We start from the raw sequence: 72,089 nt of genomic DNA on the forward strand, positions 1-72,089 counted from the left end.
GAGAAGATCCTGTATGATCCCATCCAGTGACTGACTAAGCATTACCTGGTACTCATACTGTGCTGCGTGATCTGGTTTGCATGTATTCCTGTATTGTCATATTGCTGTATGTCACCCCTAAATATTGTCTGTAACCTAAATTAATGTCCAGCGCTGCGTAATATGTTGGCGCTTTATAAATACAATAAATAATATTAATAATGCTCGCCACATACTTTACATTTTAACTAATTTTGCACAAATAGCTGGAGGGGAGCGGGGACGGGAGACTCAGGTGAGGGAGGGACCCCCCTCCACGCCGGCCACTGTCACCCCCGTCATGGCTGCTTCCCCCTCCCCACCCACAGGCTGTGACACAGAAACGGATTCGTTTCTGTGTCTAAAATTGCCTGTGTAGAGGGGGATCTGTTTTTCTATTGCCTGCCACTACCCCTCCCTGTATCCGGATCCATGTGTGGTCCGGGAAAATGCAAATCCGGACCATCTGTTCAGGTTTTTAAAGCTGATCCCCCTGAATGCAGACAGATCTGTTTTTTTTTTTTGGTTGGGTGAAGAAGGCTGCTATTTTTATCATTTCTATCCGTGGCTCCGGTTTTGATCTGGGCTGAAAAACTGAGCCACGGACAAGTTTACGGACCAAGTGTGAACCTAGCCTTACTCCTTTGCTGGGCGTTCCCCTCTTCCCTCCAGGTGATGAGCCTGGCTATTTCAGAACGTGGAGTGGAGGAAAGGCTTTATGTCTAGGTCATTTTTATGAAGAACAAATAATGAAAACCCCTACAAACATTAAGGGCAGAATTTGGCCCTTCCCAATGAATTACTGGAGAATCCATACTTAAACCGTTCTGGCACGCTAAGAGGGCAGTGAAGCGTCCAACCGAAGAAACTACAGGTTTCTAGAAACTGTTTATCTGGAGTGAGAGTCACAGGCAGCTGGTCGCCAAATTATATAAGATGTGTGCTGATGAGGTGGAGGCTGCATGCCGTGCTTTCTAAGGACATGGGAGATGGGAAGGCAAGGAGTGGTACCCACTGATGACATCATGGAATTCTGTTCTCTAGTGCACACATCTTCTTTATCCTCCAGCTTCCAAGGATCCAATCATAAAATATTACCAAGATGGTACAGGACTTCTGCTAAGCTGGCACCTTGATGACAGGTGGTGGGGGGGTGTGGAGGTGGGGGAACCCTTCTTCCTTATCTCTGGGGCTGCCCACTAGTTTCTGGCAGAAATTACTCCTATGCATATCTACACATTGTAATTCGCAGTTACACATCGTAATTATAATGCAATATTTGTGGATTAGGGGTAAAACGCATGTGGAAGTAATCGCTAACTGTAAGTACACATGTTAACAAAATTTAGTTTGTGTAAATTTGCTAGACATTATTACATATGTAGGCATAATTTATGCAAAGAGGCGCAGAATTTTTATTTGCGTAATTTCAGACACAAACATTTTTAAGTTTTTGAATGAATTTTTTGCATTGAATATTTCAATAATAGCCGTGCATGCGCAGGACACTGGCTGACGCAATTTATTTATGCATACGAATGTGATTTTTGCATTATATATTGAATTAATAGCCGCACATACGCAGTACAATGGCGAATAGAGGCAAATATTTTTACACACGTAATTGCATAATTACAGGTGTACTTATGTTTCACAAATTTAATATGTTGTACATAATGTAATCGCAATGCATAACTGCAAACAAATGATGTGAAATTTCACGTAATTTATAAGGGGGGAATAAGGTTTGGATGCGAAGTGGTTAATATAAAGTGTCACGGACGGTTGCGGGGCCGCGGACGCGTCCTGGAACCGCCCGTGAAGAAAAAGCGATCGCACTCGATTCTCTGCATCTATTGCGCTTCAGATCGATAGAATCTGGATTGATTGTGTAGGAGAACCAGCTTAACTGCAGGATGGCTCTTTTGATATGCTAATGAGCCTGGGCCCTAGCCTGCTGCAGAGAGTCCCTGGCTTCAAGCTGTGCTGATGGCCCATCCATCAGGTATAGGTGACAAGCACCATGACAGAAGCAATCTAGAGTGAGAAAACTCAGACACTCTGGCTCCTTCCCCCAGCAGGGGAGCCGACGTGTGGCTTGCTGCTGCCAGCTTCAAAAAGAACCTCACCTAGGGATGACCTGCTGTCAATCCCAGATGTAGATCATATTCCATAAACTGCTATATGTGTCATATTTTCTGTGTTGCCAGGCTGGCAGACCCTCCAAACTAACAGAGCATGTAGGGCCCTGTCTGGCGCTGGTTCTGAGAACATTTCAGAACATTCTGAGGTAAAGACTACCAGTTAGGCAGTTCGAAAGTGCCCTGATGATACCACAGGGGTCCCACCCCTCATGTTTGGTATCAGGCTGCTGGGTACAGCCCCGTTTCTTGCCCCGTGCGGAGCGTGCCGCCGCCCGGGGCGCTGTTGGGAGGGGGCGCTATAATGGAGGGGGGAGCCGGAGCCGCGGGGAGGGCAGCCCGACCTCTCCCTCCCTCTCCTCTCCCGGGCGCCCTCCGTGCTCCCCCCTCAGATGCAGAGTCCGTGAGCAGCAGGGAAGCGCTGTTTACAACTCACCGGCTGCCTGGCTCCAAGCGCTGCTCTCTCACCGCTGGTCTCCTCTCTCTCTCTGTATACGTACTGATACACGCTGCTTCCTGTAGCCGGAAGCAGCGTGTGTATCAGTACGTATACAGAGAGAGGAGACCAGCGGCGAGAGAGCAGCGCTTGGAGCCAGGCAGCCGGTGAGTTGTAAACAGCGCTTCCCTGCTGCTCACGGACTCTGCATCTGAGGGGGGAGCACGGAGGGCGCCCGGGAGAGGAGAGGGAGGGAGAGGTCGGGCTGCCCTCCCCGCGGCTCCCCCCTCCATTATTGGGGGCATCTACCTATCTAACCTATTCTGGGGGCACCTACCTAATCTAACCTACGCTGGGGGGCAGCTGCTAATCTAACCTACGCTGGGGGGCACCTACCTATCTAACCTACACTGGGGGGCACCTACCTAATCTAACCTACACTGGGGGGCAGCTACCTATCTAACCTATACTGGGGGCAGCTACCTAATCTAACCTACGCTGGGGGGCAGCTACCTATCTAACCTATACTGGGGGCAGCTACCTAATCTAACCTACGCTGGGGGGCAGCTACCTATCTAACCTACACTGGGGGGCACCTACCTAATCTAACCTACGCTGGGGGGCAGCTACCTATCTAACCTACACTGGGGGGCAGCTACCTATCTAACCTACACTGGGGGGCAGCTACCTAATATAACCAACACTGGGGGGGGCAGCTACCTATCTAACCTACACTGGGGGGCAGCTACCTAATCTAACCTATACTGGGGGGCACCTACCTAACCTATACTGGGGGGCACCTACCTAACCTATACTGGGGGGGCAGCTACCTTATCTAACCTATACTGGGGGGCAGCTACCTAATCTAACCTATTCTGGGGGGCACCTGTCTAATCTAGCCTATACTAGGGGGCACCTACCTAATCTAACCTATACTGAGAGGCACCTACCTATCTAACCTAGGGGGGGGGGGGGCGCAATTTTTACACCCTCGCCCTGGGTGCATTTTAGCCTAGAAACTGCACTGGCTGGGTACATCGAGGCAGACCTGAAAATATTAGTAAATCTGCCCTGACCTGTACGGTTCTGTGAGATAGAGCCCATACATGGTAAAGATATGATTTCTGGTCCCCAGGACAAGGGGAGGACTCATCTCATGTTCTAAGGGGGTGTGTGGCCCCGCCCTCACTCCCTCCTACTGGATCAGGGGCATAAGAATGGCAGAGGAGACAAACTCAGTGTCCTCCACCCTGAAACATCTTTAACTCATCTGTGCCAGCTTGAGGATATGCTGGCATCCACGTGGTCTGAACTCTGAACTTTGATTAAAACCAAGAACTTTATGATTCTTCCCACAAAAAGGACATCTTTCCAGGAACTAAGTATTTTTTCTCCCTTCTTTTATTTTTCATACTGGCTATTACTGTTTTAACCCTCTGGGCGATACAATTATATCGCCCAGGAGGGGGCGCAGCACTTTTAAAAATTTTTTTTTTTTTTTAAATCATGTAGCGAGCCCAGGGCTCGCTACATGATAGCCGCTGCGCAGCGGCATCCTCCCACCCACTCCGATCGCCTTCGGCGATCAGAGTAAGCAGGAAATCCCGTTCAGAACGGGATTTCCTGCTGGGCTTCCCCGGTCGCCATGGCGACGGGGCGGGATGACGTCATGGACGTCGTGACGTCAGAGGGAGTCCCGATCCACCCCTTAACGCTGCCTGGCACTGATTGGCCAGGCTGCGCAAGGGGTCGGGGCGGGGGGGGGCTGCGCGGCACGGCGGGTAGCGGCGGAGCGGCGGCGATCGAAAGTTACACGCAGCTAGCAAAGTGCTAGCTGCGTGTAACAAAAAAAAATTATGCAAATCGGCCCAGCAGGGCCTGAGAACTCCTCCTGCGCGACATACCCCGAGCTCAGCTCGGGATTATCGCTCAGGAGGTTAATAATTGTTGATTTTAATAATTGTCTGTATATATTAATTATTTATATTGCCGTGAATAAACGACTTTATCAAAGTCATTCACTGTCCGCTACCCTGCTTATCAGCCGCACAACTGAACCAGACCTCTGGAGAGACGCTGCTACTATTGTATTGTGGTTAACTAGACAGAATAGAGTGTGTTTAACCGGTTTTATTCGCAGGACTAGTCAGTCAGTGGGCTCCTCGGTCCCATGGTAACCGAGGTGGTGGCAGATACTCTGAAATCGTGTAAAGTTGTAATTACCCATATCTCACAGGCTCCCTTCTGGTTTGTCTGCGGCCCATTCCCAACGGTTCCTACGCATTGACTGCGACCAGAGTTCGCACGATCCGTGCGCTGGCACCGTTTGGAAGGCATTTTGCGGTCTGACCACTAAGGGCTCCTGTGACAGTGTTTGGCAGCGGTTGGGACCTGTGTTGTGCTGAAAGTATCTAAGATAGCGCTAGCGCTATCCAGAAACGAACTAATTCGTTGGTGTAGCTGGAAGGCAATATATTTTTTCTGTATACAGAGAGACTGTGTAGCCAGTACCCCTCCCCAAAAGTTTTATTTTATTTGGCATGGAAATGTCCGGGAACTACCAGCAAATGTGCGTGGCCGACCTGCAAACTCCAAGCGAGAGGCATTGATGTCGGCCGCAAGAAACACCAGGACCTGATAGCAGACTTGTCCAGATGGGATACCCAGCAACTGCAGGAGCTGGGAATGTCCGCTGAAGTGGATACCAGCCCATCTGACAATCGAGGGGAACCAGAGACTGAGAATCCTGACCGTACAGAGGTTGTGCATCCTGAGGGCACTGCACTAACGGCTATGCAGGAGACTGTCAGTGTGGTCCCCAATCTCAGGGGTGCTGAAAGTACTCGCCCGGAACTGGCCAGTACTGAACTGTCCATGGGTGCTGACCCGGTAATGCAGCAGGCATTACGAAAGCTGATGGAGACTGACCTGGAAAAGTACATGCAGTACATGGAAGCACGAGAGGAACGGGAGCGCCAATCTGCAGAACGCAAGGCTGCTGCTGCAGAACGCCACGCGGAGAGGGATGCCGCTGAGCGGGAACGCCAACGACAGCATGAGCTAAACCTGGCAAAAGTGCACCAGGCCAGCCGGGATTCACTGCCCAGCCTCCCTGCTGAAGGAGCTGCACCACCCGTAAGTGCAAAATTTAAATTTGCTAATATTGAAAAAGACACTGACATTGACTTGTTTCTGCGGTCTTTTGAAAAAGCATGCCGTCAGTATCGTCTGTCCCAAGACCAGTGGGCCAGACATCTGACACCTTTGCTGCGCTACAAATCGCTTGATGCTTTCGCAGAGTTGCCTGCGGAGAAAGATAATGATTATGCCGCTATAAAAGACGCTATCATTACCAAATACCAGCTGACGCCAGAAGCCTATCGCAAAAAGTTCAGGGCCTGGCAGAAAAAGTTTTCTGATTCTTATCGAAATGTGGTCAGCAGCTTGCTCACCACACTCCGCCAGTGGACTCGAGGCCTCACCAAAGGGTCTTATGAGGTCCTGGAGGACTTGATAGTCCTGGAACAATTTCTGAACATTTGCCCTGCTGATGTACGACAGTTTGTGCTAGAGCGCAAGCCGGCGTCAGCAACTGTCGCTTCAGATCTTGCTGAAACTTTTGCAACTACCCGGGTGTCTGATGCCCGCAGAACTGCGCCAGCTGGAGAGGAGGTCAGCCCAATACTCTGGCAGACTCTCCTGCCCCTGTGAGCCGTCAGCCACAGAGGCCACCCAGCGCAGCTGCTGCTCCCAGGCCTGCAGCGCCTGGAGAGGTCACCTGTCACTACTGCCGCCAGCACGGACACATGAAATTCGACTGTCCGGAGCGGAGACAGACACCACCAGCACCTGGATCATCTGCATCACCTGTACCTCACCCACAGCAGAGGCAACCCGCCAGCGAACCACAGCCTGGATCATCAGATTTTGTTCTGTTTGCCCGCGGAAAGGAAATCCGCGACCGAACCGACCAGCAACAACTTGTTAGAGTGAACGGCCAAGTTGTCACCGGATTCCGAGACACCGGAGCTGACATCACGTTAGTTCATTCACACCTTGTGCCAAAGGAGAGCATTAGCTCCAGCCGATCCCTTGCCCTTACTGGAGTAGAGGGCACCCTTTTTCACATAGCCCACGCGAGAGTGAAGATGGATTGGGGGGTTGGAATCCAAGAAAGGGTTGTTGGGGTTATGAAGGATCTCCCAGTCCCTGTGTTGCTGGGGACTGATTTGGGCAAGCTTGTGTCCTACTACGAACCTGCCACGACCGCCTTGTCGCTCACGGAAGGAGACGGACTCTCCACCCACCACCAGGTACTTTATACACTTGGGGGAGCACCAGGGGGAGGTGGGTTGAATGTGCCCAGTTCAAGGGTACCAGGTTCAATAGTGCCTGCTTCAAAGGCACCTGAGTTTGATGTACAGACTGTCTGCTGTGATGATGATGTAACTGTACCTGAGTTTACCATACAACCTTTACAGTGCAGTGGGTGGTGCGCTGGATATAAATCAATACAAGGATATTTAACCTTAAAATATATAAAATATTTTATTAATAAAATATATATGTATCAGCTGGTATTTACAGCACCTTAAACAACTCCTCACTCTCATACATCCAAACAAACATACATTCATTCACAGAGCGTACTGGTTCCCCTTGAAATTGTATAAAAGAGTCATCCAAACAATGCTTATAGCAAGCAATGGAGATCATAAAAATTGAAGAGTATATTCAATGTAATTGTAAAATATAACAAGAGAAAAATATTTTTCTTCACATAACTAATAAGCTTCAAGTATTAGTGAGGTCCTAGAAGCACTGTGCAGCGTGATCGAAAGTCACTAGAGGTGTTGGATCCTTGAATATTTTAAAGTAACAAGTATTCCTCAAATACTCGAGCTATTAACGATCTTCAGCGGAATAAAAATATCACTATACGTCCTGCAGACAAGGGGGGAGGGATAGTCGTTCAAACGGAAAGTGAATATAATAAAGAAGCCCTCAGCTTACTTAGCGATACTAATACATATAGACGTCTGAAAAAAGACCCTGGCAATCAATTTGGAGAGGAGTTAGAACAATTATTAAAAGATGCCCACAGTGAAGGTATATTGAGTAAAAAGGAGCTTGAGTTTGTGAGCATGACCCACCCGAGGACTGCAATATTCTATCATCTTCCCAAGCTGCACAAGGGTCTGGTTGATCCCCCGATGGAGGCCTATTATTTCCGGGGTGGGATCGGTCACATCCAATCTTTCGAGGTATGTTGATACCTTTCTTCAGGAGATATGTGAGATCCACTCCGGCCTTCTTGGAGGACACAAGACATGTCCTGAACATCTTAGATGGGGTGGTGTGGGAAGAGGGGTGGCTTTTGGCCACTCTCGATGTAGCTTCGCTATACACTGTGATACAGCATGACGAAGGCCTGAAGGCTGTTAGCCACTTTTTGAATCTAGACCAGATGATGAGAGAAGAGCAAAAGGCTTTTATCCTGAGAGGTATAGGATTCATATTGACACATAATCATTTCAGGTATGGAGAAGACTTTTACCTCCAGACGAGTGGGACAGCTTTGGGGACCAGGTTCGCGCCGGGGTATGCAAACCTCTTTATGGCCCATTGGGAGGATACCCATGTGTTTGGGCATGGAGGGCCCGGCGCGGACCTGGTCCTCTGGAAAATATTTATTGATGATGTCCTGCTCGTCTGGAGGGGGTCTGAGGAATCCCTTAGAAAGTTTATAGCTGAGATAAATTGTAACACTGTGAACCTGAAATTTACATCTGAGGTCAGCAGTAAAGAAATACAGTTTTTGGATATAAATATATATGTGGAGGATGGTAGTATTAAAACCCGCACGTATACCAAACCCACAGATGTGAATAGCTATATTTTAACAACTAGTTGCCACTTCCCTCCATGGCTGAACACTATCACCAAGGGCCAATTTATACGCCTAAAAAAGAACTGCACAGAGGATGTCGAATATCAGAAAGAGGTACAAACACTCTCAACAAGGTTTAGTGAGAAGGGATATTCTAAAAATGTTATTGAGACAGCGAGAAGAGAGGTGGAAGTTATGGATAGAAAGGATTTGCTGATCAAAAAAGTTAGGGAGAACCAGCAGGAACACTTATTGAGATTAAGTTTGAGGTATGGACCACGTAGTGGAATGGTACGGAATATCATCTCCAGACACTGGGCGATCCTTAGGCAGGATAAATTTCTGAATGGAATTCTACCAGTAAATCCCTCAGTTACCTACAGAAGATCTAGTAATTTAGGCCTCAAGTTGGCCTTGGCAGCTAGTGACTATGTACAGCCCCGAAGATATATGGTGGGGGAGGTTTTGTGAGATGTGGGAGGTGTATTGGTTGCAAGAAAACCAAAGGCTACAATAAGATTACTGAGGTGGAAGAAGGAGCTGAGAAATTTAAGATTAAAGATTTAATTACATGTGACACTAAAGGAGTGATTTACTGTCTAATATGCCCCTGCGGCAAGAAATACATCGGCCGCACTAAGAGGATACTGTCCAGTAGGATTGGCGAACACTTAAACAATATTGGTAAGGGTTGGGAGGGACATCCGTTGTCCAAACATTTTAGGGATTTTCATAAATGTAGTACATGGGATGTGGTATATTTTGGCCTAGAGGTGGTATATAGGGATATGAGGGGAGGTGACTATTTAGCCAAAATGTCCAGGCAGGAGACTAGGTGGATTTTTAATTTAGATACTTTGATACCAAAAAGGTTAAATGATGAAATGGAACTCTTTGGTTTTATGAATTAATATGTTATTTTTAATCATATTTTTGTATTTATATTTTTGGCTATATGAGCCTTCTGGTTCCCTAACGAACTGCTGGGTTCCCCATTTGTATATGAAAATGTGTACATAAGAGATTTAAATGTAAGTATTATGGGTTCAGGTATATATCCCGTTTTATTGGGATTCAATTGCTGTGAATATGTCACACTTTGAGTGTTGTGCAGCATGGAGTTGTTAAAGGGAGATATCACTTTAATGGACTGTGAGGAGGAGGAGTTATGTACTTAATACTTCCCTATAAAGATGGCAACTTCCAAACTGATCTTCAGATTCTGATGAAGACGGCCGAGCCGTCGAAACATGTCAATCAAGCTGCTGTCTGTATTTTTATAGGGGCGCCCCGTGTTAATACAGAGTGGTCTTCACGCCTTGGCTACCATTGCATCACAGCTGTGACAAACGGAGGAAGTTTGGAGTGCTGGAGCGCAAGGAAGTAACCACAGCCATTGGGTTGAGACGCACTGGGAAGTGACGTCTCTCCCCTTAGATCGTGGAACCGGAAGTTGCCTGTTTGAGCCGGTCTGGCCAAAACGCGCACAGAAAGCAGCTAACCGCTGGAGCGGTGCTGCTCCTCAAGTGATCGGGAGGAATCTGTGTGTAAGGAGGAATCTCCTGGACTCAGTAAGGACACCTCACTCCAGGACTCTCCGTGTGTGGAGGAACGAGACCGTGGGTAGTGGTGAGATCCATTTGCGCATTGATATAGCTTGCAAGTTTATAGCACCAGGAGTCCGTGTATTTGAGGAATACTTGTTACTTTAAAATATTCAAGGATCCAACACCTCTAGTGACTTTCGATCACGCTGCACAGTGCTTCTAGGACCTCACTAATACTTGAAGCTTATTAGTTATGTGAAGAAAAATATTTTTCTCTTGTTATATTTTACAATTACATTGAATATATGGTACTCTTCAATTTTTATGATCTCCATTGCTTGCTATAAGCATTGTTTGGATGACTCTTTTATACAATTTCAAGGGGAACCAGTACGCTCTGTGAATGAATGTATGTTTGTTTGGATGTATGAGAGTGAGGAGTTGTTTAAGGTGCTGTAAATACCAGCTGATACATATATATTTTATTAATAAAATATTTTATAAATTTTAAGGTTAAATATCCTTGTATTGATTTATATCCAGCGCACCACCCACTGCACTGTAAATTTTGTTTTCTTCTGGGTTGGGGAAAGGGGGTTACCCCACCTAGGGCGGTTGCAGCAGGAGGAAGTAATCCCTTTTCAGTGTGGATAATTTCCAATTAGGACTATTGATTTATATACGATTTGGACAGCGCCCTCCAGTGTGCTTTTATTACCATACAACCTGTCTGTAATGAAAAAATGTCTATACCTGTCAATGTCATTAATGCATGCAACGATGATTTGAGTAATGCCCGTCTGTGCCATTCTGAAGGTGTACCTGTGCTAGCAGTACCGCGCAGCTGTACTGCTCAGAACCCGAGCTCAAAACAGGTGGAGGGGGTTCCGGCCTCCTCCCCCTCCTCTGACCGCAGGGATGAGACCTTTCAGCCGCTGGCCTCGTGTGACATGAGCCAGTTGGCTGAAACTGACAGCGCTGTACTCACAGCAGCACTACAAAGCGACCCAAGCCTGGAGGCCCTCAGGCAGCAAGCCTCTGAGCCCCTCGCAGACGGGGCCGCTTTCAAGGTGTACTGGGAAGGGGGGAGACTGTACAGCGAGTCTGTACAGCCTCCTACAGGTAAGCCGCAGGCGAATACCAAATGGCTTGTGGTCCCGAGTGCGTTCAGGGGACATGTGCTGAAATCCGCACATGATAAATCCCTGACAGGACACTCTGGTGTCCGCAAGACACTTGCCTGTATTCGGAGACAGTTTTATTGGCCCAGGATGAACAGGGATGTAGCAAACTACTGCAAAGCATGTGCCGTCTGTCAGGAGCTGGGAAGGTCCAGGGATTCCCGCGGGGTTCCCTTAGGTCCACAGCCATTTAGCAGGGGAACCCTGCGTGGGCTGACTGTTGACTTAACCAACCCACTGCTGTTGTCAGCAGCCCCGGCAGACACCACATCCGACCGCAGTGGCGCAAACACCCTGTCCAGAACGGTCCATGTCGGGTCAAGCCTGAGGGTAGCGGACCGCGACCGGTCCAGGGGAACCGAGCCGCAGGCTCCAATGGGTTTTCCCGCCGTACCGGCAACCCGAGACCCGTCAGCCAGGTTAGCAGCGCCGCCACACACCTTGCGGGTGTGTGCCTAAGCCACAGACAAGAGGGGGGGCTGTCACGGACGGTTGCGGGGCCGCGGACGCGTCCTGGAACCGCCCGTGAAGAAAAAGCGATCGCACTCGATTCTCTGCATCTATTGCGCTTCAGATCGATAGAATCTGGATTGATTGTGTAGGAGAACCAGCCTAACTGCAGGATGGCTCTTTTGATATGCTAATGAGCCTGGGCCCTAGCCTGCTGCAGAGAGTCCCTGGCTTCAAGCTGTGCTGATGGCCCATCCATCAGGTATAGGTGACAAGCACCATGACAGAAGCAATCTAGAGTGAGAAAACTCAGACACTCGGGCTCCTTCCCCAGCAGGGGAGCCGACATGTGGCTTGCTGCTGCCAGCTTCAAAAAGAACCTCACCTAGGGATGACCTGCTGTCAATCCCAGATGTAGATCATATTCCATAAACTGCTATATGTGTCATATTTTCTGTGTTGCCAGGCTGGCAGACCCTCCAAACTAACAGAGCATGTAGGGCCCTGTCTGGCGCTGGTTCTGAGAACATTTCAGAACATTCTGAGGTAAAGACTGCCAGTTAGGCAGTTCGAAAGTGCCCTGATGATACCACAGGGGTCCCACCCCTCATGTTTGGTATCAGGCTGCTGGGTACATCGAGGCAGACCTGAAAATATTAGTAAATCTGCCCTGACCTGTACGGTTCTGTGAGATAGAGCCCATATATGGTTAAGATATGATTTCTGGTCCCCAGGACAAGGGGAGGACTCATCTCATGTTCTAAGGGGGTGTGTGGCCCCGCCCTCACTCCCTCCTACTGGATCAGGGGCATAAGAATGGCAGAGGAGACAAATTCAGTGTCCTCCACCCTGAAACATCTTGAACTCATCTGTGCCAGCTTGAGGATATGCTGGCATCCACGTGGTCTGAAATCTGAACTTTGATTGAAACCAAGAACTTTATGATTCTTCCCGCAAAAAGGACATCTTTCCAGGAACTAAGTATTTTTTCTCCCTTCTTTTATTTTTCATACTGGCTATTACAGTTTTAATAATTGTTGATTTTAATAATAGTCTGTATATATTAATTATTTATATTGCCGTGAATAAACGACTTTATCAAAGTCATTCACTGTCCGCTACCCCGCTTATCAGCCGCACAACTGAACCAGACCTCTGGAGAGACGCTACTACTATTGTATTGTGGTTAACTAGACAGAATAGAGTGTGTTTAACCGTTTTTATTCGCAGGACTAGTCAGTCAGTGGGCTCCTCGGTCCCATGGTAACCGAGGTGGTGGCAGATACCCTGAAATCGTGTAAAGTTGTACTTACCCATATCTCACAGGCTCCCTTCTGGTTTGTCTGCGGCCCATTCCCAACGGTTCCTACGCATTGACTGCGACCAGAGTTCGCACGATCCATGCGCTGGCACCGTTTGGAAGGCATTTTGCGGTCTGACCACTAAGGGCTCCTGTGACATAAAGTATGGAAAATTATTCTAGTATAGGCCCTTTCCTCCAATTTGTCCTTTAAATAGGTTATGGATTAGGCATAGAGTTGGATGGAATAACCAGGGCCGGTTTAAGCCCTACGGCGGCTCCAGGGCAAAGGTAACCTGGGGCCCCTGCCCCCCACCAAAGTCAATCCTCACGGCCTCCCAATCTAGCCAGCTGCATGTCCACCCCGATTGAGGGAAAGCCGTAAGTGTACGGCATTGCATATAGGTGCCTCCAGTATAAGTAGCCAGGTACAGGTATCCGCAATATATGAAGCCAGGTATAGCTGCCCCCAGTATAAGTGGCCAGGAATAGGAGCCCCCAGTATTGCTAGCCAGGTATTGGTTCCTCAATGTATAGCTAGCCAGGTAAAGGTGCCACCAGTATAGAACACTTGGTATAGGTGCCCCAGTATAGGTAGCTAGGGATAGGTGCCCCCAGTATAGGTAGCCAAATATAGGTGCTCAAACATAGGTAGCCAGATATAGGTGCCCCCTGTACAGGTAGCTAGGTATAAGTGACCCCAGTACAGGTAGCCAGGTATAGGCGCCCCCAGTACAGGTAGCCAGGTATAGGTGCCCCCAGTATAGCTTAGCCAGGTATAGTTGCCTCCAGTATAACTTAGCCAGGTATAGGTCCCACTAGTACAGGTAGCCAGGTATAGGTACCCCCAGTATATCTTATCCAGGTATAGGTGCCCCAGCCCCAGTATAGGTAGCCAGGTATAGGTCCCACCAGTATAAGTAAACTGAAACAGAAATTGAGGCAGCTTGACCCCTCATTTCCCTGGGTTGCTCTTGTCCCCCACTGGATAGCTCAGTAGCCAAGCCAAGTCTCGCTGTGTCACGTATTCGCAGCCTGGCCGCAGATGTGCCGTCAACATAAGGTGAGGGCGAGTGCAGCCGGGCCAAGCAGGTATGACAAAGCATGACTCGGCTAGGCTACTGGGCCATCCAGTAGGGGACAAGAGCAACCCGGGCAGATGGCGGGTTAGGTTTACCTAGAGTGACCAGATTTTTGTGGGTTCAACCAGGGACTGGGGCAGGGGGGGACGGGGTTGGGAAAAATGCCGAAAAAGGGGGGGGGGGGGGGCGGAACGCTCAGCTCAGAAAGCAGTGTTTATGCCATGATGTGGTCAAACGAGGATTCGCATCATGGGTATGCAGAAACTGTGTGATGCTATTTAATAGTATACCGTAACCCCAAAGCACCAAACATAGCCAACTATGACCATTAAATAATAAATGCAGCAACAGTTACCCCAGACACCAGAAAATAAACGCAATGTGGGCAACATGTCAGCACAAAATAAACGCAATGTGGGCAACATGTCAGCACAAAATAAACGCAATGGGCAACATGTCAGCACAAAATAAACGCAATGGGCAACATCATGTCAGCACAAAATAAACGCAATGTGGGAAACATTTTAGCAGAAAATACCGCAGTTTGGGCAGCATTTCACCTGGAAAAAAATTAATTTACTCACCTGACAGAAGTCTTCTCCCCGGCCGGCCTCTGGCGCGCAGCTCTCCGGACCATCTTGGTCCTCCTGCAGTCTCCCGCGCTGAGAGGAATAGCAGGGCTACGGGAGGATGGCGCCCGAAGCCCTGTACTGGAGACACAAATGCTCTCCAGTACAGGGCTTTGGCAGCCATCTTCCCGTAGCCCTGCTCTGCCTGCCGGAGACTATGCAGGCTGGAGTGAGGCTGCAGGCTCTGAACTGGCACAGCGTCAATTAGACGCTGCGGCCAGTTCATGCTATAGTACGGTAGCCAGAGTCCCGAGGCCGGGATGTCCCGCGGCTAAAAGTGGGACGTTTCCCAGGACCTCATACAGCCTGGGACAGCGGACCCCGAAGGCGGGACGCGTCCCGGGTAAAGCGGGACGTATGGCCACCGTAGTTAACTGTAGGGCTCAGAGTGAAAATAGGGTTATGTTTAGCTGCATTAAAATATTGGTATCTTTTACTGATATTTTACTATTGTCAAATAAATGGGCAGGGCTGGCACTACCATAAAGGCAAAGGGGGCAAACGCCCCAGAGCCTTTTAGGGGCCCCAAAGGTGTCTCCTCCCATCTTAACTGTTGCTCCCTGGGGTCCCTGCAGAAACTCTGCAGGGGCTCCAGGGAGCACAATTAAGTTAGAAGGTGATTGGGAGGAAGGGTCAGCAGCCGGCTCAGGGGCCCAGGAGGGAAATTTGGCTGAAACAAAGGGCCCCTAATGCTGCTTTTTGGTCATGGGGCGTCTGTTGGGGACAGGGTTAATTTTGCCCTGGGACCCCATTGTTGCTAGAACCGGCCCTGCTATAGGGGGGATTTTGGCAACTGATAAATATCAGGCGCTGTGGTCACCCAGAATGCAAAATAGGCTCAGGGGCATAGCAATAGGGGTTGCAGAGGTTGCAACCGCTTCGGGCCCTTGGGTCAGAGGGGCCCTGAAGGGCCCTCCCTCAACCACAGTATTAGCTCTCTATTGGTCCTGTGCTCATAATAATCACTTCTATGGATGCTTTGAATAGTGGTAATCATTAACAAACTGTTCCCCATCCCCTTCTTGCACCTCTGACACTGTAGCTGCCATTGGCAGGGATTGCTATGTATAGAGTGCTTGGGGGTAATCAGTAACAAGCTGTTCCCCATCCCCTTCTTGCACCTCTGACACTGTAGTTGCCATTGGCAGGGATTGCTATGTATAGAGTGCTTGGGGGGTAATCAGTAACAAGCTGTTCCCCATCCCCTTCTTGCACCTCTGACACTGTATTTGCCATTGGCAGGTTTTGGTGCGCCGTATGAATTGTTATGTATAGAGTGCTTGGGGGGCCCCATTGTAAAACTTGCATCGGGGCCCACAGCTACTTAGCTACGCCACTGATAGGGCTACAAATAGCAGGTGCAAGCGCCAATATTTAGCATGTGCCCAAGTTTCCCCCAGATAGTCGCTATTTACATGAATGCCTATGGCAGAACGTCTGCTGATCGGGGCAAATTTGCCGTTTCCTTGCACAGCACCTCTTTTTAATATGTAATCATATTGGGAATTAAGGATGTAATATATTTCTATGAGGAATAGTAATCCACTAACATGCTTTCACCTCTGTATAGTAACCAGTGGCGTAGCTAAGGAGCTGTGGGCCCCGATGCAAGTTTTACAATGGGGCCCCCCATGCACTCTATACATAACAATTGATACAGCGCACCAAAACCTGCCAATGGCAACTACAGTGTCAGAGGTGCAAGAAGGGGATGGGGACCAGTTTGTTAGTAATTACCACTATTTAAAGCATCTATAGAAGTGATTATTATGAGCACAGGACCAATAGAAAGCTAATACCGTAGTTGAGGGAGGGCCCTTTGGGGCCCCTCTGGCCCAAGGGCCCCGATGCGGTCGCTACCTCTGCACCCCCTATTGCTACGCCCCTGATAGTAACATGCTATCCCCAGTAATATCTGACCTTATATGCTTCCCTAACCCTCATATTCATCCCTTCACAAGCTGTGGCCACAAGATGGGAAATCTGAGTGTCTTTCTTACGTCTATGCTCTTTGAATTGCCAGAAACAAAAACTTTGCATATTAAATATACATATTGGCCACTAGATGGCAGCAGAGTAGAGATGGGAAGTTCGGATCTTTTCAATGATCCGGATGATTCGAATCGGATCATTGAAGAGATCCGGATCTTTGATCCGAATCTCGGATCATTTTACTACCGGAAGCATTCGGGGGTGAAATGAACAGCAGGACAGGTCTGTGGACAGGAGAAGGGGAGGGAGTGGACACACAGAGAAGGGGAGAAGATGGACAGAGGGCAGGGAGTGGACAGAGATGGGAGGAGGGACGAGCAGAGAGCAGAAATGTTTGCACGTAATACCCACATGCTGCAATCATATGCTTTATGTCATATATTTCACCTATATGTTCATCTGTACACTTTGAAAGAAAAGGTCGCACAGTGAAAGAAAGCATTCCCAGAAGATAAGTGCAGCTGTTTAGTGCCGAGTGCAGGAGGATTATATTGCCTTTCAATCACACTGTCTGCAAAGTTACTGAGCTGTGCTGAGCCAAAAGCTTCCAATGTGATCACTGTGCAGCACTACGGAACAGACAGCCTGTAATGTGCAGCGCATTGCAGCCAGTATGTGTGCTCTACACATATCTGGCAGTGGCACCCATGTCCCCTCTCTCTCATCTACCTGCTATCCCTGCAAGGCTGCCTCCCTTCCAACAGAGCGATCCATCTCTGCTCTGCTTCCAAGACCCCGCTGCCCGCTGAGAGGGGGCGTGTCGCTCCTGGCCCCGCCCCTTTTGCGATCCGAATCGTTCATTTTGATGATTCGGATGATCGACTCATAAAATAGATTCGGATCAAAGATCCGAATCGTTCATGATCCGGACAACACTACAGCAGAGCGCACACAGCTCTATGCGTCCCATGTGATGGAGTGCAGGACGTGCGAACGTATCTAGTGCCGTCACTGGCGTGGATATTAAAAGTTGCGGCGCTGGGGCAGGCGTGGCGTTACGCTGGGGGCGTGGCTTCTGCTGCACAAGAGTGGGTCACTGGGGAAGCTCCAGCCTCGTGGTGTGACGTCTTACACGCCCTCTATGGTATATACTGTATACAGTCTGTGCCCTACCTGCTGCTGGGGGGAGAGTGATATATTGGGGTGTAATATGGTATAGTGTCAGTCTGTATATTGTAGTGTAATCTAGTGCGGTGTAATACTGTATAGTGTAAGACTGTATATTGGGGTGTGCTATAGTGGGGTGTAATACAGGGTGCTGTTATACTGGGGTGTAATATAGTATGGTGTAAGTCTGTATATTGCAGTGTGTTATAGTGCTGCTATAGTGTTTTGTGTTCAGGGCTGTGGAGTCGGTACAGAAATTAGTGATGGGTCGTTCGCGAACGAGCCGGCTCTTTGAAGTGAATCAGAGGAGCCGATGCTCACTCTGAGAAGAGCCGATGCCTCAGCCGACCCTTTTAGCTCTGCTTTGCTCCGTAATAAAGGGCGCTGAGGCATTCTGGGAGATGTAGTCCTCCTCTTGCAGCTTGTAGGAGTGCTTGGGGCGGAGCAGAGCAGTAGCAGGAGGGTTTGCCTCAGTCAGAGAAGTAGTCTGGAGTTGGCATGGAGACGGGGGCGGGGCTTTTAATCCGATTCTGAGTGGTGTCTAGTGATATTTATTGAAGAGCCGATACAGAGCCGTAAGAGCCGGTTCTTTAATGGGAGCCGATTCAGAAGAGCCGATTCTCTGAGAAGAGCCGGAATTCCCATCACTAACAGAAATGCATCAGACTCATTAGTTTATGAAATCACAGACTAGAGAGAGGGAGGGATTGTCATATGAATGGGAGGGGAGAGAATGTGAGCCAGCCACATGGGGTAAGGGAGGGGCCTGAGGCAGAGGCAGCCACGTGGGGTAAGGGAGGGGCCTGACACAGAGGCAGCCACATGGGGAAGGGAGGAGGCCTGACAGAGAGGCAGAGTCAGCCACATGGGGGGAAGGGAGGGGCCTGACACAGAGGCAGCCACATGGGGAAGGGAGGGGGTCTGACAAAGAGGCAGTGGCAGCCACATGGGGGAAGGGAGGGGCCCTGACACAGAGGCAGAGTCAGCCACAAGGGAGGGGCCTGACACAGAGACAGCCACATGGAAGAAGGGAGGGGCCTGACACAGAGGCAGCCACATGGGGGAAGGGAGGGGGCCTGACACAGAGGCAGCCACATGGTGGAAGGGAGGGGGCCTGATGCAGAGTCAGCCACATGGGGAAGGGAGGGGAACTGACACAGGAAGAGTCGGCCACATGGAGGAAGGGAGGGGCCTGACACAGAGGCAGAGTCAGCCACATGGGGTAAGGGAGGGGGCTGACACAGAGGCAGCCACATGGGGGTAGGGAGGGGCCTGACACAGCGGCAGAGTCAGCCACATGGGGGAAGGGGCTGACACAGAGGCAGCCATATGGGGGAAGGGAGGGGGCCTGACACCGAGGCAGAGTCAGACACATGGGGGAAGGGAGGGGGCCTGACACAGGCAGAGCCAGCCACATAGGGGAAGGGAGGAGCCTGACACAGAGGCAAGTCAGCCACATGGGGGCAGTGGGAGGCAGCCACACGGGGGAAGGGAGAGGGCTTGACACAGAGGCAGAGTCAGCCACAAGGGGAAGGGAGGAGCCGGCCACATGGGGGAAGTGAGAGGCAGAGTCAGCCACATGGGGGAACAACCACTGTAGGGGCATGTGAGTGACACCGAAGGACATGGGAGGGGGTGGATGTGACAGAGAGAGAGAGAGACAGCAACAGGGAAGGTGACACACAGGAAGAAGAAACAGACACCCACAGTTGTTTTTTTTTCGGGGGGAGGGGGTGTCAGTAGGAATTGTGAATGTGACGGAGTGTGCTGAGAAGTAGAGACTGCCATATAGGGGGTGCAAGTGAAACTAAAAAGCAGAGACAGTGTGGGGGTTGGGGGCAAGTGACACACAGAAAAGGGGGGGGGGGCGTGACAGAGAGGCTCTATCATGGGGGAGTGCTGAATGTGACTTGAAGAGGGAAAAAACAGTCATATAGGAGATGGCAGCACAGGGGGTGGCAGTAGCAGAGTGATGGCCATATGGGGGTCAGTGTCACAGGGGGGAAGGGGGGGGGAACAGATACACATGGAGGGGGAGGGACAGTCATATGGGAGATAGCAGCACAGGGGGTGGCAGTAGCAGAGTGACAGTCATATGGGGGTCAGTGTCACAGAGGGGGAGGGGGGGGGACAGACACACATGGAGGGGGAGGGGCAGTCATATGGGAGATATCAGCATAGGGGATGGTAGTAGCAGAGTGATGGCCATATGGGGTCAGTGTCACAGAGGGGGAGGAGGGGATAGACACACATGGAGGGGGAGGGGCAGTCATATGGGAGATATCAGCATAGGGGATGGTAGTAGCAGAGTGACGGCCATATGGGGTCAGTGTCACAGAGGGGGAGGGGGGGACCGACACAGAGAGGGACAGACACACATGGAGGGGGAGGGGCAGTCATATGGGAGATATCAGCATAGGGGATGGTAGTAGCAGAGTGACGGCCATATGGGGGTCAGTGTCACAGAGGGGGAGGAGGGGATAGACACAGAGAGGGACAGACACACATGGAGGGGGAGGGGCAGTTATATGGGAGATAGCAGCACAGGGGGTGGCAGTAGCAGAGTGACGGCCATATGGGGTCAGTGTCACAGAGGGGGAGGGGTGGATAGACACAGAGAGGGACAGACACACATGGAGGGGGAGGGGCAGTCATATGGGAGATATCAGCACAGGGGATGGTAGTAGCAGAGTGACGGCCATATGGGGTCAGTGTCACAGAGGGGGAGGGGCAGACACATGGAGGGGGTGGGGGAGAGACACACATGGAGGGGGGCAGACACACATGGAGGGGGAGGGAGAGACAGACAAGGAGGCAGCATGGAGAGTGGCGGGCTGTGTACGGTCAGCAGAGGAATGGGAAGGACACACAGAGATGACTCATGGTGGGGTGAGCGCTGCAGAGGAGGGGACACCATGTGGTTTATGTAAAACGCTGGGCCACCTGCATTGCAGACAAGGCGACCGTGTGCTCAGGGCCTCACTAATGCTCAATGTATAGAGTGTGTGTGCGGTGTATGACATAGGAACTATAAGTGTGTGTGTGTGTGACAGTAAGCAGCATGTGCCCATGTCTGTGTGTGTTAGTGGCTCTTGTAAATTAGGTTAGTTTGAGGCGTTAACAGACACTGAAGCGGAAAAAAGTTATGATATAATGAATTGGTTGTATAGTATGGACACATACTAGAACATTAGTAACAAAGAAAATATTGTCATTTTTATTGTCAGTTACATCGTTTTTTTTATAACATACAGAGCAGGCTAATGAACGTTTGAACTGTTCTCTGCAGGAAAATAAACAATACAGTGCAGACACTTGAGATAATAAGCTTCAGAAGACAGAGCTCTCTGAGACTTTGACGTGGAGCTCAATGGCTTTTTTTGCATAGATAACTGGAGTTTGTTAACTCTTCCTGTACTGGAAACAATATGAGACTCATATTTGTGCTAATAATGTTTTATTTCTTAGCATGCAAAGCATTATATCCTAATTCCAGTGTCTCTTTAAGGCCCCTTTTACTCAGTAAAAAGAAAGAGATTTACTTACCTGGGGCTTCTACCCAATGCTGTGGAGTCGGAGTCGGGGCAATTTTTGGGTACCTGGAGTCGGGGAAAATGCACTGACTCCGACTCCTAACGAATTTAAACTGTAATTAAAATAGAAAATATGATAAAATGTTCTAGTTCTCAGATAATAGTCATAAATAATTTATATATACAGTAATAGCTGTGCTTGGCCCACAAAAATGAAATGAACCAATAAAAAATAGTTACTTGTGCTGCTTCAATAAAGCACTCCCCGTATTTTTAAAGTCGGATGAACACATCTGATTGTGACTGTATATATGATGTGTACACAGGAATCTCATATATATACTAAATTACATCTATGCTGTAAGAATAAAGCCTGATGTGTAGCTGTGTCACTAATAGAGATGGTCAATGAGATGGAAATAGTTCTGGTTTAATGCTGGTTTATGCAAATGTACGCACTCCTTTTGCTCATGAAATCGAATAATTTGATATGTTGTTAAAATTTGGTTTGGTGACTACAGGGCTGTGGAGTCGGTGCAAAAATCTTCAGACTCCAACTCTGGGTACCCAAAACTGCTCCGACTCCTCGACTCCAACTCCTTAGTCTAATACTTAACAGGGCTGTGGATTTTGTACAAAAATTATCCAACTCCGACTCTGGGTGCCCAAAATTTCCCCGACTCCAACTCCACAGCCCTGGGTGACTACGAACTAAAGGGTAACCGAGACGGTTGAAAAGAAAAGTTTTATACATGCCTGGGGCTTCCTCCAGCCCCCTTCAGGCTAACCAGTCCCTCGCTGTCCTCCTCCGCCACCTGGATCTTCTGCTATGAGTCCCAGTAATTCAGCACAGTCCGGTCGCGTGCCGTTTCCACAGCCAGGAGCGTTCTGCATCTGTGCATTGGTGCTGCACAGGTGTAGTACGTTCCTGGCGTAAGAGTGTGTGCATGCGCACTGCGCCCGACTGGCTCAAGTACCTGGACCCATAGCAGAAGATCCAGGTGGCGGAGCAGGACAGCGAGGGACTGATTAGCCTGAAGGGGGCTGGAGGAAGCCCCAGGTACAGTGATGTGAAAAACTATTTGCCCCCTTCCTGATTTCTTATTCTTTTGCATGTTTGTCACACTTAAATGTTTCTGCTCATCAAGAACCGTTAACTATTAGTCAAAGATAACATAATTGAACACAAAATGCAGTTTTAAATGATGGTTTTTAGTATTTAGTGAGAAAAAAATAATCCAAATCTACATGGCCCTGTGTGAAAAAGTTATTGCCCCCCTTGTTAAAAAATAACTTAACTGTGGTTTATCACTCCTGAGTTCAATTTCTGTAGTCACCCCCAGGCCTGATTACTGCCACACCTGTTTCAATCAAGAAATCACTTAAATAGGAGCTATCTGGCACAGAGAAGTAGACCAAAAGAACCTCAAAAGCTAGACATCATGCCAAGATCCAAAGAAATTCAGGAACAAATGAGAACAAAAGTAATTGAGATCTATCAGTCTGGTAAAGGTTATAAAGCCACTTCTAAAGCTTTGGGACTCCAGCGAACCACAGTGAGAGACATTATGCACATATGGCAAAAACATGGAACACTGATGAACCTTCCCAAGAGTGGCCAGCCGACCAAAATTACCCCAAGAGCGCAGAGAAAACTCAACCGAGAGGCCACAAAAGACCCCAGGACAACATCTAAAGCCTCACTTGCCTCAATTAAGGTCAGTGTTCACGACTCCACCATAAGAAAGAGACTGGGCAAAAACGACCTGCATGGCAGATATCCAAGGCGCAAACCACTTTTAAGCAAAAAGAACATTAAGGCTCGTCTCAATTTTGCTAAAAAAACATCTCAATGATTGCCAAGACTTTTGGGAAAATACCTTGTGGACCGACGAGACAAAAGTTGAACTTTTTGGAAGGTGCGTGTCTCGTTACATCTGGCGTAGAAGTAACACAGCATTTCAGCAAAAGAACATCATACCAACAGTAAAATATGGTGGTGGTAGTGTGATGGTCTGGGGTTGTTTTGCTGCTTCAGGACATGGAAGGCTTGCTGTGATAGATGGAACCATGAATTCTACTGTCTACCAAAAAATCCTGAAGGAAAATGTCCGGCCATCTGTTTGTCAACTCAAGCTGAAGCGATCTTGGGTGCTGCAGCAGGACAATGACCCAAAACACACCAGCAAATCCACCTCTGAATGGCTGAAGAAAAACAAAATGAAGACTTTGGAGTGGCCTAGTCAAAGTCCTGACCTGAATCCTATTGAGATGTTGTGGCATGACCTTAAAAAGGCGGTTCATGCTAGAAAACCCTCAAATAAAGCTGAATTACAACAATTCTGTAAGGATGAGTGGGCCAAAATTCCTCCAGAGCGCTGTAAAAGACTCGTTGCAAGTTATCGCAAACGCTTGATTGCAGTTATTGCTGCTAAGGGTGGCCCAACCAGTTATTTGGTTCAGGGGGCAATTTCTTTTTCACACAGGGCTGTGTAGGTTTGGAGTTTTTTTTTTCTCACTAAATACTAAAAACCATCATTTAAAACTGCATTTTGTGTTCAATTATGTTATCTTTGACTAATGGTTAACGATTTTTGATGAGCAGAAACATTTAAGTGTGACAAACATGCAAAAGAATAAGAAATCAGGAAGGGGGCAAATCGTTTTTCACATCACTGTATGTAAAAAACTTTAATTTCATCTGTCTCAGGTTTACTTTGTTACACAGTAGTACTACAGTGGGTTGCAAAAGTATTCGGCCCCCTTGAAGTTTTCCACATTTTGTCACATTACTGCCACAAACATGCATCAATCTTATTGGAATTCCACGTGAAAGACCAATACAAAGTGGTGTACATATCAGAATCAGAATCAAGTTTATTGGCCAGGTGCAGGGGTTGCACTTGGAATTATTTTTGGCACAGACAGGCTCGAGTCATACACAAGACAAGTAATACAGATATACAGATATACATTTACCATGAACAGATATGCAAATTATACAGTATTAGTACAGGAGGGCAGTAGCGTAGTTGAATTACTCTAGGATAGTTAAGGTGATGTACCACGGGCGGGCTACTTCCCGGGTGTAAGCGCTGGAGCTAGGGAGTGCGCTTGGGGGGGACCGTTGAGGAGGTCGATGGCTTGTGGAAAGAAGGTCTTTCTGTGTCTAGTGGTCCTGGTGGGTAAGGACCTGTAGCGGCGGCCTAAGGGGAGGAGACTGAAATAGCGGTTGCCAGGATGGGTGGGGTCGCTTGCTATCCTAGCGGCCCTTGAGCGTAGTCTGGACGAGTAGAGAATGTTGAGTGGTGGGAGGGGAGTACCGATGATCCTTTCGGCAGACTTTATGACTCTTTGTAGCCTGTACCTGTCGCTCACAGAGGCCCCTGCATACCACACGATGATGGAAGAGCCAATTATTGACTCAATGGCAGCAGTGTAGAAGCAGGTCATAATGTCTTGCGACATTCCAAACTTTTTCAGCTGTCGTAGGAAAAACAGCCGTTGTTGCGCTTTCTTCTGTACCATTGTGATGTTCGCCTCCCACCTTAGATTACTGGATATGGTGGTGCCTAGGAAACGTGCGTGCGGGACCGTGGCCAACTTCGTGCCTTCAATGAGGACCGGGGGGAGTTCGGGACGGCCTTTCCTGAAATCAATGATCAGTTCTGCGGTTTTGGCTGTGTTCAGTACAAGCTTGTTTGCCTTGCACCAGTTGCAGATATCCGCAATCTGTTGGCGATAGGCTCGTTCATCGCTCCCTTCTATGAGACCAAGGATGGTGGTATCATCTGCAAACTTGATGACCTGGACCGAGCTGTTTGTTGAGATGCAGAAGTTTGTGTACAGCGAGAACAGCATAGGGGACAGGACGCAGCCCTGGGGGGCACCCGTGTTGGTGACTCGCGTCTGCGAGGAGAAGGTGCCCAGCTTGACTGCCTGAGTCCTGTTTGAGAGAAAGTCCTTCAGCCAGCGACAGAGGCTGGGATGCACATTGAGGAGAGCTAGCCTGTCCGAGAGGATGTCTGGGCTGATGGTATTGAAGGCGGAGCTGAAGTCCAAGAGGAGGATCCTGACATAGGTGTTTGGTCTGTCTAGGTGGCTCAGAACGTGCTCCAGGCTGATATTGATGGCGTCCTCCACGGACCTGTTGGCCCTGTAGGCGAACTGATAGGGATCCATCAACTCCTTGGTGGTGTGTTTCAGGTGGGAAAGGACCAGCCTCTCGAAGACCTTCATGATGTTTGAAGTTAGTGCGACCGGTCTGAAATTATTTAGGTCAGTGGCGCCTGCTTTCTTTGGGATGGGGATGATTGTGGAGGTTTTTAGGCAAGAGGGAACCCTGTGTTCCTTTATGGATTGTGAGAACAGAGAAGTGAGGACTGGGGCCAGTTGGTCTGCACAGGTTTTCAGGCAGAGGTTGGACACGCCGTCTGGGCCCGAAGCTTTCCGAGGATTGAGTAGCTTTAGGTATCTCAGAACCTCGGCCTCCGAAACCATCAGTGCGGCTGGGGGGGGGGGGCCTGGGCTAGTATGGACCTGGGAGGTCATGACCGGTGGCACCTGGTCGTGGGGTACATCCTCTTTGGAGTCTTCAAACCTACAGTAAAACCTATTCAGATCTTCCGCTAGCTTAGCGCTCGGAGTCATGTGGTGAGGGGGGGTCTTGAAGTTTGTGGCCACCTTGAGACCTTTCCAGACTTCGCGCGAGTTGTTTGAGCAGAGGCTCAGCCGCAGTTTATCCGAGAACCTTCTTTTTTCTGCTCTCAGTTCTTTGTTGAGGGTGTTTTTGGCCTTCCTGAACTCCTCAAGGTTGCCACTCTTGTGGGCTCCCTCCTTGGCTCTTCGTAGCAGGCGAAGCTTGTTGTTGAACCAGGGTTTATTATTGGGATACACCCTGTAGGACCTTGACGGGATGCACATGTCCTCGCAGAAGTTGATATAGGATGTGACGTTATCTGCCCATTCATCTAGGTCGCCGTTCGGAGGGGCGAGGGCTGACCAGTCAGTGCAGTCAAAGCAGGCCTGTAGTTTTAGCTTTGCTTCCGTCGTCCATTTCTTGGTTGTCTTAAGGGTTGGTTTTGAGTTCTCAAGTCGCCTTTTGTATGTAGGAATCAGTTGGATGAGGCAATGGTCTGAGTTGCCGAGGGCTGCTCGAGAGACAGCTTTGTAAGCGCCCCTGAGGATGGTATAGCAATGATCCAAAGTGTTCTGGTTCCTGGTTGGGCATGTGATGTGTTGAAAGTATCGTGGCATCTCTGAGTGTAGGTTGGCTTGGGTAAAGTCCCCCATGATGATGAAGAGGGAGTCTGGCAGGGTCGTTTCCCATTTCGCGATGATGTCACTTAGGGTGCGTGTGGCACACTTGACGTCTGCGTCGGGGGGGATGTAGACCCCGGCGAGTACGAAAGAGGCAAATTCCCTCGGTGAGTAGTATGGTCTGCAGTTGATTAGGAGGACTTTAAGGTCTGGAGAGCAGCTTTTGGTCAGGATGGTCAAGTCTCGACACCACTTGGAGCTGATATAGAAGCAGACCCCTCCACCCCTCTTTTTACCAGATGAGGTGGGGTCTCTGTCCGCACGAAGGAGGTTGAAGCCTGGCAGGTGCAGAGAATCATCCGGGATGCTGACATTTAGCCACGTCTCTGTAAAGCACAGAACAGGGGTGCTCTTTTCGATCGAGGGCTTGTGGTTCAGTAACTGAATTTCATCTAGCTTATTTGGAAGGGAGCGGACGTTGGCGAGGAGGATGGATGGAATGGGTGTTTCACCTGTACTCCTGCCCGCTTCCCTCTGTGGCACTTTCTCCTGTGACCTGGCGCATAGTTCCTCATAAGGAGGTCTACATGTTCCCAGATCGCCTCCTCCAGGTTAGTAGCCTCAGGGAATGCATTGCTCGATGTGTGCTCCCAGTGTGCGAGTTCGGCTCTGCTGAGGATTGTGCGGTGGGTGGGGGGGGGGGGTTTGGGCCTGCATCGTGGGGGGGGGGGCCTGGCGGAGGTGCAGGGGGGGGGTGCGGCAGAGTGGTAGTTTGCAGGGGGGGGTGCAGCAGAGTGGTAGTTTGCATGCGGCAGTAGTGGTAATATGGCAGTAGGTGCAAGGACATACGTCACAAAAAATGTCAAATAGGTACAGGTCCTAAAACAGCACGAAAACTCAGCAATGTTGCGGGTCTACAATAGGTGGTAGTACATACAGTGCAGGTATCATACAGTGGCATCTTCCAGACAAGCAGTTTGGCATCTTACAAACAAGCAGAGTACAGCGGTATTTAAATGTTTACGCAGACGTAAAAAGATCACTTGATAGTAGCTAGTAGTCTAGTAGTTACTAATAGTTGCAAGCAGAGACAAGGATGTATAGTCTAGTGGTTGCTAAGATAAGTTTGCAGGCAGAGACAATATGCAGGTAGCAGGGGTGTCAGATGCACGTGCTTACCGGTGGAGCAGCTTGAGCCCTTCCAAGTATGTAGCAGGGCTGGGTCGGAGCCGCAGACAGGCACCAGCGGGGCTACAGTGTAGAGCCGAGGCGAGGCTGGATCGGAGCATGGGGCTGAGGAGGCTGAAGATTGGATTGCCGCACTGAGCTGCAGGTACATGGGGCAGCCGTTTACTGGAGTCGGCGGCAGCGGAGCCCGGAGATGGCGGCCGGGCCTCTTGTGTGGTCAGGGCCACGTGGGTGGCCGAGTGGCAGGCGGTGGCAGCATCCGTCGGGGATGGAGCTGACGGCAGAGTTCTTCACCCTCCGGTGGCAGTGAGAGTGTGCTGGGTGTGGTGTTGGGGGGTCCGGGGCCCGGGGGAGGCCGGCAGCTACGAGGAATCCGTGTCGCTGGGACTGCAGGAGCGGTGGCAAAAGGCGGCGACTGCAGCGGAGCCCGGAGATGGAGGCCGGGGCCACCTGGGTGGTCTGGTCTGTGGGAGGCCAAGCGGCAGGCGGCGGCAGCAGCCGGGACTCGTCGGGGATGGAGCTGGCGGCAGGGTCCTCACCCTCTGGTGGCCACTTGGGTTGTCTGGTCCGTGGGAGGCCAAGCGGCAGGCGGCGGCAGCAGCCGGAACTCGTCGGGGATGGAGCTGGCGGCAGGGTCCTCACCCTCTGGTGGCCTTGAGAGTTGCTGGCATCGGTGGCGGCGTTCCACAGTGGGGTCCGTAGTGGTGGCAGACGGACTTCCGTACAGCAGCAGCGATGGCGGGGACCCTCAGTCAGGCAGGCTGGGCAGCGTGGCAGTAGGTGCTGGGTTTTCTGCTTGCCCGGCGAGGCTTGCTCGCTTTCTGAGCCTTTTCGCCCTATTTGCTTTGAGCACTGAAACACTAAACTAAACTCATTTACAAGAACTGAAAACACTAAGCTAAAAACTACAACTAACTAAAACATATACGCTAAAACTAGACTAAAAAACTAAGCAATTGTTGGGAAATTGCTGGGAGCCGGTGTGACCGAGGCTGCACACGTGGGCGCCATAGCGCGCTCATATGAGAAGTGAATCGAAAATCATGCATCATTCCAAACATTTTTTACAAATAAATAACTGCAAAGTGGGGTGTGCTTAACTATTCGGCCCCCTGAGTCAATACTTTGTAGAACCACCTTTTACTGCAATTACAGCTGCAAGTCTTTTAGGGTATGTCTCTACCAGCTTTGCACATCTAGAGACAGAAATCCTTGCCCATTCTTCTTTGCAAAACAGCTCCAGCTCAGTCAGATTAGATGGACAGCGTTTGTGAACAGCAGATTTCAGATCTTGCCACAGATTCTCGATTGCATTTAGATCTGGACTTTGAATGGGCCATTTGAACACATAGATATGTTTTGTTTTAAACCATTCCATTGTTGCCCTGGCTTTATTGTTTAGGGTTGTTGTCCTGCTGGAAGGTGAACCTCCGCCCCAGTCTCAAGTCTTTTGCAGTCTCCAAGAGGTTTTACCTCCAAGTTTGCCCTGTATTTGGCTCCATCCATCTTCCCATCAACTCTGACCAGCTTTCCTGTCCCTGTTTAAGAGATGCACCCTCCGAGCATGATGCTGCCACCACCATATTTGACAGTGGGGATGGTGTGTTCAGAGTAATGTGTAGTGTTCGTTTTCTGCCACACATAGCGTTTTGCATTTTGGCCAAAAAGTTCAATTTTGGTCTCATCTGACCAGAGCACCTTCTTCCACATGATTGCTGTGTGCTCCATATGGCCTGTGACAAACTGCAAACAGTACTTCTTTTGCTTTCTGCTAACAATGCCTTTCTTCTTGCCACTCTTCCATAAAGGCCAACTTTGTACAGTGCATGACTAATAGTTGTTCTATGGACAGAGTCTCCCACCTGAGCTGTAGATCTCTGCAGCTCGTCTAGAGTCACCATGGGCCTCTTGACTGCATTTCTGATCAGCGCTCTCCTTGTTCGGCCTGTGAGTTTAGGTGGATGGCCTTGTCTTGGTAGGTTTACATTTGTGCCATACTCCTTCCATTTCTGAATGATCGCTTGAACAGTGCTCCGTGGGATGTTCAAGGCTTTGGAAATCTTTTTGTAGCCTAAGCCTGCTTTAAATTTCTTAATAACTTGATCCCTGACCTGTCTTGTGTGTTCTTTGGACTTCACGGTGTTGTTGCTCCCAATATTCTCTTAGACAACCTATGAGGCCCTCACAGAGCAGCTGTATTTGTACTGACATTAGATTACACACAGGTGCACTCTATTTAGTCATTCGCACTCATCAGGCAATGTCTATGGGCAACTGACTGCACTCAGATCAAAGGGGGCCGAATAATTATGCACACACCCCTTTGCAGTTATTTATTTGTTTAAAATAAGCAAGTAAAAAGTCCAGGTTAGCACACCGTTAGAAGATGCAGGTTTCTTCAATTTATTGCTTCATTAGCACATGAATATGACAATTGTTTCGGGGCCACAGCGGGTCCCCTTCTTCAGATAGTGCAAAGAAAAAAAGGTTTGCACTATCTGAAGAAGGGGACCCGCTGTGGCCCCGAAACAATTGTCATATTCATGTACTAATGAAGCAATAAATTGAAGAAACCTGCATCTTCTAACGGTGTGCTAACCTGGACTTTTTACTTGCTTGTTATATTGCTGGATGTTTGGGCTCAGCATCCACAGGTTATAGCACCCGCACCTAGGGTAAGGTGTGCCACCTCTACAACATAACTGCACTATTTGTAAAAAATGTTTGTAATCATGTATGGTTTTCGTTCCACTTCTCCTGTGTACACCACTTTGTATTGGTCTTTCAGGTGGAATTCCAATAAAATTGATGCACGTTTGTGGCAGTAATATGACAAAATGTGGAAAACTTCAAGGGGACCGAATACTTTTGCAACCCACTGTATACTCTACATATGCACTCCCCACAGAGCTGCAGGGAATCCACTGAGAATGTTGTGCACATTGAACACAGAGGTGTTGTCTGTCACCCATAAACCTGGTTCAGATTGTGCATGAAGAATGTGTAATAGAGGAAGAATCCCTTCATTCCCCTGCAGAGTCCCTGCACATCATTCTTACATGTACCCACACTTACATTGCCTAGGGCCTGATAGATGTTCAGATTGTGCCTGCAGAGTGTGTGATAGAGGAAGAATCGCCTCATTCCCCTGCAGAGTACCTGCACATCACTCTTACATGTACCCACAGTTACATTGCCTAGGGTCTGATCCATGTTCAGATTGTGCATGAAGAATGTGTAATAGAGGAAGAATCTCCTCATTCCCCTGCAGAGTACCTGCACATCACTCTTACATGTACCCACAGTTACATTGCCTAGGGTCTGATCCATGTACATATTGTGCATGATGAATGTGTAATAGAGGAAGAATCCCTTCATTCCCCTGCAGAGTCCCTGCACATCATTCTTACATGTACCCACAGTTACATTGCCTAGGGCCTGATAGATGTTCAGATTGTGCATGAAGAATGTGTAATAGAGGAAGAATCGCCTCATTCCCCTGCAGAGTACCTGCACATCACTCTTACATGTACCCACAGTTACATTGCCTAGGGCCTGATAGATGTTCTTTGTTCCTGTCTGTACCTTATACAAGTACTCTTACCAAGGACTAGTTTTAGGCCTCGTTCACATCTACGCAGTGCAGATGGCCGTGCGATCGGAACGCAAAGCGTACGATCACATGCCATCTGCGCTGCTACCCGCTGCACTGTTGAACCCATCCATTGACAGTGAATGGGTCAGCTCTGCGCTTGCGGGGAGAACGCATGCAGCAGTACGCAAGCGCATCTTATCACATCGTACTGCTGTGCAGCGCATTTGATGTGAACGTCAGAAGGGCTGTCTATACCTTTCTGCCGTTCAGAAAAAAATGTGTTCGGTGAAGTAAATCAGTGCGGGGAAACTCCGCGCTCGGTATTTCAGACTTCTGGGTGGTCATTCATAAAATGTTGCCAGTTGCGATAGCAGAGCGGAGATTTCCCGCTGTAGGCAGGCGGTAGGCTGTCGGGAGCCTTGCGGAAACACAGGAGCTGTCTGAGTTCCTCAGTGCGCTGCTCTCTCTGCTGCTGCTTGGGAGGTCTGTCCCATTGACTTACATGTGCTCCGCACGCTTATCGCTACATCCGAGCAAGCGGTATTTCCCGTCCGCATACCGCTTGCTCTAATTTTTATGAATGGACATTTTGTTACATTTCCGCCTAGAATCGCCGCATAAGGCGGTGATTTATCACTCTGCTCCGGAATGTCAGCTCCGCATGCGGAAACCGCTTTTATGAATACACATTTTGCTAAGTGTTCGGTAAAGTCGGCTGTTTTCAGCATTTCCGCATGCGGGAATGCTTTATGAATCGAGGCCTATGACTAAAAGTATTAGAAGCAGAAGATCAGCTGCATAGCCAGGTAACTGGTATTGTTTGAAAGGGAATAAATATGGCAGCCTCCATATCCCTCTCACTGCAGTTGTCTTTTAAAATTCCTAAGCGTTGGGAGTTAAGAGATGCATTTTATGTGACATACTTTCAATCAACAAGATTGTAATATGCAAATTAGAGGAGTCGGAGTCGGTGGAATCCTAGCCTGGGGAGTCTGTTGATATTTGTACCGACTCCACAGCCCTGCTTCTACCAGCCCCCTGCAGCCGTCCTGTGCCTGCGCCGGTCCTGAACAATCATCCGTCACGGAACATGTTGGCGCTATATAAATTAATAATAATAATACGTTCCCCTGCCATGGCTTAGTTTCGTTTCTGCTGACTGATAGTTGGCAGGCCACTGCGTCTGTGGTCAGGACCCTCACAAACTAAACTAAGCCGCTGCAGGGGAACGGCACAGGCACAGGACGGCTGCAAGGGGCTGGTAGAAACCCCAGGTAAGGAAATCTCTTTTTCTTTTCCGTGGTTTAGGTTCACTTTAAGGGGGTGGTGTGACTTTCTAGGGGGTGAACGATGGGAAGCTGTGAGTCAGTGGATTCATTACCAGTCATCTTATATCTCTACAACCCTGGAGTGAATCTTAAAAAGACATTATAGAAGATCTGGTAGGTCATTAGAGTCTATGGTAGGAGTACTGAGCTCCTCAGCAGACAGGGGGTGATGGAAAATGTGTGATGGAAATCTGTATGTATGCATACGGCCAACTTATGTAACTTACTGATTTCATTACAGATCGCAGCATTGGACTCGCTGTGTACACAGTGCTGAGACACGCCTGGCTGCATTCTGTAGGACTATTACTGACTTCCACCTTCCATTCTCTACTGCTGTCAGCAATGGCGTCTGCTGGTCTGAGAGAGGAGCTGGAGTGTTCTATCTGTCTGAGCATTTATACAGATCCTGTAACCCTGAGATGTGGACACAACTTCTGCCGGGGCTGTATTCATCGTGTTCTGGCCACACAGGAGGGGTCTGGAGGATATTCCTGTCCTGAATGCCGGAAGAAGTTTAAGACCCGTCCGGCACTGCAGAGGAACAAAAAGCTGCGTAACATAGTGGAGCACTTCCTATCTACTCAGACAGTTCAGGAGGAGTCTCAGGTCTTCTGCAGTCACTGTATTCACAGTCCTGCTCCTGCTGTGAAGTCCTGTCTGCTGTGTGAGGCTTCTTTGTGTGAGAATCACCTGAGAGTCCACAAAAAGTCCCCGAAACACATTTTATGTGACCCCACCACTTCCCTGGAGGACAGGAAATGCTCCATCCATCAAGAGGAGCTTAAATATTACTGCACTGATGATGCTGCCTGTGTCTGTGTGTCTTGCAATGTGATTGGAGAACATGTCGGCCACAAGATGGTGTCTCTGGCTGAGGCCTCTGAAAGCAGGAAGAGTAAACTGAGAAATGTTCTGCAGGAAGTGATGACACATAGAGAGGAGATGAAGAAAAGAGTCCAGAGTCTGGAGGAACGCAGGAGAAATGCACAAAAAAAAGCAGATGGTGAAACAGGGAGAGTCACTGCCCTGTTTAGAAACCTCAAGAGACAGCTGGAAGACCTGGAGAAGAAAGTAATGAGCAACATCACCAGGCAGGCAGAGCGAGTGTCATTATACTATGATGATGTCATCAGGCAGCTGGAAATAAAGGAGGAGGAGCTGTCCAGGAAGATGTGTCACATTGAGGAGCTGTATAACATGACTGACCCACTGACTGTCTTACAGGAATCACACACAGGTGACACGGAGGAGGGGGATAATGAGGTCAGGGAGAGACATGATGGAGGGGATCTGGATGTGGCCGGTATTTCACACACATTACACACAGGACTGTCTGATCTCATGATTGCGGTAACTGGAGAGATCTATGTACATCCTGCAGACATATTGATGGATGTAAACACAGCTAGTAATGAGCAACTGATATCAGCTGACAGGAAATCTGTATCCAAGTGGCCCACAAGCTGGAATTCCCCAGGACCAGCAGAGAGATTTCAGCATTGGCCTCAGGTGTTGAGCAGCCAGAGTTTCTCCTCAGGGCAGCATTACTGGGAAGTGGATGTTGGAGATTCAATATCCTGGTCTGTTGGGATGTGTTACCCCAGTATAGCCAGGAGAGGAAATCAGTCACTGATTGGGCATAATAAAAAGTCCTGGATTTTAGAGAGGAATGACTACGATTATTCAGGAAGACATAACAGTGAAGAGATCAGGTTACCAGAGTTCCCCAGTGATAGAGTCAGGATATATCTGGATTATGAGGCCGGGCAGATCTCCTTTTATGCCCTGTGTGACCCGATCATCAGACACCTCCACACCTTCACTGCCACCTTCACTGAGCCCCTCCATGCTGCAGTAGGTGTGTGGGAAGGTCGTATAAAGATATCTGGGGGGAGGCCGGAGATGTGAGAAATCTGACCAGACTCTGGTGACATCATCACTCATGAGCATTACATCTCTGTTCCCGGAGTCCTGCTTTATATTTCATCCCTTCATAGCCAGAGGCTTCTGTCCTGCAGCTTCTCTCTCTGGAGTCACTGACAATGTTTTTCTTTTTTTGCTATCAGTAGGGAATCTGAAGTGAAAAAATAGTATTTTCAATACATACCTATGTGGAGGGAAGGCTCTGGATACTATACACCTTCCTGGTCCTTGCTCCGTCCCATCCGTGCTCTGTCTCCATTGAAGTTTTCCCTGAGTGGTTGTAAAGTCGAGCTCATCCGTACTGGGCATGCATAGATCCGGGCTTGCACATGTGCAGTACTGAGGCACTCGGAGATGCAAATAATTTGAATGGCTGTTTGAGACGTGCTGAAGACCTAGGAGGAGGAACTTCAACCGGGGATGGTGCCGGGAAAACAAGGCAGACTGAGGACCGGGAATACTCTATGGTGTCCAGAGCTTTCTCTCCACATGGGTGTGTATGACAACTTATATTTATTTCCTCAAAGTAGTCCTGAAGTGGGGAAAGAAAAACGGATTGAAGCCCGTGGTGGGTTGGATTACCTAATTCTTAGCATCCTGATGCTGCTCTTTGTCTTTGAGGACCCTCCCGTTTCCTGTTCCCAGTCCTCTCCCCAACCTGCCTGAAGTTCTTTCAACAAGCAGTGTTGATCTGTGCATGTGCAAGTTCTGAATCGCATACATGCGCAGTGATAGGAAGTGCTCAGGGAACAGTGATTCCTTTTTGGTGTGCACACGCGGTTCAGAAATCGACAGAGGGATCCAGTTAAATATGAAGGGGGAGGGACCCCGAAGACGACCAGAAGGGTGAGGATTAGGTCATCCAGCCCACCATGGGTTTCACTTGTTACCCTGATTTAGGGGTACTTTAATGTTAGGTGACTCCAGGCAAGATTTTGTTGAGCTTTTGATATAGTTTCAGATGGGTCCTTATCAAACCTTTATTATTGTCTGCGCTCCTGTGGGAGTATTTCTTCTCACTTTCTGTTCCTGAGACCTTATAAAGACTCTGACATTAATGAACATCTATAGGAATTGGAATCCACACTCCTATATGGTCGCTGTAGAGTCTTTTCAGTGAAGCACAGCTGCTTCACCTGTTTATTTCCATGTTCTTGCTATGAGGCACTGAGTGTCACACTGAGAGGTGTGTTTTCAGCTGCCTGAGCTCAGTATATCCATAATACTCACACATCACAGGTGCCTGTCAGATACACACAAATACAAAAGCTGAGACCTTTGTAATTGAAAGTTTCCCACAAAGGGGAGGATTTAGTTAAACTAGACTTATAGAAAAACAAGAGAAGACCGGGAGCCCGCTCTAGTGTATTATCGCTGATATCTAAAATTGAATCTTTAGAAGAATAGATTTATACTCACAAAGCAAGGTTGCACCCAAGAGGCAACCACTCTGTCAGCATGTGGAGAAGTACCGCCTCCACTCGGCCTTGCACTTGTTGGCTGTTGGTCGCAGCTCCTTGAAAAAGAACCACCCAAGGTGGCTGACACCCTTCGCTTGGGGTAATATACAGATAGTAGGATAGCAGGAGGCGCCCAGGTGGATCAAAGGTATCTTGATCAAAACAATATATATCTTCTACTAAAAAATTAAAAGTGGACTGGTCCTACCTTAATAAATTAGTAGGCCTTGATAAAATAAGCGATGTTTATTGAGCACATAAAAAGACAACACGTTTCACGGCGTGAGCCGCTTCCTCATGTCGAATGCTGTGCCTGTAGATGCACCATCTCCGGTATAGGGCGCCCTATATTTTTTGGCCTAGAGACCCACAAGACAGGAGATGGCTGGTACTATTCCCAGATTGGAGAAGAACTCCGGTCTCCCCTATATAAACATTACTGAGGCACGAGCCCACCAACATTTGTGCAGCTCACTTCGTTCCTTAGCGTTGGGAAATTGTCAAGCTGCAGATAGAAGCTCACTGCTGGTCTGTTTCCTGCTCTGTCCTCTATTTGTGCTTTTTTCTTATACCTCAACTCACAGCTCTTACTCTTTATACCTTAAAGAGCATCTGTAAGGAGAAAAATGTCCCCTGGGGGTACTTACCTCAGGAGGGGGAAGCGTCTGGTTCCTTATGAGGCTTCCCCCTTCCTCCTCTGGCCACGGCTTCCCTTGGTGGCACCCCTAGAACGGTGGAGAGGTAAATATTTACCTTCCCCGTCTCCAGCGCAGGTGCAGTAGAACCTTTCCACTCAGGCTGAGGCAAATATAGCCGAGCCCAATCAGGTCCCCTCTAATGCACAGGCGAGTAGCTTGCACAGTACTGCGGACCCGATCAGGCTCGTCTATCTCTGCCTGAGCCCATCAGAGTACCTGCGCTGGAGACAGGAAATATAAGTATTGCAGGTACTACTGCGCCACAGCTGGCCCAGGCTGTCGGCTGTGGTTTAGAGGAGTCAGTGCTGGATCCCTTTGGCTTGGGGGGGATGGGAGAAGCCTTATTGGGATCGAGGCTTCCCCCTCCTGAGGTAATTATCCCCAAGAGGATTTTTTGTTCCTTGCAGATCCTCTTTAGTGTTCTCCTCAGGCTGTTTTCGGTGAGCACCCGATGAGCTGTTATTGGGTCACCTCCTCATCCTTCTCCTATACTGTAAGCAGAATTGCTTGTCCTGCATTTCCCTCCTCACATCCCACCCGGCTACTTTTTATGACACCCAGCTGGAAAAAATTCTGAGGAGAACACTGCTGTAGAGACTAGAGGCAACGTAAGGTTAAGCAATAAGGTCATTATGGCCAAATGCCTCAGAACTGAACTCAAACCCGACCTGAAGCAAATGATCCAAACCTACAAATATAAGTTTCATTGTAATTCTGTTGAGGATTTGCCTTCACTTTGTTTGTTGAGTTCTGAAAAAAAAATGTATAGGCAATGTTGTAGCAGAAATGTTGTGAATAGTTAGAATAGATGTGTAGACCCCGGTACAGGAGGCTGTAGGAATAGATGTGTAGACCCCGGTACAGGAGGCTGTAGGAATAGATGTGTAGACCCTGGTACAGGAGGCTGTAGGAATATATGTGTAGACCCCGGTACAGGAGGCTGTAGGAATAGACGTGTAGGCCCCGGTACAGGAGGCTGTAGGAATAGATGTGTAGACCCCGGTACAGGAGGCTGTAGGAATAGATGTGTAGACCCTGGTACAGGAGGCAGTAGGAATAGATGTGTAGACCCCGGTACAGGAGGCTGTAGGAATAGATGTGTAGACCTGGTACAGGAGGCTGTAGGAATAGATGTGTAGACCCCGGTACAGGAGGCTGTAGGAATAGATTTGTAGACCCCCAGTACAGGAGGCTGTAGGAATAGATGTGTAGACCCCGATACAGGAGGCTGTAGGAATAGATGTGTAGACCCCGATACAGGAGGCTGTAGGAATAGATGTGTAGACCCCGGTACGGGAGGCTGTAGGAATAGATGTGTAGACCCCGGTACAGGAGGCTGTAGGAATAGATGTGTAGTCCCCCCCCCAGTACAGGAGGCTGTAGGAATAGATGTGTAGTCCCCAGTACAGGAGGCTGTAGGAATAGATGTGTAGACCCCGGTACAGGAGGCTGTAGGAATAGATGTATAGACCCCGGTACAGGAGGCTGTAGGAATAGATGTGTAGTCCCCGGTACAGGAGGCTGTAGGAATAGATGTGTAGACCCCCCGGTACAGGAGGCTGTAGGAATAGATGTGTAGACCCCGGTACAGGAGGCTGGAGGAATAGATGTGTAGACCCCGGTACGGGAGGCTGTAGGAATAGATGTGTAGGCCCCGGTACAGGAGGCTGTAGGAATAGATGTGTAGACCCCGGTACAGGAGGCTGTAGGAATAGATGTGTAGACCCTGGTACAGGAGGCAGTAGGAATAGATGTGTAGACGCCCTGGTACAGGAGGCTGTAGGAATAGATGTGTAGACCCCGGTACGGGAGGCTGTAGGAATGTGTAGACCCCGGTACAGGAGGCTGTAGGGATAATGTGAAGACCCCGGTACGGGAGGCTGTAGGAATAATGTGTAGACCCCGGTACGGGAGGCTGTAGGAATAGATGTGTAGACCCCGGTACGGGAGGCTGTAGGAATGTGTAGACCCCGGTATGGGAGGCTGTAGGGATAATGTGAAGACCCCGGTACGGGAGGCTGTAGGAATAATGTGTAGACCCCGGTACGGGAGGCTGTAGGAATAGATGTGTAGACCCCGGTACAGGAGGCTGTAGGAATGTGTAGACCCCGGTATGGGAGGCTGTAGGAATAGATGTGTAGACCCGGTACAGGAGGCTGTAGGAATAGATGTGTAGTCCCCGGTACATGAGGCTGGAGGAATACATGTGTAGACCCCCCCCACCCTGTTACAGGAGGCTGGAGAGATAGATGTGTAGACCCCGGTACAGGAGGCTGGAGAGATAGATGTGTAGACCCCGGTACGGGAGGCTGTAGGAATAGATGTGTAGACCCCCCCCCACCCTGTTACAGGAGGCTGGAGAGATAGATGTGTAGACCCCGGTACAGGAGGCTGGAGAGATAGATGTGTAGACCCCGGTACAGGAGGCTTGCATGCTGCTGGAGGTTACCTTTCAGCAGTTGGGGTTGGTTTTGTTCCCCTGTGTGGGATTATATGTATATTTGTAGATCTGATTCTTGTCTTTTGTCTACTCCTCTGCACCCCTTTCCAGCACTGGAACCCTCAAAGAAGAGCTTGTTGATGCTTGATGACTCCTCCCACAGGTGCACCAGCACCATCCTTCTCTGGTTTCTTTTGAAATAGCCGGGCTGTATCTGGCCTGTGCTGTAGCACAATCCTGGCTATTTCCATCGGACCCAGAGTGGGGCGGGGCTAGTGCGCAGGGAGGTCACTCTATGGGGCTCCAGAGCTGTAACGGGCTGATGTACGACGATGGGGGAAGCCTGCTTAGGATCCATATGCCCCCCTTCCTGAGGTAATTAACCATTTTTTCTCCTTTGAAAAGTCACAGGTTGCCTCTCAATGGAAACCGACCTCCTTGAGCTATGCTAGTATTATGCTAGGTACACACCATGCAATCTTCTGACAGATTTACTGTCAGATCGATTATTTTCAATAAGTTCAATCTGGTTTCTGATCAATTTTTCATAGAAGTGAACCTAAAATCGATCGAAAAAATCGATTGGAAATTAGACTGAACACGTTGGAAATAATCGATCTGACAGCAGATCTGTCAGAAAATTGCATGGTGTGTACCCAGCATTATGTCTTGTGTGGATAAGAGAATGATTGATGAGCCCATCGATGCTGGAATAAAGGACACCCCGCCCCATTCTGTGTGGCAGCCGTAGGTGGTCTATAGAGGGGGCCGGCACATGTTCAGCCAGTAACAAGAGCCCACTTGCCTACATGTTATTGGCTACAATGATATTGGAATGTAATCTGCACTTCATGTATGTGTAACATTGGGGGGAACTAATTCCTGGCTGCGCTGACTGAAGGGTTCTCCCCGGGCAGCTGCAGAATGCCCCACCCCCTAGCCATCACTTCCTGTAACCTCACTGATATGCTATATTGTCACCGCAGCCTGCAGAAATATGCATGGAAGTTATCTATAAATGTTACGTTGTTTCTTGTTGTATGTTAAACCTATGTTCAATAAAACATAAAATGAAAACAAATATATTGAGTGTTTCTCGCCTTACAGTTGGATGGATATAGAGGCTGCCATATTAATATCCTTTTAAAAATACAATTTTCTGGCTGTATTGCTGATCTTCTTATATCTGGGTAGGTATGATCATTGAGATCCTATAAATCCCAGCTTGTATGCAAATTGTATGAACTGGGCCAATCCGAGCCAGAAGGGAGCTCATCCGATAGGCTCAGTTCTGAGTAGTGATGTCGCGAACCTCCGATTTTCGGTTCGAGAACCTCCGCGGAAAGTTCGGTTCGTGTAAATGTTCGCGAACCGCAATAGACTTCAATGGGGAGGCGAACTTGAATAATTCGAAAAATTTCTACTGGCTGGAAAAATAATATAAAACATATTTCAAGAGATCTAATACCTGGAAGAAAACCCTCCACCCTCCTACCGGAGGGTCTCATCTGCCAGGGAATTATAGTATTTCAAAAGCCAGCTTACATACCGTGGCTGGGAATTGAACCCAGGTCTTAGTGTATGGTAGGTAACTAACATATCCATTATACCACCCACACTACTAGCTAAAGCTAGCCTAGCATGTACCATTTATGCTCAATCCAAGAGAAAAATTAGACAAGACAAATAACATTTATATCACACTTTTCTCCTGGCAGACTCAAAGCGCCAGAGCTGCAGCCACTAGGGCACGCTCTATAGGCAGTAGCAGTGTCAGGAAGACTTGCCTAAGGTCTCCTACTGAATAGGTGCTGGGTTACTGAACAGACAGAGCCGATATTCGAACTCTGGTCACCTGTGTCAGAGGCAGAGCCCTTAACCATTACACCATCCAGCCACTGCTTAAGGATTTGTAGCCAGGCATGGCCTTGCCTTTTGTGTTCAACAGTTGTCCAAGAGAACTCCAGATAGCCAGGTAGATTCATCTCTCTCTCTCTAGTAGGGATGGTCACCGCTTTTCGCGGAATTGTATTTTTGAGCATAAATGGATTGAGCATAGATGGTACATGCCAGGCTGGCTTCAGCATGTAGTGTTGGTGGTACAGTGCCACTGTACCACCAACACTACATGCTGAAGCCAGCCTAGCATGTACCATTTATGCTCAAAAATACAATTCCGCGGAAAGCGGTGACCATCCCTACTTGAGAAAAAGAGAGATGAATCTACCTGGCTATCTGGGGTTCTCTTTGGACAACTGTTGAACACAAAAGGCAAGGCCATGCCTGGCTACAAATCCTTAAGCAGTGGCTGGATGGTGTTATGGTTAAGGGCGCTGCCTCTGACACAGGAGACCAGGGTTTGAATCTCGGCTCTGTCTGTTCAGTAAGCCAGCACCTATTCAGTAGGAGACCTTAGGCAAGTATTCCTAACACTGCTACTGCCTATAGAGTGTGTCCTAGTGGCTGCAGCTCTGGCGCTTTGAGTCTGCCAGGAGAAAAGCGCAATATAAATGTTATTTGTCTTGTCTAATTTTTCTCTTGCATTGAGTATAAATGGTACATGCTAGGCTAGCTTCAGCTAGTAGTGTTGGTGGTATAATAAATATGTTAGTTACCTACCATACACTGAGACCTGGGTTCAATTCCCAACCACGGTATGTAAGCTGGCTTTTGAAATACTGTAATTCCCTGGCAGATGAGACCCTCCTCCCGGATGAACCTGCAAGAGGCTAATTAAACTCTCCCTAGCAGAGTGTGTGTAGCAGCTGTCCCTTAACTAATTAGTGTAGGCAGACGAGTGAGTTAAATGGCATAAGGACCTTGCCTTTTATAAGGGGTGGGTGGGGCTCCAGCAGTGAGTGCAGTCTGATTGGCAACAATGTGCCTGCTGACTGATGTAGAGGGTCAAAGTTCTGCTCAATAGAGCATTATGGGGCGAATTGAACTTCCGGGATAGTTCGCCTTTGGCAGGCGAACGCCGGCGAACCGTTCGGGACATCTCTAGTTTTGAGCTGTGTATTATTTGCATGATGTTTGCATACAAGCTGGAGTTATTAGCATCTCATTGGCTGGCTGTGTGTGTGGGTGGTCTCTCAGTCCCACGCCTGGAGCAAGCATGCAGCCAGCGGGGTCAGCTCACTAGATCTGCATACTGGTTGGGTGCAGCAATGTTTATCCATAATTTGCTTCCTTCATTTGTTTTTTCTAACCAGGAACAAATAACATCCAACTGATGTGGGCTGCTCTTATAGCTCTACACAACCAGCACAGCATCCCTCCATGTGTGGTCCATGTATAGTAGCCGGCATACATCACCCGTGTCTCTGGAGGTGCTGAACTGCTCTTATAGCTCTACACAACCAGCACAGCTTCCCTCCATGTGTGGTCCATGTATAGTAGCCGGCATACATCACCCGTGTCTCTGGAGGTGCTGAACTGCTCTTCTATAGCACTACACAACCAGCACAGTGACCCTCCATGTGTGGTCCATGTATAGTGGGCTGGCATACATCACCCGTGTCTCTGGAGGTGCTGAACTGCTCTTCTATAGCACTACACAACCAGCACAGTGACCCTCCATGTGTGGTCCATGTATAGTGGGCCAGCATACATCACCCGTGTCTGTGGAGGTGCTGAACTGCTCTTCTATAGCACTACACAACCAGCACAGCATCCCTCCATGTGTGGTCCATGTATAGTGGGCCAGCATACATCACCCGTGTCTCTGGAGGTGCTGAACTGCTCTTCTATAGCACTACACAAACGGCACAGCGTCCCTCCATGTGTGGTCCATGTATAGTGGCCGGCATACATCACCCGTGTCTCTGGAGGTGCTGAACTGCTCTTCTATAGCACTACACAACCAGCACAGCGTCCCTCCATGTGTGGTCCATGTATAGTGGGCCGGCATACATCACCCGTGTCTCTGGAGGTGCTGAACTGCTCTTCTATAGCACTACACAACCAGCACAGCATCCCTCCATGTGTGGTCCATGTATAGTGGGCCGGCATACATCACCCGTGTCTCTGGAGGTGCTGAACTGCTCTTCTATAGCACTACACAACCAGCACAGCGTCCCTCCATGTGTGGTCCATGTATAGTGGGCTGGCATACAACACCCGTATCTCTGGAGGTGCTGAACTGCTCTTCTATAGCACTACACAACCGGCACAGCTTCCCCCCATGTGTGGTCCGTGTATAGTGGGCCGGCATACATCACCCGTGTCTCTGGAGGTGCTGAACTGCTCTTCTATAGCACTACACAACCGGCACAGCGTCCCTCCATGTGTGTTCCATGTATAGTGGGCTGGCATACATCACCTGTGTCTCTGGAGGTGCTGAACTGCTCTTCTATAGCACTACACAACCAGCACAGCATCCCTCCATGTGTGGTCCATGTATAGTGGGCTGGCATACATCACCTGTGTCTCTGGAGGTGCTGAACTGCTCTTCTATAGCACTACACAACCAGCACAGCGTCCCTCCATGTTTGGTCCATGTATAGTAGCCGGCATACATCACCCATGTCTCTGGAGGTGCTGAACTGCTCTTCTATAGCACTACACAACCGGTACAGCGTCCTTCCATCTGTGGTCCATGTATAGTAGCCGGCATACATCACCCATGTCTCTGGAGGTGCTGAACTGCTCTTCTATAGCACTACACAACCGGTACAGCGTCCTTCCATCTGTGGTCCATGTATAGTGGGCCGGCATACATCACCCCTGTATCTGGAGGAGCTGAACTGCTCTTCTATAGCACTACTCAACCAGAACAGCGTCCCTCCATGTGTGGTCCATGTATAGTGTGCCGGCATACATCACCCGTGTCTCTGGAGGTGCTGAACTGCTCTTCTATAGCACTACACAACCAGCACAGCGTCCCTCCATGTGTGGTCCATGTATAGTGGGATGGCATACATCACCCGTGTCTCTGGAGGTGCTGAACTGCTCTTCTATAGCACTACACAACCAGCACAGCGTCCCTTCATGTGTGGTCCATGTATAGTGGGCTGGCATACATCACCTGTGTCTCTGGAGGTGCTGAACTGCTCTTCTGTAGCACTACACAACCAGCACAGCGTCCCTCCATGTGTGGTCCATGTATAGTGGGCTGGCATACACCACCCGTGTCTCTAGAGGGGCTGAACTGCTCTTCTATAGCACTACACAACCGGCACAGCGTCCCTCCATGTGTGGTCCATGTATAGTGGGCTGGCATACATCACCTGTGTCTCTGGAGGTGCTGAACTGCTCTTCAATAGCGTTACACAACCGACACGATGACCCTCTGTGTGGTCCATGTATAGTGGGCTGGCATACATCACCCATGTCTCTGGAGGTGCTGAACTGCTCTTCTATAGCACTACACAACCAGCACAGCGTCTCTCCATGTGTGGTCCATATATAGTGGGCCAGCATACATCACCCGTGTCTCTGGAGGTGCTGAACTGCTCTTCTATAGCACTACACAACCAGCACAGCATCCCTCCATGTGTGGTCCATGTATAGTGGGCTGGCATACATCACCCGTGTCTCTGGAGGTGCTGAACTGCTCTTCTATAGCACTACACAACCAGCACAGCGTCCCTCCATGTGTGGTCCATGTATAGTGGGCTGGCATACATCACCTGTGTCTCTGGAGGTGCTGAACTGCTCTTCAATAGCGTTACACAACCGACACTATGACCCTCTGTGTGGTCCATGTATAGTGGGCTGGCATACATCACCCATGTCTCTGGAGGTGCTGAACTGCTCTTCTATAGCACTACACAACCAGCACAGTGTCCCTCCATGTGTGGTCCATGTATAGTGGGCTGGCATACATCACCCTTGTCTCTGGAGGTGCTGAACTGCTCTTCTATAGCACTACACAACCGGCACAGCGTCCCTCCATGTGTGGTCCATGTATAGTGGGCTGGCATACATCACCCGTGTCTCTGGAGGTGCTGAACTGCTCTTCTATAGCACTATACAACCACCACAGCGTCCCTCCATGTGTGGTCCATGTATGGTGGGCCGGCATACAACACCCGTGTCTCTGGAGGTGCTGAACTGCTCTTCTATAGCACTACACAACCAGCACAGCATCCCTCCATGTGTGGTCCATGTATAGTGGGCTGGCATACATCACCCATGTCTCTGGAGGTGCTGAACTGCTCTTCTACAGCACTACACAACCAGCACAGCATCCCTCCATGTGTGGTCCATGTATAGTGGGCTGGCATACATCACCCGTGTCTCTGGAGGTGCTGAACTGCTCTTCAATAGCGTTACACAACCGACACGATGACCCTCTGTGTGGTCCATGTATAGTGGGCTGGCATACATCACCTGTGTCTCTGGAGGTGCTGAACTGCTCTTCAATAGCACTACACAACCAGCACAGTGTCCCTCCATGTGTGGTCCATGTATAGTGGGCTGGCATACATCACCCGTGTTTCTGGAGGGGCTGAACTGCTCTTCTATAGCACTACACATCCAGCACAGTGTCCCTCCATGTGTGGTCCATGTATTGTGGGCTGGCATACATCACCCGTGTCTCTGGAGGTGCTGAACTGCTCTTCTATAGCACTACACAACCAGCACAGCGTCCCTCCATGTGTGGTCCATGTATAGTGAGCTGGCATACATCACCCGTGTCTCTGGAGGTGCTGAACTGCTCTTCTATAGCACTACACAACCAGCACAGCGTCCCTCCATGTGTGGTCCATGTATAGTGGCCGGCATACATCACCCGTGTCTCTGGAGGTGCTGAACTGCTCTTCTATAGCACTACACAACCAGCACAGCGTCCCTCCATGTGTGGTCCATGTATAGTGGGCTGGCATACATCACCCTTGTCTCTGGAGGTGCTGAACTGCTCTTCTACAGCACTACACAACCGGCACAGCGTCCCTCCATGTGTGGTCCATGTATAGTGGGCTGGCATACATCACCCGTGTCTCTGGAGGTGCTGAACTGCTCTTCTATAGCACTACACAACCAGCACAGCATCCCTCCATGTGTTTTCCATGTATAGTGGGCTGGCATACATCACCCATGTCTCTGGAGGTGCTGAACTGCTCTTCTACAGCACTACACAACCAGCACAGCATCCCTCCATGTGTGGTCCATGTATAGTGGGCTGGCATACATCACCCGTGTCTCTGGAGGTGCTGAACTGCTCTTCAATAGCGTTACACAACCGACACGATGACCCTCTGTGTGGTCCATGTATAGTGGGCTGGCATACATCACCCGTGTCTCTGGAGGTGCTGAACTGCTCTTCTATAGCACTACACAACCAGCACAGCATCCCTCCATGTGTGGTCCATGTATAGTGGGCTGGCATACATCACCCGTGTCTCTGGAGGTGCTGAACTGCTCTTCTATAGCACTACACAACCAGCACAGCGTCCCTTCATGTGTGGTCCATGTATAGTGGGCTGGCATACATCACCTGTGTCTCTGGAGGTGCTGAACTGCTCTTCTGTAGCACTACACAACCAGCACAGCGTCCCTCCATGTGTGGTCCATGTATAGTGGGCTGGCATACACCACCCGTGTCTCTAGAGGGGCTGAACTGCTCTTCTATAGCACTACACAACCAGCACAGCATCCCTCCATGTGTGGTCCATGTATAGTGGGCTGGCATACATCACCTGTGTCTCTGGAGGTGCTGAACTGCTCTTCAATAGCGTTACACAACCGACACGATGACCCTCTGTGTGGTCCATGTATAGTGGGCTGGCATACATCACCCATGTCTCTGGAGGTGCTGAACTGCTCTTCTATAGCACTACACAACCAGCACAGCGTCTCTCCATGTGTGGTCCATATATAGTGGGCCAGCATACATCACCCGTGTCTCTGGAGGTGCTGAACTGCTCTTCTATAGCACTACACAACCAGCACAGCATCCCTCCATGTGTGGTCCATGTATAGTGGGCTGGCATACATCACCCGTGTCTCTGGAGGTGCTGAACTGCTCTTCTATAGCACTACACAACCAGCACAGCGTCCCTCCATGTGTGGTCCATGTATAGTGGGCTGGCATACATCACCTGTGTCTCTGGAGGTGCTGAACTGCTCTTCAATAGCGTTACACAACCGACACTATGACCCTCTGTGTGGTCCATGTATAGTGGGCTGGCATACATCACCCATGTCTCTGGAGGTGCTGAACTGCTCTTCTATAGCACTACACAACCAGCACAGTGTCCCTCCATGTGTGGTCCATGTATAGTGGGCTGGCATACATCACCCTTGTCTCTGGAGGTGCTGAACTGCTCTTCTATAGCACTACACAACCGGCACAGCGTCCCTCCATGTGTGGTCCATGTATAGTGGGCTGGCATACATCACCCGTGTCTCTGGAGGTGCTGAACTGCTCTTCTATAGCACTATACAACCACCACAGCGTCCCTCCATGTGTGGTCCATGTATGGTGGGCCGGCATACAACACCCGTGTCTCTGGAGGTGCTGAACTGCTCTTCTATAGCACTACACAACCAGCACAGCATCCCTCCATGTGTGGTCCATGTATAGTGGGCTGGCATACATCACCCATGTCTCTGGAGGTGCTGAACTGCTCTTCTACAGCACTACACAACCAGCACAGCATCCCTCCATGTGTGGTCCATGTATAGTGGGCTGGCATACATCACCCGTGTCTCTGGAGGTGCTGAACTGCTCTTCAATAGCGTTACACAACCGACACGATGACCCTCTGTGTGGTCCATGTATAGTGGGCTGGCATACATCACCTGTGTCTCTGGAGGTGCTGAACTGCTCTTCAATAGCACTACACAACCAGCACAGTGTCCCTCCATGTGTGGTCCATGTATAGTGGGCTGGCATACATCACCCGTGTTTCTGGAGGGGCTGAACTGCTCTTCTATAGCACTACACATCCAGCACAGTGTCCCTCCATGTGTGGTCCATGTATTGTGGGCTGGCATACATCACCCGTGTCTCTGGAGGTGCTGAACTGCTCTTCTATAGCACTACACAACCAGCACAGCGTCCCTCCATGTGTGGTCCATGTATAGTGAGCTGGCATACATCACCCGTGTCTCTGGAGGTGCTGAACTGCTCTTCTATAGCACTACACAACCAGCACAGCGTCCCTCCATGTGTGGTCCATGTATAGTGGCCGGCATACATCACCCGTGTCTCTGGAGGTGCTGAACTGCTCTTCTATAGCACTACACAACCAGCACAGCGTCCCTCCATGTGTGGTCCATGTATAGTGGGCTGGCATACATCACCCTTGTCTATGGAGGTGCTGAACTGCTCTTCTACAGCACTACACAACCGGCACAGCGTCCCTCCATGTGTGGTCCATGTATAGTGGGCTGGCATACATCACCCGTGTCTCTGGAGGTGCTGAACTGCTCTTCTATAGCACTACACAACCAGCACAGCATCCCTCCATGTGTTTTCCATGTATAGTGGGCTGGCATACATCACCCATGTCTCTGGAGGTGCTGAACTGCTCTTCTACAGCACTACACAACCAGCACAGCATCCCTCCATGTGTGGTCCATGTATAGTGGGCTGGCATACATCACCCGTGTCTCTGGAGGTGCTGAACTGCTCTTCAATAGCGTTACACAACCGACACGATGACCCTCTGTGTGGTCCATGTATAGTGGGCTGGCATACATCACCCGTGTCTCTGGAGGTGCTGAACTGCTCTTCTATAGCACTACACAACCAGCACAGCATCCCTCCATGTGTGGTCCATGTATAGTGGGCTGGCATACAACACCCGTGTCTCTGGAGGTGCTGAACTGCTCTTCTATAGCACTACACAACCAGCACAGCGTCCCTCCATGTGTGGTCCATTTATAGTGGGCTGGCATACATCACCCGTGTCTCTGGAGGTGCTGAACTGCTCTTCTACAGCACTACACAACCAGCACAGCGTCCCTCCATGTGTGGTCCATGTATAGTGGGCTGGCATACATCACCCGTGTCTCTGGAGGTGCTGAACTGCTCTTCTATAGCTCTACACAACCAGCACAGCGTCCCTCCATGTGTGGTCCATGTATAGTGTGCCGGCATACATCACCCATGTCTCTGGAGGAACTGAACTGCTCTTCTATAGCACTACACAACCAGCACAGCGTCCCTCCATGTGTGGTCCATGTATAGTGGGCTGGCATACATCACCCGTGTCTCTGGAGGTGCTGAACTGCTCTTCAATAGCGTTACACAACCGACACAATGACCCTCTGTGTGGTCCATGTATAGTGGGCTGGCATACATCACCCGTGTCTCTTGAGGTGCTGAACTGCTCTTCTATAGCACTACACAACCGGCACAGCGTCCCTCCATGTGTGGTCCATGTATAGTGGGCTGGCATACATCACCCGTGTCTCTGGAGGTGCTGAACTGCTCTTCAATAGCGTTACACAACCGACACAATGACCCTCTGTGTGGTCCATGTATAGTGGGCTGGCATACATCACCCGTGTCTCTGGAAGTCTTTTCTATAGGGGGGGGCACAACCAGCACAGAAAGGCCCAAGGAAAACTTATTGGGATGTGTTTAAATGGTCATCTGGACTTTCCCTCTAACTCCTTTGCTGGGCGTTCACCTCTTCCCTCCAGTTGATGAGCCTGGCTATTTCAGAACATGTGGAGGAAAGGTTTTATGTCTAGATCATTTTTATGAATAATAATGAACACTCTCCAAACATTAAGGGCAGAATTTTGCCCCTTCCCAATTAATTACTGGAGGATCCATACAGTTCTGGCAAGCTAAGAGGACAGTGAAGTGACCAACCGAATAAACTACAGAATTCTAGAAATTGTTTATCTGGAGTGAGTCACATGCACCTGGCCTCCAAATTAAATAAGATGTATGCTGATGAGGACATGGGAGATGTGAAGGCAAGGAGTGATACCCACTGGAATTCTGTGCCCTAGTGTACAAATCTTCTTTATCCTCCAGCTTTCAAGGATCCAATCATAAAATATTACCAAGATGGTACAGGACTACTGCTAAGCTGGCACCTTGATGACAGGTGTTGGAGGGGCTGTGGAGGTGGGGGAAACCCTTCTTCCTTGTCTCTGGGGCTGCCCACTAGTTTTAGGCAGAAATTACACGTATGCGTACCTACACATCGTAATTCGCAGTTACGAATCATAATTATAATGCGATATTTGCGGATTAAGCGTAAAATATTTTGCACGTGATGGTAATTGCTAACTGTAAATACACATGTAAGCAAATTTGCATTTGTGTAAATTACGTATATAGGCATAATTTCTGCGAATGGCACAGAATTTTTAAGCTTACGAATGGATTTTTTGCTTAGGATATTTAAATATTATCCGTGCATGCGCAGGACACTGGCTGATTGGCACAATTTTTTTTTATGCACATGAATGCATTTTTCGCATTAAATATTTAATAAACAGCTGCACATGCGCAGTACAATGGCGGATAGGTGCAAATATTTTTAGATATTGAACACAAATTACACGTAATTGCATAATTACAGGAGCATTTACGTTTCACAAATGTAATATGCTGTACATAACAATCGCTATGCGTAACTGCAAAAAATTATGTGAAATTTCACGTAATTCGTAAGGGGGGAATAAGGTCTGGATGCGAAGTGGTTAATATAAAATATGGAAAACTATTCTAGTATAGGCCCTTTCCTCCAATTTGTCCTTTAAAGGCACCTCGAGCAGTGCCTGAATTTAAAAGATTACACTTACCTGGGGCTTTTTCCAGTCCACCGCAGGCGACGAGGTCCCCCGGCGTCCTCCTGGCTCCTCTCTGTGTGCCTCCGCCGGCCCTCGTTACCGGCGACACCCAGGTCGGGTGTCGGGCTGGCTCTTCCTGGTTCCTGATGCTCGTCATCCTTACGGCAGCCGGCGTGACAGGTCTGCACATGCGCGGAAAACCTAGGTGCCCCCAGTATAGGTAGCCAGGTACAGGTATCCGCAATATATGAAGCCAGGTATCGGTGCCTCCAGTATAAGTAGCCAAGAATAGGAGCCCCCAGTATTGCTAGCCAAGTATTGGTTCCTCCAGTATAGCTAGCCAGGTATAGGTGCTACCAGTATACAACACTTGGTATAGGTGCCCCAGTATAGGTAGCCAGGTACAGGTATCCGCAATATATGAAGCCAAGTATCGGTGCCTCCAGTATAAGTAGCCAAGAATAGGAGCCCCCAGTATTGCTAGCCAAGTATTGGTTCCTCCAGTATAGCTAGCCAGGTATAGGTGCCACCAGTATACAACACTTGGTATAGGTGCCCCAGTATAGGTAGCCAGGTATAGATGCCCCCCTGTATAGGTAGCTAGGTATAGGTGTCCCCAGTACAGGTAGCCAGATGTAGGTGCTGTCAGTATAGGTAGCCAGGTATAGTTGCCCCCCAGTATAGCGTAGTCAGGTATAGGTGCCCCCAGTATAGGTAGCCAAGAATAGGAGCCCCCAGTATAGGTAGCCAAGAATAGGAGCCCCCAGTATAAGTAGCCAAGAGTAGGAGCCCCCAGAATTGCTAGCCAAGTATTGGTTCCTCCAGTATAGTTAGCCAGGTATAGGTGCCACCAGTATACAATGCTAGGTATAGGTGCCCCCATATTGGTAGCCAAAGTAAAGGTGCCCCAGTACAGGTAGCCAGGTATAGGTGCCCCCAGTATAGATAGATGGGTATAAGTGAACCCAGTACAGGTAGCCAGGTATAGGTGCTGTCAGTATAGGTAGCCAGGTATGTTTGCCCCCAGTATAGCTTAGCCAGGTATAAGTCCCACCAGTATAAGCAAACTGAAACAGAAACTGAGTCAGCTTAGCCCCTCACCCCTGGTTGCTCTTGTCCCTCACTGGATAGCTCAGTAGCCTAGGCAAGCTGCACTCTGTCGTGCATGCGCAGCCTGGCCTCATATGTGCCATAAATGCAAGGTGAGGGCGGGCGCAGCCGGGCCACACAGGCATGACAGAGCACGACTCGGCTAAGCTACCGGGCTATCCAGTGGGGGACAAGAGCAACCCGGGGAGACGACAAGGGGCCGAGCTGCCTCATGGGGCCTAAGGAAGCCCCAGGTGTGTGTGGTACCGGAGGCAGTTTTCGTCTCAGGTACACTTTAAAAGAAACCTATAAGCTTTAAAAAATAAATCTTACCTGGGGCTTCTACCGGCCCCCTGCAGACATCCTGTGCCCTCGCCGCAACAAAACGATCCTCCATACCCCGCTGTGGCTCAGTTTCCTTCTATCGGTCAGCAGGCCACTGTGTAGCCCTTGCTGCGTGCGCCTTCTCTCCCGCTCATGTCGCCGGGAGCGTCCTGCACAGTATGAGGTTTTCTTGTACTGCAGCTGTGCAGGACGCTCCCGGTGACATGAGCGGGAGAGAAGGCGCACGCAGCCAGGGCCATGCAGGCGCAGTGGCCATCGACTTGTACATTGGCGGTACAGGGACCGGAGGATCAATTTTGTCCTGGCGAGGGCACAGGATGTCTGCAGGGGGCCGGTAGAAGCACCAGGTAAGTTAAACGCCTTTTTTTTTTTTCAGCTTTCCTTTTAATAGGAACTGTAACCCAGGAATTGAACTTCATCCCGATCAGTAGCTGATACTCCCTTTCCTCAAATGGATCATCAGGAAAGTCTGTATGGTTGATATTGTGGTGAAACCCCTCCCAGTATGATGTCAGCACCAAGGTACTGACATCACAGTGTGGGAGACTTGTTTCACTGTGGGAAATAACAGCTGTTTCCATCTGTCAAGCAACCAGCATCTCCTTCCACAGACATCACCTGCCAGCGGTAAAGATGTTGCTATGCAATAAATGTTAGAATGTAAATCAGGGAAAAGGAAAGATTTTACAATGGGCAAACACTGACTAAATAATTATTGTAAAAATTAAGCATTTATTTCATTGTTTCTTTCGTTGCAATTCCTCTTTTAGGTTTGGATTGGAGGGGTTGGCTAAGGTTAGGCATTGGTAGGGGGGGGGGGGGGGGTTCAGGGTGAGAATAGAGTTAGGTTTAGCTGTATTAAAGTATTGGTATGTTTTACTGATATTTTACTATTGTCAAATAAATGGCGGCTATGGGGGGAATTTGGGCACTCTGTAAATATCAGGCGCCGTTGCCGCCTAGAATGCAGAATAGGGCTACAAGTAGCAGGTGCAAGCGCCAATATTTAGCGGGTGCCCAAGTTTCCCCCATAGCTGCTATTTACATGAATGCCTATGGCAGAATGTCTGCTGATCGTGGGTGCCCACTGCTCACATTTGCAGTTTCCTTGCACAGCTCCTCTCTTTTTATCATGTAATCATATTGGGAATGATGGATGTAATATTCTTCTATGAGGAATAGTAATCCAGTAACCTGCTCTCCCCTCTGTATAGTAACATGTAATCATATTGGGAATGATGGATGTAATATTCTTCTATGAGGAATAGTAATCCACTAACCTGCTCTCCCCTCTGTATAGTAACATGTAATCATATTGGGAATGATGGATGTAATATTCTTCTATGAGGAATAGTAATCCACTAACCTGCTTTCCCCTCTGTATAGTAACATGTAATCATATTGGGAATTATGGATGTAATATACTTCTATGAGGAATAGTAATCCACTAACCTGCTTTCCCCTCTGTATAGTAACATGTAATCATATTGGGAATTATGGATGTAATATATACTTCTATGGGGAATAGTAATCCACTAACCTGCTTTCCCCTCTGTATAGTAACATGTAATCATATTGGGAATGATGGATGTAATATTCTTCTATGAGGAATAGTAATCCACTAACCTGCTTTCCCCTCTGTATAGTAACATGTAATCATATTGGGAATTATGGATGTAATATACTTCTATGGGGAATAGTAATCCACTAACCTGCTCTCCCCTCTGTATAGTAACATGTAATCATATTGGGAATTATGGATGTAATGTACTTCTATGAGGAATAGTAATCCACTGACCTGCTTTCCTCTCTGTATAGTAACATGTAATCATATTGGGAATTATGGATGTAATGTACTTCTATGAGGAATAGTAATCCACTAACCTGCTTTCCCCTCTGTATAGTAACATGTAATCATATAGGGAATTATAGATGTAATATACTTCTATGAGGAATAGTAATCCACTAACCTGCTTTCCCCTCTGTATAGTAACATGTAATCATATTGGGAATTATGGATGTAATGTACTTCTATGAGGAATAGTAATCCACTAACCTGCTTTCCCCTCTGTATAGTAACATGTAATCATATTGGGAATTATGGATGTAATATATACTTCTATGAGGAATAGTAATCCACTAACCTGCTTTCCCCTCTGTATAGTAACATGTAATCATATTGGGAATTATGGATGTAATATATACTTCTATGGGGAATAGTAATCCACTAACCTGCTTTCCCCTCTGTATAGTAACATGTAATCATATTGGGAATGATGGATGTAATATTCTTCTATGAGGAATAGTAATCCACTAACCTGCTTTCCCCTCTGTATAGTAACATGTAATCATATTGGGAATTATGGATGTAATATACTTCTATGGGGAATAGTAATCCACTAACCTGCTCTCCCCTCTGTATAGTAACATGTAATCATATTGGGAATTATGGATGTAATGTACTTCTATGAGGAATAGTAATCCACTGACCTGCTTTCCTCTCTGTATAGTAACATGTAATCATATTGGGAATTATGGATGTAATGTACTTCTATGAGGAATAGTAATCCACTAACCTGCTTTCCCCTCTGTATAGTAACATGTAATCATATAGGGAATTATAGATGTAATATACTTCTATGAGGAATAGTAATCCACTAACCTGCTTTCCCCTCTGTATAGTAACATGTAATCATATTGGGAATTATGGATGTAATGTACTTCTATGAGGAATAGTAATCCACTAACCTGCTTTCCCCTCTGTATAGTAACATGTAATCATATAGGGAATTATGGTTGTAATATATACTTCTATGGGGAATAGTAATCCGCTAACCTGCTATCCCCTCTGTATAGTAACATGTAATCATATTGGGAATTATGGATGTAATATACTTCTATGAGGAATAGTAATCCACTAACCTGCTTTCCCCTCTGTATAGTAACATGTAATCATATTGGGAATTATGGATGTAATATATACTTCTATGAGGAATAGTAATCCACTAACCTGCTTTCCCCTCTGTATAGTAACATGTAATCATATTGGGAATTATGGATGTAATATACTTCTATGAGGAATAGTGATCCACTAACCTGCTCTCCCCTCTGTATAGTAACATGTAATCATATTGGGAATTATGGATGTAATATACTTCTATGAGGAATAGTAATCCACTAACCTGCTTTCCCCTCTGTATAGTAACATGTAATCATATTGGGAATTATGGATGTAATATACTTCTATGAGGAATAGTAATCCACTAACCTGCTTTCCCCTCTGTATAGTAACATGTAATCATATTGGGAATTATGGATGTAATATACTTCTATGAGGAATAGTAATCCACTGACCTGCTTTCCCCTCTGTATAGTAACATGTAATCATATTGGGAATTATGGATGTAATATACTTCTATGAGGAATAGTAATCCACTAACCTGCTTTCCCCTCTGTATAGTAACATGTAATCATATTGGGAATTATGGATGTAATATATACTTCTATGAGGAATAGTAATCCACTAACCTGCTTTCCCCTCTGTATAGTAACATGTAATCATATTGGGAATTATGGATGTAATATACTTCTATGAGGAATAGTAATCCACTGACCTGCTTTCCCCTCTGTATAGTAACATGTAATCATATTGGGAATTATGGATGTAATATACTTCTATGAGGAATAGTAATCCACTAACCTGCTTTCCCCTCTGTATAGTAACATGTAATCATATTGGGAATTATGGATGTAATATATACTTCTATGAGGAATAGTAATCCACTAACCTGCTTTCCCCTCTGTATAGTAACATGTAATCATATTGGGAATGATGGATGTAATATACTTCTATGAGGAATAGTAATCCACTAACCTGCTTTCCCCTCTGTATAGTAACATGTAATCATATTGGGAATTATGGATGTAATATATACTTCTATGAGGAATAGTAATCCACTAACCTGCTTTCCCCTCTGTATAGTAACATGTAATCATATTGGGAATTATGTATGTAATGTACTTCTATGAGGAATAGTAATCCACTAACCTGCTCTCCCCTCTGTATAGTAACATGTAATCATATTGGGAATTATGGATGTAATGTACTTCTATGAGGAATAGTAATCCACTGACCTGCTTTCCCCTCTGTATAGTAACATGTAATCATATTGGCAATTATGGATGTAATATTCTTCTATGAGGAATAGTAATCCACTGACCTGCTTTCCCCTCTGTATAGTAACATGTAATCATATTGGCAATTATGGATGTAATATTCTTCTATGAGGAATAGTAATCCACTAACCTGCTTTCCCCTCTGTATAGTAACATGTAATCATATTGGGAATTATGGATGTAATTTACTTCTATGAGGAATAGTAATCCACTAACCTGCTCTCCCCTCTGTATAGTAACATGTAATCATATTGGTAATTATGGATGTAATATATTTCTATGAGGAATAGTAATCCACTAACCTGCTTTCCCCTCTGTATAGTAACATGCTATCCCCAGTAATATCTGAGCTTATATGCTTCCCTAACCTTCATATTCATCCCATCACAAGCTGTGGCCACAGGAATGGGGAATCTGAGTGTCTTCCACTCTTCTTCTATGGTTTTTGAATGGCCAAATTGTACTTAAGAAATATACATATTGGCCACTAGATGGCAGCAGATCACACAAAACTCAATGCGTCCCATTTGATACTCCATCATTTGCAGGACGTGCAAACGTAGCAATTGACGTCACTAGCGTTCATTTGAAAAGCAGCGGCGCTGGGGCAGGCGGGGCGTGGCTTGCGCTGCACAGGAGTCGCTGTGGGTGGGAAGCTCTAGCATCGTGGTGTGACGTCACTGCAGCTCTCTATGGTAAATATATTGTATACAGCCTGTGCCCTGACTGCTGCTGGTAGTGATGGGAATTCCGGCTCTTCTCAGAGAATCGGCTCTTCTGAATCGGCTCCCATTAAAGAGCCGGCTTTTACGGCTCTCAATCGACTCTTGATTCAATGTCACTGGACACCACTCAGAATCGGAGTAAAAGCCCCGTCTCCATGACAACTCCAGACTGCTTCGCTGACTGGGGCAATCCCTCCTGCTACTGCTCTGCTCTGCCCCATACACTCAAACAAGCTGCAACTACAGGACTACATCTCCCAGCATGCCTCAGCGCCCTTTATTACATAGCAAAGCAGAGCTGTGTGGGGCGGCTGAGGCATCGGCTCTTTTAAAACTGAGAGCCGGCTCTTGTCGTTCACAGCAAAGAGCTGGCTCTTAGAGCCGGCTCGTTCACGAACGACCCATCACTAGCTGCTGGGCTTGCTGGGTGTGTTACGGTACAGTGTTGTGTACTATAGTGGGCTGTGATACATTATAAGACTGTATATTATAGTGGGGTGTGTTATAATGTGATGTGCTATAGTGAGGTGTATTATATTGGGGTGCAATATAGTATATTGGGGTGTAATACTATATGGTGGGGTGTAATATAGGGTGCTGTGTTATACTGGGGTGCAGGGGCGTAGCTAGAAATGACTGGGCCCCATAGCAAAAAAAAAATATGCCCCCCCCCCCAACGACCTTCCAACCCCACGGATCTCGGACCTCCCACCCAAACATTTTGTGGGGAAATCTGATTTCCCCACAAAATGCAACCAGATTGTCAGCAGATTTCCTAACAAAATGCAACCAGATTGTCGGCAGATTTCCCTACAATATGCAACCAGATTGTCGGCAGATTTCCCTACAATATGCAACCAGATTGTCGGCAGATTTCCCAACAAAATGCAACCAGATTGTCGGCAGATTTCCCAACAAAATGCAACCAGATTGTCGGCAGATTTCCCAACAAAATGCAACCAGATTGTCGGCAGATTTCCACACAATATGCAACCAGATTGTCGGCAGATTTCCCAACAAAATGCAACCAGATTGTCGGCAGATTTCCCAACAAAATGCAACCAGATTGTCGGCAGATTTCCACACAGTATGCAACCAGATTGTTGGCAGATTTCCACACAATATGCAACCAGATTGTCGGCAGATTTCCACAAAATATGCAACCAGATTGTCGGCAGATTTCCACAAAATATGCAACCAGATTGTCGGCAGATTTCCACACAATATGCAACCAGATTGTCGGCAGATTTCCACACAATATGCAACCAGATTGTCGGCAGATTTCCACACAATATGCAACCAGATTGTCGGCAGATTTCCCCACAAAATGCAACCAGATTTTTGGCAGCTTTCCCCACAATATGCAACCAGATTGTCGGGAGATTTCCCTACAATATGCAACCAGATTGTCGGCAGATTTCCACACGATATGCAACCAGATTGTCGGCAGATTTCCCAACAAAATGCAACAAGATTGGCGGCAGATTTCCCAACAAAATGCAACCAGATTGTCGGCAGATTTCCCAACAAAATGCAACCAGATTGTTGGCAGATTTCCCCACAAATAGAAATCAGATTGTCGCCAAATTTCCCCACAAAATACAGTATATGTAGTTAGGTGTATAGTGGGCTAACATTAATTACCTGGAGGGAGGGTGGTTGGGCAGGCTGGCACACTATTTGCGGTGCAGGCGGCACTGCACTGGGTAGGCAGATAGGTAGCTGGGTGGGAGGGTAGGCAGATAGGTAGACGGGTGGGCAGTTAGGTAGCCGGGTGGGAAGTTAGGTAGAAGGGTGGGCAGTTAGGTAGCCGGGTGGGCAGTTAGGTAGCTGGGTGGCAGGGTGGGCAGGTAGGTAGCTGGGTGGGCATTTAGGTAGCCAGGTGGGAGGGTGGGCAGTTAGGTAGTGGGCAGCTAGGTAGCCTGGTGGGAGAGTGGGCAGTTAGGTAGCCGGGTGGGCAAGGGTGGGCAATTAGGTAAACGGGTGGGAGGGTGGCCAATTACGTAGCCGGGTGGTAGGGTGGCCAGTTAGGTAGTGGGCAGTTAGGTAGCCGGGTGGGAGGGTGGCCAGTTAGGTAGCTGGGTGGGAGGGTGGACAGTTAGGTAGTGAGCAGTTAGGTAGCCCGGTGGGAGGGTGGGCAGTTAGGTAGCCGGTGAGAGGGTGGGCAGTTAGATAGTGGGCAGTTAGGTAGCCGGGTGGGAGGGTAGGTAGTTAGGTAGCCGGGTGGGAGGGTGGCCAGTTAGGTAGCCGGGTGGGAGGGTGGCCAGTTAGGTAGTGGGCAGTTAGGTAGCCGGGTGGGACGGTGGCCAGTTGGGTGGGAGGGTGGCCAGTTAGGTAGTGGGCAGTTAGGTAGCCTTCAGTTAGGTAGCCGGGTAGGAGGGTGGCCAGTTAGGTAGTGGGCAGTTAGGTAGTGGGCAGTTAGGTAGCCGGGTGGGAGGATGGCCAGTTAGGCAGCCGGGTGGGCAGTTAGGTAAACGGGTGGGAGGGTGGGCAATTAGGTAGTGGGCAGTTAGGTAGCCTGGTGGGAGGGTGGCCAGTTAGGTAGTGGGCAGTTAGGTAGCCGGGTGGAAGGGTGGGCAGTTAGTTAGTGGGCAGTTAGGTAGCCTGGTTGGAGGGTGGCCAGTTAGGTAGCCGGGTGGGATTGTGGGCAGTTAGGTAGTGGGCAGTTAGGTAGCCTGGTGGGAGGGTGGCCAGTTAGGTAGTGGGCAGTTAGGTAGCCGGGTGGAAGGGTGGGCAGTTAGTTAGTGGGCAGTTAGGTAGCCTGGTTGGAGGGTGGCCAGTTAGGTAGCCGGGTGGGATTGTGGGCAGTTAGGTAGTGGGCAGTTAGGTAGCTGGGTGGGAGGGTGGGCAGTTAGGTAGCCGGGTGGGAGGGTGGCCAGTTAGGTAGCCGGGTGGGCAGTTAGGTAGTGGCCAGTTAGGTAGCCGGGTGGGAGGGTGGCCAGTTAGGTAGCCGGGTGGGAGGGTGGCCAGTTAGGTAGTGGGCAGTTAGGTAGCCGGGTGGGAGGGTGGGCAGTTAGGTAGTGGGCAGTTAGGTAGCCTGGTGGGAGGGTGGCCAGTTAGGTAGCTGGGTGGGAGGGTGGGCAGTTAGGTAGCTGGGTGGGCAGTTAGGTAGCCGGGTGGGAGGGTGGCCAGTTAGGTAGCCGGGTGGGCAGTTAGGTAGTGGCCAGTTAGGTAGCCGGGTGGGAGGGTGGCCAGTTAGGTAGCCGGGTGGGAGGGTGGCCAGTTAGGTAGTGGGCAGTTAGGTAGCCGGGTGGGAGGGGAGGTAGCCGTGTAGTAAGTGGGGTAGGAGCCCAACTTCTATCCCCCCTGCCTCACCTAGGGTCCCCCCCCCCTTCCATTAGCGGCGAGAGAGCGGCATATACAGGAAGCTCCGGCGGGGTAATCAGCCGCTAGAGGTTCAGCTGCTTCCCGGGCTTCGGTGTCTTCTCTGTATTGCTGCTCGCAATAAACCAGGAAGTGGTGCGAGCAGCAATACAGAGGAGACAGCGTAGCCCGGTGGCAGCTCTCTAGCGGCTGATTACCCCCGCTGGAGCTTTCTGTATATGCCGCACTCTCGCCGCTGATTAAAGGAGGGGGGACCCCAGGTGAGGAGGGGGGACCCCAGGTGAGACATGCGGGCGGGGGGGGGGGGGGCGCCCGACCGGACAGCCGGCGGAAAAAAAAAAAAAAGTAGTCCTCTCAGGCAGCTGCGGGCCCCCTGTGACGTAGCGTAGCAACGCTATGGCTGCTATCCCCAATGCTACGCCACTGCTGGGGTGTAATATAGTATAGTGTAAGACTGTATAGTTTGGTGTAGTCTAGTGGGGTGTGTTATACTGGGGTGTAATATAGTATAGTGTAAGTCTGTACACTGTAGTGTGTTATACTGGGGTGTAATATAGGGTGCTGTTATACTGGAGTGTAATACAGTATAGTGGGGTGTAATATAGTATAGTGGGGTGTAATACTGAATACTGGGGTGTAATATAGTATAGTGTAAGACTGTATATTGCAGTGTATTCTAGTGGGGTGTGTTATAGTGCTGCTGTAGTGTTTTGTGTTCAGGGCTGTGGAGTCGGTACAGAAATTCATCAGACTCATTAGTTTATAAACACAGATTAGAGGAAGGGAGGGATTGTCATATGACTGGGAGGGGAGAGAAGGAGTCAGCCACATGGGGGGAAGGGAGGGGCCTGACACAGGCAGAGTAGGCCAGGAGGGGGCCTGACACAGAGGCAGAGGCAGCCACATGGGAGAAGTGAGTGGGTCGGACACAGAGGCAGCGTCAGCCACATAAGGGAAGGGAGGTGGCCTGACACAGTTGCAGTGTAGGCCAGGTGGGGGAAGGGAGGGGGCCCGACACAGAGGCAGAGTCAGCAAGGTGGGGGAAGGGAGGGGGCCTGACACAGAGGCAGAGTCAGCCAGGTGGGGGAATGGAGGGGGCCTGACACAGAGGCAGAGTCAGCCACATGGGGGAAGGTAGGGGGCCTGACAAAGAGGCAGAGGCAGCCAGGTGGGGGAATGGAGGGGGCCTGACACAGAGGCAGAGTCAGCCACGTGGGGGAAGGGAGGGGGCCTGACACAGTGGCAGAGTCAGCCACATGGGGGAAGGGAGGGGGCCTGACACAGAGGCAGAGTCAGCCACATGGGGGAAGGGAGGGGGCCTTACACAGAGGCAGAGTCAGCCACATGGGGGAAGGGAGGGGGGCCTGACACAGAGGCAGAGTCAGCCACATGGGGGAAGGGAGGGGGCCTTACACAGAGGCAGAGGCAGCCACATGGGGGAAGGGAGGGGGGCCTGACACAGAGGCAGAGTCAGCCACATGAGGGAAGGGAGGTGGCCTGACACAGAGGCAGAGTCAGCCAGGTGGGGGAAGGGAGGGGGCCTGACACAGAGGCAGAGTCAGCCAGGTGGGGGAATGGAGGGGGCCTGACACAGAGGCAGAGTCAGCCACATGGGGGAAGGTAGGGGGCCTGACAAAGAGGCAGAGGCAGCCAGGTGGGGGAATGGAGGGGGCCTGACACAGAGGCAGAGTCAGCCACGTGGGGGAAGGGAGGGGGCCTGACACAGTGGCAGAGTCAGCCACATGGGGGAAGGGAGGGGGCCTGACACAGAGGCAGAGTCAGCCACATGGGGGAAGGGAGGGGGCCTTACACAGAGGCAGAGGCAGCCACATGGGGGAAGGGAGGGGGGCCTGACGCAGAGGCAGCCACATGGGGGAAGGGAGGGGGGCCTGACACAGAGGCAGAGGCAGCCACGTGGGGGAAGGGAGGGGGCCTGACACAGAGGCAGAGTTAGTCACGTGGGGGAAGGGAGGGGGCCTTACACAGAGGCAGAGTCAGCCACATGGGGGAAGGGAGGTGGCCTGACACAGAGGCAGAGTCAGCCACATGGGGGAAGGGAGAGGCAGCCACATGGGGGAGCAACCACTGTAGGGGGTGCGAGTGACACTGAAGGCCACAGGAGGGGTGGATGTGACACAGAGAGACAGCAACAGGGAAGGTGGCACACAGGAAGAAGAAACAGCCATTCACGGTTTTTTTTGGGGGGGGGGGGGGTGTTCGATAATCCGAGTGACCGAGTGTGCTGATAAGCAAAGACTGCCATATAAGGGGTGCAAGTGAAACTGAGAGGACAGCAAGGGGTGGGGTCGAGGGGTGACACACACAAAAGGGGGGGGGGAGATGTGACACAGAGAGGGAGAGGCTCTGTCGTGAGAGAGTGCCTTGGCGAGGGAGAGACAGTCACATAGGAGTAAGCAGCACAGGGGGTAGAAGTAGCAGAGAGACAGCCATAGGGGGGTCAGTGTCACAGAGGGGGAGGGAGGGGCAGACACAGAGAGGGACAGACACACATGGAGGGGGAGTCATATGGGAGATAGCAGCACGGGGTGGAAGTAGCAGAGTGTCACGGACGATTGCGGGGTCGCAGGCGCGTCCTGGAACCGCCCGTGAAGAAAAGAACGATCGCACTCGATTCCTGCATCGATTGCGCCTCAGATCAATAAAACCAAGATCTGACGTGTAGTATCCCTCTGCTTAAAACAGCTGGGGAATCTGTCTTAGCTGAGTGAAAGCCTGGGGGGAGGTGTTAATTAGCTTGGACATATTCCCTGTGGAAGGCACAATTTCCCTTTTGGCTCTGGGAACCAGGTGACACTTAGCTGATCTCATGGAGATGTTAATTAACCAAAGGATGCCTAGGTGCAGCCAAGCAGGCTACGAATCCACGGGAGGTCTTGACACTCTGTTCTCTGCTAAAGATCAAAGGAAAGTCAGCTGTTAGCAGCTAGAACATCCTGAATAAACCTGAGTCTCATCCTGGCATAATCCATAACTTCCCAGATCTGTTATATTTTTGGGGTTCCTGAGATGGCAGCTTCACCAAACATGGGGGAAGTGTAGCATGAGCCCCGGTGCTGGTTCTGAGGAAGTTTCAGAACCTTCGGAGGTAAGGACTGCCAGCTAGGCAGTTTCAAAGTGCCCTGATGATACCACAGGGGTCCCACCCCTCATGTCTGGTATCAGGGCGCTGGGTAAATCGAGACAGACCTGAAAATGTTAATAAATCTGCCCTGACCTGTACGGTTCTGTGAGATAGAGCCCATATATGGGTAGATATGATTTCTAGCCCCAGTACAAGGGGAGGGCTCATCTCATCTTTGAAGGGGGTGTATGGCTCCCCGCCCTCACTCCCTCCTACTGAAGCAGGGGCATAAGAATGGCTGAGGACCCAAACTCAGTGTCCTCCACACTGAACCATCTTGCACTCATCAGATGCCAGCTTGAGGATATGCTGGCATCCACCTGGTCTGAACTCTGGACTTTGAAACCAAGAACTTTATGATTCTTCCCACAATAAGGACATCTTTCCAGGAACTAAGTATTTTTCTCCCTTCTTTTATTTTTCATACTGGCTATTACTGTTTTAATAATTGTTGATTTTCATAATTGTCTGTATATATTAATTATTTATATTGCGTGAATAAACGACTTTCCCCAAGTCATTCACTGTTTCGCTACCCTGCTTATCAGCACACACAGAAATGATCCCGGGTCTCTGAAGATACGCTACTGTTTGTTTGTTGTTGGCTAGACAGAATATCGTGTGTTTAACCGTTTTATTCGCAGGATTAGTCAGTCAGTTAGTGGGCCCCACGGTCCCATAGTAACCGCGGTGGTGGCAGTTTACTCTGAACCAGTAGGTGACGTTGTAATTACCCGTGTCTCACAGGCTCCCTTCTGAGTTGTCTGCGGCTAATTCTTAACGGTTCCTGCGCATTGACTGCGACCAGAGTTCGCACGATCTGTGCGCTGGCACCGTTTAGAAGGCTAAGTGCGGTCAGCCACAAGGGCTCCTGTGACACAGAGTGATGGCCATATGGGGGGGGTGGGGACAGACACACATGGAGGGGGCGGGGCAGTCATATGGAAGATAGCAGCACAAGGGAAGGCAGTAACAGAGTGATGACCATATGGGGGTCAGTGTCACAGAGGGGGGGCGCAGTTATATGGGAGATAGCAGCACCGGGGGGGGGGGTGTTATAGCAGAGTGACATATGGGGGTCAGTGTCAGAGGGGGAGGGGGGACAGACGCATATGGAGGGTGGGGAACAGACACTGAGGGGGAGGGGGGGACAGACACTGAGGGGGAGGGGGGACACACATGGAGGGGGTGGGGTAGAGACACACAAGGAGGCAGCACGGAGAGAGGTGGGTTGTGTACGGTCAGCAGAGGAATGGGAAGGACACACAGAGGTGACTCATGGTGGGGTGTGCGCTGCAGAGGAGGGGACACCATGTGGTTTATGTAAAGCGCTGGGCCACCTGCATTGCAGACAATGCGATCCTGTGCTCAGGGCCTCACTAATGCTTAATGTACAGAGTGTGTGTGCGGTGTATGAAATATGACCTATAAGTGTGTGTGTGACGGTGAGCAGCATGTTCCCATGTCTCTGTGTGTCTTGTAAATAAAGTTGGGTTGAAGTGTTCCCACTTTTAGGCCCCTTTTCCCCAGGAGGGTGAAACTCCCCGGCTGTCAGCTGCTCCCGCACACCGGCTGGGCATGTGGTAGACGTGTCACCTATATGGAGTTACAGGCAAGCGCGGTGGGGGCATCATCAGAGGTGACATGCCACAGTTTTGGGTAACACCCCTGTGTGTCACATGATATGCCTGGTGTCACCAATGCTGCTATTTGCCAGCATGAAGTTGCTCGACAGGCGCACAGCTCAACCTCCCAAGAAAAAGGGGCCTCGTCCATCTCCTCTGCTACTGAAAGCAATTGCCGCCACAAAGGGCATGCTCAGTATATCTCCCTGGAGCATTGCAGAGTCTTGCCCAAGGACTCCTTACGGAGCAGATGTTGTTTCCAGCCAGTAATCAATCCTGGTCTCCTATATCAAAGATGATGTCTCTAACCAGTACACTATCCAGCCACTGCACCATTCCCCTGCAGACCCCATTCAATGTATAGAAAATGTATTTTTATATTTCCTGATAGGGTTATCTTCAAAACTGATCCAGCATACTTACCCAAGCTTGGGTCAGCTCTCCATAGGACCCAGGAAGTGGTTTCCCCTCCCTTTTGTGACTCCCCTGGTAACTCCAAAGAAACCAGATTGGATACTGTAGATCAGGTATGTCAAACCGGTCCTACGAGGGCCGAGATCCTCACACATTTTTGATACAGCTCAAATGAATTGATGGGTCTGAATCAGGAAAGATGTGGTCCATCAGGTAGAACACATTCCTTTCTTTCTCAGTCCATCCTAAACACTGGCATGGATCTGGCCCTCCAGGCCTGGAGTTCAACACATGTGCTGTAGATGTTAGAAGAGCAATCCTTGCATATCTAGAGGCCACAAAATCTATGGGACATTCAAAGCACCTCTTTGTAGCTTTTGCAGGCACAAAAAAGGGACTTTAGGTTTCATAATGCACAATTGCTGGTTGGCTGAGGGAAGCTGTTCAGCTTTCAGCAGTTCCGGGCAGCAGATTCTTCAGGACATTACAGCTCATGCTACCGGATCTCTATCTACTTCATAGTCTGAAATTTTGGGAGCAAATATGCAAAGCAGCAACTTCAAGTCATGAAATGTTCATTAAAGTGAACCTTAAGCCAGAAAAAAAAAAGTTTTACTCACCTAGGGCTTCTACCAGCCCCCTGCAGCAGTCCTGTGCCCTCACAGTCACTCACTAATCCTCTGGACCCCGCTGCCAGCTAGTTTCGGTTTTGCCGACAGGCCCGTCAGGACTGGCCACGCGTAGCTTTTTCTGCATTCCCGACTGTAATTTAGCGATATTGCGGGCCGCAACGCGTACAAAAATACGCATTGCCGCATATATATGCGTTCGTAATGCGGCACCGCGTATTTTTGTACGCGTAGCGGTCCGCCATAGCGCTAATTACAGTCGGGAATGCGGAAAAAGCTACGCGTGGCCAGTCCTGATGGGCCTGTCGGCAAAAACGAAACTAGCTGGCAGCGGGGGACCAGAGGATTAGTGAGTGGCTGCGAGGGCGCAGGACTGCTGCAGGGGGCTGGTAGAAGCCCCAGGTGAGTAAAACTCATTTATTTATTTTTTGGGGGGCTTAAGTGTCTCTTTAAGCACTACCAGGTTGATTTGCTCTCCAGGAAAAAGGATGATTTTCTCTCCAGCCAAGAACTGTGTTTTGGGAGAAAGGTGTTACAGAATGTCATCCCTCCCTAAGGTAGGAGGATGAGGTTTGTAAGTGGTTAGATCTTACCAGTAGTGGTATTTCAGCAAGTCCTCCAGGATGGATACCTTGGTTCCCTACTAAATTTTGTTTTTCCATTGCTTTTCCTGTCTAATTCCTTCTTAGTTACTCTACATAACTGAAGGTGATAGGTGGGGGAGTTTCTTTATTCAGTGTATGGTAATGGTTTTTGTGTATTTCTTTTAAGGGAGAAGCCAAGTTCCTCTCATATATCCGCCATCCTGTAGGATTCGTTGAAATACCTGCAGATTCTATTAAGGGTTTCCAAGGCCATGTCGGAGGAGGGGCCTTCAGAGAAGAGGTTGTCACCAGGGCTGTGGAGTCGGTACAAAAATCTTTCGACTCTTCAGTTTATGAATCTCCGACTCCAGGTACCCAAAATGGCTCCGACTCCTCGACCCTGACTCCTTAGTCTAATACTCACCAGGGCTGTGGATTTTGTACAAAAATCACCCGACTTCCGACTCCTCAGTTTATAAAATCACAGATTCCGACTCCGGGTACCCAAAATTGCTTCGACTCTGACTCCACAGCCCTGGTTGTCACAGCGGGTGGGGGAGTCAGCAGAACTTTGCCCTCAGCCAGTGCTTGGCCAGGTCGCTCCACCAAGAAGATCACTCGCCGACATATCGAAGAGCATTGGTGGCTGTTGTAGACAGTAGATTCTTGGCAGAGGCGGTTGTTATCGCCCACCTGGATATTTTGTGAGTGTTTAGCTTAAGTCTCTCGGTAGTTTAAGTGGGGGTGTTGTAACTTTCTAGGGGGTGAACCGGGGGGAAGGTGAGTCAGTAGCTTCATTACCAGTCATCCTATATCTCTACAGTCTTGGAATGCGTTTTTTAAAAAGGTATTATAGAAGACCTGGTAGGACATTAGTCTATGGTAGGATTAGTGAGCTCCTCTGCAGACGAGCGGTGATGGAAAATGTGTGGTGGAAATCTGTATGTATGCATATGGCCATTTACACAAACATGAACTTCACTACTCAACACACATACTTCCGGAAAAGAAAAGTGTCATTCTGATCGCTGCAATGACTGCACAAATCTAACCGGGAAGCGATCAGAAATTCGACTGCGTGAATCTTCCCATTCACCTGCGTTTCTCACAGCTGTCCCATGACAGCAGCCGCTCCCCTATTGTTGTCACTCATGACATCACCTGTTGTCATCTACATCCTCCTCCTGAGCCTATAAAGCTCACTAAGACTCCGCGTGTGTGATGCGACCGTTGGGTCGCATGCGAGCCGGAAGACACCGCCGGAGGGAAGTTGGGGATGCCGCCAGAGGATTCCGGCCGCCCGGACCATGCCAGAGCTGTCGCGGGACCTGGCGCTGGAAGGTAAGCTTGTCACACCTTTGATGTGTGGTGGTGGTAGCCATTTCTTAGGCTCCCACTCCGGACCAGAGTTGAACCAGTATTCCCGGCCATTACCCCTGGTCACCATGGTACTGAGAAAGTACCATCGAAAGTTTTACACAGTTGAATGAATGGCAGACTTGCCCTCCTTAACACATTCTTGGCAAATGCTTTCGATTTGGTTCGTCTTGCGCTGGGTCAAGTGTCCATCTGACCACAGATGCCTGGTCTGCAAAGCACGGTCAGGGCAGGTACATTACCTATACAGCATGGGTCTCAGGCTCCCACTCCGGACCGGAATCGAACCCTGATTTTTCCGGCCATTACCCGTGGTCACAATGGCAGACTTGCCCTCCATAACAGGCTCTCGTTAAAGGATTTAAAGTTGATTCATCTCATATACAGCAGGGCCTCGAAAGTCCTCCTGTATTGTTATTTTTGGTCACTACCTCGGGACGTGCATGCCTGCCTGCTGCCTTCCTTGGATGTGTGGTGGTAGCCGTTTCTCAGGCTTCAACTCCGGACTGGAATCGAACCCTAATTCCCCGGCCATTACCCGTGGTCACGATGGCAGACTTGCCCTCCATAACAGATTCTCGTTGCAGGTACTGAACAGCAAGTAGAAAATGTAATTTAAAAAAAATAAATGTAAGTTTTAACAATGGTAGAGAAAGAACCATTGAAAGTTGATAAGGCAGTCATACATTACCTGATATCACTGAGGAAGAGCAATCTCGTCATGGTGTGCACCACTCCAGCACGGCCTTCACTACACAAACAGCTATTTGTGGTGCGTTACACGGTGAGTTTGGTGCGTCAGTCTGAAGCAGTACTCTAATTACACTCCCTGATTGATGTATACACATGCAAGATGTTTTAAAGCACTTTAGGCCTGTAATTTAGCATTCAATGTGATTTCTGCCCTTAAAACGCTGCTGTGCGTCAAATCCTGATTTTCTCTCGGGATTTTTGGCATGTACTCCACTCCGCCATGCCCCCCTCCAGGTGTTAGACCCCTTGAAACATCTTTTCCATCACTTTTCTGGCCAGCATAAGTGTTTTTCTAGTTTTCAAAGTTCAGCTCCCCATTGAAGTCTATTGCGGTTCATGAAAGTTTGCGCAAACCAAACTTTTGCGGAAGTTCGCGGTTTGCGAACCGAAAATCGGAGGTTCGGGCTATCTCTGCTGCACATTGGAGAACTTCATCTTGCTTATCTTGGAGCTGATTACTGCAATCACTGTGTAAGTTTGCATCTATGCTTACATCCAGAAAACCATTTCGTTATTAGGACATTGGGTTTGGCTATTGCATTGGTATTTACCCACAGCTGGAACAGTCATATTTGAGCCTTATAGGCCACCATTGCCTCAAAGATCCCTTGAACCAATTATTGCTAACTACGTTACCAAGCTGTTCCTGACATCCAGATTGCCTTATAATTTTACGGGATATAGATTTGTTTATATAAAACATTTATATTTTTTTAATTAATTTGACTCATTAAGTGCTTTGGGGGTACAGATGGGTTCTAACTCCTTCTAAAGCAATTTTTAACTCAAACCACTCTGAGCCAAATTAATAACATTTGTTGTTAGAATTATTTGACTCTTGAGTGAGTAGGTGTTGATTGGGACACTGTTCAACTGAACATAAAAAATAAAATACCCAAAGCATATTTGTATTTATACAAAACTCATTTTGTTAAATGATACCCTTGTGTGTATATATATATATATATTCCTGTGTGTACATGACTCACTGAGTCTGGCACAGATCTCAGTATCTGCCTCGCCCTGTGTACACAGTGCTGAGACACGCCTGGCTGCATTCTCTAGGACTGTTACGGACTTTCACCTTCCATTCTCTACTGCTGTCAGCGATGGCGTCTGCTGATCTGAGAGAGAAGCTGGAGTGTTCCATCTGTCTGAGCATTCATACAGATCCTGTAACCCTGAGATGTGACCACAACTTCTGCCAGGGCTGTATTCATCGTGTTCTGGACACACAGGAGGAATCTGGAGGATATTCCTGTCCTGAATGCAGAGAGAAGTTTCAGGAGCAGCCGGCACTGCAGAGGAACATAAAGCTACGTAACATAGTGGAGAACTTCCTGTCTACTCAGCCAGGTCAGGAGGAGTCTCAGGTCTTCTGCAGTCACTGTATTCACACTCCTGTACCTGCTGTGAAATCCTGTCTGCACTGTGAGGTGTCTCTGTGTGAGAATCACCTTAGAGTCCACAAAAAGTCACCAGAACACGTCTTATGTGACCCCACCACCTTCCTGGAGGACAGGAAATGCTTTGTCCATCAAGAGGTGCTTAAATATTACTGCACTGATGATGCTGCCTGTGTCTGTGTGTCCTGCTACGTGATTGGAGAACATGTCGGCCATAAGATGGTGTCTCTGGCTGAGGCCTCTGAAAGCAGGAAGAGTAAGCTGAGAAATGTTCTTCAGGAAGTGACGACACAAAGAGAGGAGATGGAGAAAAGAGTCCAGAGTCTGGAGGAACGCAGGAGAAAAGCACAAGAAAAAGCAGATGATGAAACGGAGAGAGTCACTGCCCTGTTTAGAGACCTCAGGAGACGACTGGAAAACCTGGAGAAGAAAGTCATGAGTGACATCACTAGGCAGGCAGAGCAGGTGTTATTATACTATGATGACATCATCAGGCAGCTGGAAATAAAGAAGGAGGAGCTGTCCATGAAGATGCGTCACATTGAGAAGCTGTGTAACATGACTGACCCACTGACTGTCTTACAGGAATCACACACAGGTGACTTGTGTGAAACGGAGAAGGGGGATAATAAGGTGAGGGACAGACATGGAGGGGATCTGGATGTGGCCGGCATCTCACACACATTACACACAGGACTGTCTGATCTTATATCTGGGGTAACTGGAGGGATCTATATACAGCCTGCAGACATATCACTGGATGTGACCACAGCTAGTAATGATCTACAGGTATCAAATGACAGGAAATCTGCATCCAGAGCAGGCAGAAGCCAGAATCACCCAGACACAGCAGAGAAATTTCAGTATTATATTCCTCGATTTCAGTATTATACTCCTCAGGTGTTGAGCAGTCAGAGTTTCTGCTCAGGGCAGCATTACTGGGAAGTGGATGTTGGGGGATCAGAGAGCTGGAGAGTTGGGATGTGTTACCCCAGTATAGCCAGGAGAGGAGATCAGTCACTGATTGGATACAATGACAAGTCTTGGGGTTTGGACAGGACTGGTGATCAGTATACAGTGAGACATGCCAATAAAGAGATCCAGTTACCTGACAAGCTCCCCAGTGACAGAGTCAGGATATATCTGGATTATGAGGCCGGGCAGATTTCCTTTTATGCCCTATGTGACCCGATCAGACACCTCCACACCTTCACTGCCACCTTCACTGAGCCCCTCCATGCTGTATTAGGTGTATGGAAAGACTGTATAAAGATATCTGGAGGGAGACCGGAGATGTAAGAAATCTGCCCAGACACTGGTGACATCTAGGGTGGCCATCCGTCCGGACTTAGGCCGGACAGTCCGGTTTTTGGACTGCTTGTCCTCCGTCCGGCGCAAGGCCAGGACGGACAGCTAGATGTCCTCCTTTTTGGGCTGTGTGGAGGGAGAGAGCGCAGAGAAGAGGGAGCGGTGGGCACAGTGGGAAAGGGGGGACATTCCCCCCCCCTTTCCTCACTTTTGGGCTCCCCCTTCCTCGCTCTCCCCTCTAGAACTAAAGTTTTGGGGTGGCTGGCAGCGGGCGGGACTTACCTTG

The 72,089-nt window shown here is 49.0% G+C and overlaps 2 protein-coding genes across 5 annotated transcripts; both read left to right on the forward strand.

The window, feature by feature from the left end:
• Positions 1-17,635: 17,635 nt before the first annotated feature.
• LOC137562507 (E3 ubiquitin/ISG15 ligase TRIM25-like) lies at positions 17,636-40,244 on the forward strand. Of its 4 annotated transcripts, none has more exons than XR_011030125.1 (3): positions 17,636-17,750; positions 32,918-38,812; positions 38,881-40,244. XR_011030125.1 is itself a non-coding variant. In XM_068273905.1 (2 exons), exon 2 carries the CDS (start codon positions 33,022-33,024, stop codon positions 34,585-34,587), a length of 1,566 nt encoding a protein of 521 aa, XP_068130006.1. In that variant the 5' UTR covers positions 17,636-17,750; positions 32,918-33,021; the 3' UTR covers positions 34,588-40,244. The 4 variants fall into 4 exon arrangements, 2 of the variants coding, with proteins under 2 accessions (XP_068130006.1, XP_068130007.1); XR_011030126.1 differs by having other exon boundaries at positions 32,918-37,591; positions 38,281-40,244; XM_068273905.1 differs by having other exon boundaries at positions 32,918-40,244.
• A 29,954-nt stretch (positions 40,245-70,198) lies between these two features.
• LOC137561832 (E3 ubiquitin-protein ligase TRIM11-like) lies at positions 70,199-71,955 on the forward strand. The gene has a single exon (XM_068273188.1). It carries the CDS (start codon positions 70,199-70,201, stop codon positions 71,792-71,794), a length of 1,596 nt encoding a protein of 531 aa, XP_068129289.1. The 3' UTR covers positions 71,795-71,955.
• The last annotated feature ends 134 nt before the right edge of the window (positions 71,956-72,089 follow it).

Source organism: Hyperolius riggenbachi, chromosome 3 (assembly GCF_040937935.1).
Source record: "Hyperolius riggenbachi isolate aHypRig1 chromosome 3, aHypRig1.pri, whole genome shotgun sequence".
Classification (NCBI taxonomy): domain Eukaryota; kingdom Metazoa; phylum Chordata; class Amphibia; order Anura; family Hyperoliidae; genus Hyperolius; species Hyperolius riggenbachi.

What these genes read in the sequence shown, in the direction of transcription:
- LOC137562507 (XM_068273905.1), top strand. Translation starts at nt 33,022, where the DNA reads ATGGCGTCTGCTGGTCTGAGAGAGGAGCTGGAGTGTTCTATCTGTCTG.
- LOC137561832 (XM_068273188.1), top strand. Translation starts at nt 70,199, where the DNA reads ATGGCGTCTGCTGATCTGAGAGAGAAGCTGGAGTGTTCCATCTGTCTG.